Here is a 72,089-nt window from a genome sequence, read left to right on the forward strand (position 1 = left end):
CCTGATCTTTTCCTTTGGAGGAAATTAACCTTGGGAACATAGGGAAGGGGACCAGAAACTCTGACCAAAGCTTATGAGCACGTGGCATGTGTAGGAGATAAAACCCTGAGCTGAGTTGCAAGCCCGGACTGCAAGTCAGCATTGTGGGCAAGAGACAGCGTGGAGGTGAAGGGGGAGCGCAGGGGTTCTGGCAGGCCTCACGCTCATTTGAGACGTATCTTCACAGGCTTAAAGACACTGAGGGAGCACCATCTGACTTTTCGTAGCAAATTGCTCTTATTTCTGTGAAACACAGTTCCTTGAACACACACACACACACACACACACGTGCACACACGGCTCCAGTGTGCCCCCAGCTCTTTCCTGGGTCTGCCTTTCACCGTCTTCTCTGCTGGTTGCATGAGCCCTTTGCCTGTAGCCTGGGCTCCCACTACACCAGCTCCCCAAGTCCATCACTGCATCCCTGATGCTCTGATGTAAGTGTGCTGCCAAGCCAGGGCCGCTGATGCTCAACAACATGTGGAGGGGCAGCCAGGGGTCCCGTGTATGCTGTTTTTGAAGGCCAATTGTGGCTCTGGCTCCATTAACATCTCTGAAGCATGAATGACCTCTCCTAACAAGGACTGGGCTCTTGAAGACCCTGCCTCCTCCAGGGTTGGTACCGTGAATCTGCATGAACAGGGCTAACGCTGAAGATCCAGGGTGGACTCAGGTTCCTGTCCCTGAACCACAAAAGGTTTGAATTTCCTGCTCTGGGCCAGCTCTCAGTCCCCACTGTTTCTGAAAACTGTGCTGACAATTGGTCCTTCTTCCTGACTCCAGAGGAGCACCTCCAGGTGACCAAGGGGACAGGTGTTGGGAACACAGGTATGGTTAGGAAGCAAGACCTGCAACCTTGGTTATTTATTCCCCTGTCACAGGCAGAGCCCTGCAGGTACATCCCGCAGGCAGCTGAGGCTTTACTGATCCTGAGTCCTCTTTGTGTATGCCTGTCTTCATTTGAGCCCCTATCTGGACTTGGTCCTCCTGGGTAGGATCTGAGTTCTTAGGTCCAGTAAAAGGCCAACAACTGGTGGAAAGGACTTTGGGTGGCTCCTTTAAAGAGTAAAGCATTTTTCCGTCATCCTTTTCATCCAAATGAACTTGAGGGGGAAACCCATGACTTTGGCCAGCCCCAATTCCTTTCAGAGTTCCTGGAAATCCAGAGGCACATAAACAAATGGTGATGCTCCCCTGAGAAGGGTAGATGTGCAGAGAGCAAGCGGAGGGACTGACCCTGCGTTGCCATAACCATGACCCCACGCGGGGGGCGGCGTGCAGACCCCCGCAGGGCTTCTCAGCGGCTCCCCTCAGCCTCCCCGGCTGTGGCCCTCTCTCTGGTCTCCAGGGGCTGGCCTGAGCTCTTCCACTCCACTCATCTGGTCCCGACACGTCAGCCCCGATTTCAGGCTCAACACAGACAGGTTCCTGATGAAATGAGAAATGGCGTCAGCCCTCACAGAGAGCTTAAATGCAGGCCTTTCAGTACGTTTTAAAGATGTAGGAAGAAAAGTATTCCCAGCAAATCTTGAATACTTCATCAATCATATGGAAAGCTTTTAAAATAAAGTTACAAATATCTTAAGATGAGTGAATAAAAACAGCACAAGTCTGAAGCACTGTTTTTAGGACTTTAAAAGCTAATCAAGTCAGCCCCAAACACAGCCCTCCGCTTGAGCGCCTCTGACAGGCACGACGGAGGCTTTTGAGAAACATGTTGGGTTTTTGTTGTTTTTTTTTTTTTTTTTTCAACAGAAACAACAAAACTAAAATAAATTGCAAGTCTGCCATCCATATAAAATACTAACGAAGCCAAGAGTTACTGCCTTTAAAAGACAACTTTGAGCAATACTTGGTGATCTCCAGATAAGATAATGATTACTTCATTTGTTTACAAAATCTGCAGATTCAGTAAGGAGCACTAATCTCTAAATATTGCTCTGGCCAAAGAAATGCAGTACCTCTAGATAGTGGGTCCCCTGTCCTCTCGGTGCGCAACAGCACACATACAAGTGTCGACGGCAATCGGAAAGCACCATGTTTAAGATGCATCCAACTCGCACCTCTTCCTTGTGGAAGGTGGTTATTTGTCTCTGTCCTCTGAGGAAGCACAGGATACAATGAACAAAACACAAGGAGTCATAAAGAAAGATGACGTGCAAACTGTCACAAAATGAACCCAGCTTTATCCCATCCATTAAATCGACTGGATCCTAATATCTTGTTTGATACAGAAATTTAAAAGGATACATAACTCGAAACACATGCTGTCCTGTGCACAGCTGTACCTTGAAATGATTGATTCATATGAAAAATTGACCACGTATTGCAGTGGTTAAAAGCATCCCTTGGTATCCCTGGAATTGATTCTAGAAATGCCTGCCCCCCAATTCCAAAATCCACAGATGTTCAAGTCCCTTGTACAAAATGGCATAGTATTTGCATGTAACCTCCTTGCACCATCCCCTATACTTTCAATCATCTCTAGATTACTCATAATACAATGTAAATGCTATGTAAATAGCTGTTACACTGCATTGTTTAGGGAATAATGACAAGGGAAGGAGCCTGCATATGTTTAGCACTGACACAAATGCTTTCAAAGATCTCTGCAAATGCAGAACCCCTGGCTATGGAAGGCAACAGGGTGTGTCAACACGAGAGGCCTGCAGCTAGCAGGATGTTGCTGAGATGGAGGCGGGGACTAGAGACACAACTAGTGAAATGTTATTTTGGATCACCAGTGGCATTAGTGGCCTCACTGGGGACTTTTTATGTGCAGTGGTCTTAATGATTTTCATAATGCTTTCATGGAGTAAGGCAACAGACTTCAGAGAGGACATCCAATCAGGAATTTCACCACGACCCTACTCTGCTCTGATAGGGTGAGCAGACTCTTCCCAGAGTGTTAATGGTAGGAGATGAAATGCACCAGGATTAAGCCGACTTCTCAGACTGAGGAAGATATCGGAGGTGCTGCATGATGCCGATGGAGCACCTCGGCTGTCAGCCCTCCGCCCCAGCTTCCAGGGACAGCGGGATCAGGTGATGTCCTTCCAGACACCATCGTCCACCTGGCCCCAGTCTCCCTCTGGCTCTCCCTTCTGCAAGTGTGCTGGGAACAAGAACCCAATGGGGTGGAGACACAGGTGGAGACCAAGGAGGTCTTGAACTTCAAAATTCCACATAAGCCAGTGAGAGGTGGAAATGAGAGCTAAGGAAACAGAACCAGGCCCCAGCCTTCCAGGAGGTCAGGAAAATGGCTCAGAGACACTTCCATCATGAGCCTCTGCCTTGCTGATGGGCCAGCACAGTGGCATGCTGTGACATGGCCACAGACTCCAAAGAAGCACAAGCCTGGCAGGTACTGCTCCTTAGGGTTCCGGACTGGGCTCTCTCATGTTCCCCAGCCCCGGGGGGACTTGTGGATGCCCTGGGTAAAAACTGTTTGCAGCATGCAATGTCCATAAATCTGAGGGACCCAGGAGTACCCAGTGGCCACCTCCAGTGGGGTCAAAGAGAGCCACCTGGGCAGACCTGAAGAAGTCTCTCAAACTTTGGTCCAGGTGAGGCTGAGTCGCTGCTTCTCTGATGAGCTGCAGCTGGGCTGAAGTTACAGGCCACACTTGGGCAACCAAGAGCCAGAAGTCACTCTGTCTTGGAGAATGCCTAGAATTCACCGAGGGACTATCGGGGGATCTGCTCCCTCTCTGTCTTCTTCTTTGTTTTTTTCTTTTTAAATCGTTCATTTAATAAATAACCTTCTAGGAAATGTAGGGTCAACACTCCAGCATACAGGCATAGGCAGCCACTTTCTCAATAGGTGCTAAGAATTAATAAATTAATAAATTGAATGGCATCAAATTAAAAATCTGCACAGCAAAGGAAACAATTAGGAATATGAAGAGAGAACCTACAAAATGGGGGAGAATCTTTGCTATCTACTCTTCTGACTGAGGATTAATATCTAGCATTGAAAGAACTCAAAAAAACCTTCACACCAAAAAAAATCAAATAACCCAACTAGTAAATGGGCAAATAAAATAAAGAGACACTTCTCAAAAGAAGAAATACAAATGGCCAACAGTATATGAAAAAATGTTTGACATTCTTAGCAATTAGGGAAATGCAAATCAAAACTACACTAAGATTTCATTTATACCAGTCAGAATGGCAGTCATCAAAAATACAAATATCAATAAATGTTGAAGAGGATGTGAAGAAAAAGAAACACTTTTACACTCTTAGTGGGATTGTAAATTAGTACAACCACTATGGAAATCAGTATGGAGCTTCCTCAGAAGACCAGGAAGGGACCCACCATAGGACCCAGCCACACCACTCCTCGGGGTTCACCCTGAAGATTGCAAGTCATCTTACGATGGTGATACTCACACACCCATATTTATAACCATGCAATTCACAATTGCCAAACTATGGAACCAGCCTAGGTGTCCATCAATGGATGAATGGATGAAGAAAACGTGGCATATATACACAATGGAGTTTTATTCAGCCCAAAAGAAAAATAAAATTATGGTATTTGCAGGAAAATGGATAGAAAATAAAAATAATTATGTTAAGCAAAATAAGCCAAACTCAGAAGGCCAAGGGTCCTATGTTTTCTTTCACATGTGGAGGCTAGAGAGGAAAAAGGGAAGGAAAGGTAGGGGTGGGGATCTCATGAGAATGGAAAGGGAGATCAGTAGAAAAAAGGGACCAAGGGGTGGCATGTGAAGCGAGTGTGGGTAAACGCAGGGGAGTGATGTTAGCAGATTACATTGTTATATATTGTGTATTGTGTGTGTGCGGATACGTAACAGCAAATCCCATCAGTATGTGCAACTATAATGCACCAATAAAAAATGTGGGGAAAATAAATAATCTTCTAAGGAACAATTTTCAGTGACTGAAACATGCCAGTCTCTTTTGTATAGAATGGTTGGAATTTGCCTTAAAGATACAGAGTTTAAATTCATTAATTCTAAATCTGTAATCTCTTTACAAAGGAAGAGTAAAATACCTATGCCTAAAATCATCAGTACTTGGTAACTATTAACTGTGGTGACAAGTGATAATGGGCAGTTAACACTTAGCTTGGATCCCGTTAATATAAGGTAATATAAATTATTTGGGGTCTGAGCTGAGCAGGACAGGCTCACGGGCAAGCCAGCGACGTCAGCAGGGGCTGCTTGAGACCATTTGCTCTGTATGCAATTCACACTTGTCACCACCATGGCCAGTCACAAGGAACATTCAGCAAGTACTTCTCTTAAGGTCACCTCATTAGTCAAAGGCCATCTGAGCTACCAGAGGAGCAGGAGCCTGGGGATGCTGCCAGCGTCTCTGGGAGGGCCACAAGCAGTAGCTATTCATTTTCAAATAAAAAATTGTGCAGTTCAGAAACAAGCTAAAATGCCGGGGAAATTATGTAAAATAGCCTGGTCCCACAAAGTCATCCGCAGAAGAAAGTGTGGCCAGACCGCCTGGTGCAAAGCTGAGCTGTGGCAAACACGTGAACTTCCCAAGTGCAGAATCTACAACAAATGTTAGGCACGTGTCACCTTTCGAAAAGCTGAAATTCACGTGGCATGATTTTTCAAAATTCAATATGGCACCACCACTATGCTCCCCAAGATAGCCTCTTCTTGATGAGCAGGGTGCCACAGTAAATGCAGGGGTTCAGGTGGGAGGAAAGGGGGATAGGAGGCTGCATACCCTGGAAAAGACCGGCAGCCAAGAGGAAGCCATTCCATGTCAACCAAAGAACAAGTCATAGGAGACCAATGTGATCGCACCTCCCTGATAGGGTTTCAGGATTCACCCGTGCTGAGCACAACGCACACCTTCTAGTGAAAATTTAACAAAGCATTTGACAATAAGATCTATTAGATTGCAGAAGAGACTTCCAAAAGAAGTTGAGAGAGTGCTCTGCCTAGGGACCTTTCAAATAAAAGCAGGCAAGCCATTCAAAGAAGCACATGGCAGAGGACAATTTCCCGCCTCCAGGTTCTTGATTTAACAGGACCACTTAACATTTCTCAGGTGCAGCGAAGGTGAGCGTCACACACAAGCCTCTTTCCAAAGGAAAGCGAAAGCCCAGGCTTATTGTACCACTTTCTCTTTTTCCTCTCATGCCAGGTGTAGGAAGTGGGACCCTCCCAAGAAGCCCTGTGTCATTTCCCTGGGATACAGAGAACCAGAGTTGCCAGCCCCACAGGAGGCCGCAGAGTACAGCTTCCCAGAGCCACAGCCCGCTGGACACGACAAAGGAAAGGGCTCCTGGCACTGTCCCTACCAAGGGCACTGGGGTGCCCGGTGATGTTCTTCATCCACAATGAGAAGCAGTCACCAGCAGGGCTTGGCATCGCACACAGGCACACGAGGCAGCTGAAACCCCTAAGTCCCCGTATGTCCAACAAGATAAAACACATAGCAGTGTGCCATTTCCTATCACTCCTTTCCTTTAACGAGTCATACAAATATTTATAAGCTGGAAAATTCCAAACCCATGTTTGTCTAGTATATAAACACTAATTGCTTCCCTAGTTGCCCTATACAGCTTTTGAGAGGGAAAACGAGGATTTTTTTTTAAAAACCTTACTACAAAATATATGCAGAATTTGTTTTCCAATGAACGCCTAATAAGGCTACCTCTTAAGTCTAGATATGTAAAAAATTGTCCTTTTCACAGCTGATAAAATACAAATTAATCCTTAGAGGATTTAATATGTGCCTATTTATTACTTTCAAATCTGAATGTACCGCGGCAATTAATATGGCTTCCATTAGCCTGTGAGAAAATCAGTAACTTTGCCTTTGAAACGAGAAATAAATGCAAAGTTGACCCTGTTTTAAATGCCTCCTGCCTTGCGTGTGCGTGTGTTTACGTTCAGATGTGCTACCAGAGGTGTGATTTGACGCCCTTCAGAAGATCTCAATTGCCAAAGCCCCTCTGTAGTTCGAGCCTTGCTTCTAGAATCAATTTGAGTTCCAAAAGCTTTAAATTGTAGTGTCTTCGGGGTATGAAATAATGTTGTTTGCATCAACTGCAAGTTCGGTTTATTATGAGAAATGAAAACATTTTAAAAATTAAAGAAACGTTTTTCTTTGTGTTCACAGTTCGTGGTGTTAGTTTAACCCCCACACTTAACCTCCACAGTTCATTTCGTAAACTCGACTTTCATTTGTTTTGCATGCGTGCAGACTTAACCCTTGGTTACCAAGCTCTTTTTTGACGTGCCAGGTATGGGAAGGCTTTTGAGAGAAAACGCACACGTCTTGATCTCCCAGGAGGGTGTAGTTAGTAGGAGGCGGGACTGTGTCATTACCTGTGCAGAAACTGGAGTGTCCCTCGCTTCTGTCCCCAGCCTCCTTAGAAAGCCGCTAGTCCATTTTTTCCTTATTTATTTAGCATATGTATTTCAGTCTTCCCAGCTGGATTCAAAGTGTTTGAGGTCATAACACTTATAACCTGAGCCATTCTTAAGTTTAAAAGTATGTAACATTTCTACCCAGGCACATTTCTCATTGTTCATACCAAGCACTTTTCAAAGTGAGCCCCATTTTTTTCATCTTAGACCCCAAATTTTAGTCTGAAGCAAAAAGGCTCTCTTCATTTTCTGCTTCAAAAGCAAACCTTCCTAATTACCACAACCCTTTCCTTTAAGAGCATGGCAGCGGGCAGGTTTTATGCACATGTTTTAAGGGTGGGGCGTCTGATGCTCTGCCTTTGTGTATTCATCAGCGAAAGTCTATATAATTTCCTGTAATAGTCTTGGTTTATTTACAGTTTCAGCAGTTGTATTGGTTTAGGCTAAAAGAACACCTCTGCCGCGTCGAGGAGAGCAGCCCTCTGCGCTGAGAATCATGTCACCTCTTCTGTCCCAGTTCAGCCCATGGAGTTCTTTTGACAGACAGCACGAACAAATCTGCATAAGGAAAAGTAAGTGACAGCTGGGGTCAGGCTCTCTCTGTTTAATGACACTGCCAGTTACACATTTTGAATTGTTTAAATATGAGTCTACAGCTTCCACAATCATCATTTCACTGGATCCACTTTTCATACCCAACAGCCAGGAAACTGACACGTAATTACACACTTGCTGATGGTATCGCGGTGCCGATAATTAAAACTGCCACCCGAGGATTGCGATTGCTAGTCTACAGCTGGGATGTTGTCAGGAGACAGCAACTCCAGCAGCTTTTAACGCCATCTCCTTACAGGTGGACCTGGGGTCCCCACGCTGGAGGAACCGGCCAGTCCAGCACATCATTCGCAACGTCTCGCACAAATGAAGAAAATCTATTAACAATCCAATAAGTGAAATACAAACACCGTGACCCGAGGGTTAAACTGTCCGCTTGGACGCTGGAGTTGGATGTTAGGTATTGTTCTTTTTTCCCTCTCTGCTGTATTTACTGAAAAGATCACCAAATGGTCTCCGCCTCTGAGCAGAGCTTCAAGTTCTCCCGGGTGATGGAGTGAAGGTGCGGTTAGTGGTTCCCTACTGGATTGCATGCCCACATCTGAACTCAGAGACAGGGGAGGCTCTGAGAGAAAAGGAAAGAATGTTAAGCCCTTACAAGTTCGTCAGCTAAGAATAGATTTGCTTGCTTGGGAGGAAATGAGGTTAGGGTGGAAGAGATGGTGGGAGGGGGGACACTCGCACCTCCCCAGGGTTCAGGAATAAGCCCCCACGTTTCGCCAAGAAAGTGGTCATGCTAATGGCATAATGTCTGGTGACTTCTGACATTCCTGCTTCTCCTTCATCACGCAAGGACACAGAGCAGGCGCAAGTGTGAAGGACTGCTAAAATAATCTAAATAGGGCAGGTCGGGAATGTAAAAAAGACAGGAGCCACCGTGAGTAGGCGAGAGCCGTGGGTTTGTGAATGCTAAACATGGAAAAATTAGAAAAAAACTAACTGGAAAAGTTAAAGCTGCCATAGACAAGTGGTAATCCAAATTTTAATAGGCCCCGACAGTATGACAGAGGAAGCTTTGCCTAGAATGAACTGTATTTATTCAATTCAAAATTGAGCCATACATTCACTGCACGAGCCCACATTCATCATCGGCATGGGTCTGTGCGCCTTACAGGAGCGCTTGCCCTCCAAAACCGCCTGCCTGCATAGGTGCGCCGGGAAAATGAAGACGAGGCTTCTACCTGCACACTGGACTGAGCATGGGACTGACCTTCATGCACAGGATCAAACCTATCTGCTCTGCAGGACAGGTGCCCCTGGCCCCCTGTCCTGCTGGACTGCCATCCAGGTCTGCTGGGATTGGAGGAGTTCATGGAACTCGGGATGTTCAGTGCCAGGAGCAAAAGTGCCAGGCCACCCAGGCAAGTTGGTCCCATGCCTAATCTACTCCCATAATGTTAGAGAGAACATGGGATTGATTTTCTCTGACCTTCAATAAACCCTGATGCAGAAGTAGAGAATTACATATTTGGGTTTAAAGAGTGGGGTGCCTGTATCTCAGAAGAAGCAGACCTGTGCGGGGTGAGAGCAAGCACCAAGCATTTTCCAGAAGCTCTAATTTAATAGGTTATAATGTAAGACTTTTAATACTAAAGCCACAGGGAGAAATTATGAAATGGCAAATAAATGCAGGTGAACTTTCAAGAAGAAGCCCATGTTTTTAGAAGACATTTGCTCTTGGGGCTGGAGGACAGCCAGGGTCCAGTCCAGCTGTGGGGCCTGTGGATGGGGTCTTGGAGCAGTCATGGCCCACTCTACTTTGTCCCACTTGAGTCCACAGAGGAGGTGTGCCCAAGGACACCAACACAGCTCTGTCCACCCAGCCTCCAGGAGACCCAGGGCTCCTGCAGGGACCTTTCTGCAATTGTCAGCTGGTGACAGGAGCTGTGATCAATGTCACCGAAGCCCAGGGACCATCAGCCTGCACCGCAGCGGAGGCACTAGCACCGCCGAGTCCTAACAGGGAACGACGCACGACCCATTCCCACAACCGTGATTCCAGGGTGGCCGTTTCTAAGCGAGAGTTTTAAATGGATGAGAGAAGACATTGAAAACTGGCTGACAAAAGGATTGGCGAGCCTGCCGGCCACACACGGGTGGTGGCGGGTGCAGGCACCGCCGCCTGAGGCCCCCAGAGCCAGGGCACTCGCTTTAAAAGGACGCCCAAGTCTTACCAATTGAGATGTATTAATTTAATTAACAAAATTTCCAGACTCTTTGTACTCTACTTTGCATTGGGACAACTCTACGCTCTGAAAATCTGGGAATTTCCGAGTCTTAAACAATCGAACAGCTCAGCCGGGCCCCAGTAACCACATTTCAGTCATTCTCTAGATGCGCTGAGCGGAAACGGCACATGTGACTGTGCATTTGTGAATTTTATGGGCTTTTTCTCTTTGAATCTGGCAGTCAAAGTAGCCATCCAGCCAAACACAAGATCTACAGGGAAAAGAGATACCCGTACATAAGCACAGCAAGTCAGAATAAAGCCATTAATATCTGCATTTGATGCGCTGTGGAATCGCTCCCTGTTACTGGACACGGGAGCTTTATTGCTGTCAGGTCCCATCAAGCCAGCAGGGACGGAGCCTGCAGAAGCACACTGGGCCCCCAAGGGCCCGCACCACCACCTGCAGCCTGGGTTAGCCCCAGGAAGGGCTGGCCCCGAACAGCAACTCCTGTGCAAAAAATCAAACAAAACAAAAACCTTGACAAGCCCCAGCTCCTGCAGGAAAACAGGTTGTGGGCAAAGGGGAGGACCTGAGGGCACCACATCCCTCCACTCCCCAGACAAAGGGCAGACGGTGAGCAGGGTGGCTTTCTCCTGCAGGCTCTGCAGGGGTGAGATGCCAGGGGCCTGGGAGCAGGTGATTGTACTGAGTTCTCAGAGTCGCTGCTTTACCAAACCAAGTGGGGTCTAGCCTGGGAGCGAGGGGGACCATCTCGTGTTGCTCCCACTGACAGAGCCTTCCTCTTGGCGTCTTGGCATTTCTTCCCACGCTGCTCTGGAATCTCCGACCTTCCTGCCAGGTCCTTACAGGAGGGGGAGCCAGACCGAGGAGAGTGCAGGAAAAACTGGCGGTGGAAGGGAGGGGCCCAGGCGCAGGACAACATGCCAGCTCTGGAGACCCGCAGGGGACGCAGCGCCGGCAAGGGAAGCAGAGCCTGCCGTGGCAGGACAGCCAGGGTCAGCGGCCAAAGGCCACCAGTCCCTAGTGTCAGGACCAGACCCCGAGCTGGGATGGAGGGGGCACTGGACAGGGACAGCTGAGGCTGCAGGAGACACTCCCCTGCCACTGGGCAGCCTCCCTGGATAGGGGTTGCCAGCACCTGCTAGTAACACCAAGTTATGGAGCCCCGAGGAGCATGACCTGGAGAGCACTGAGCCCTGGGTCTGCATCCCATCCGAGTGCCCCAGGATGGCCACCTCGTGAGACAGGTGTCCCTGTTGGAGGGCCACCTCGGGCTTCTCATGATGTGCCTCAGTAGCCTTTCTGTGCCACCCACAGTGATTTCCACGTGGACCCAGGTTGTGTGTCCAGAACTCAAGGTTCCAGAGCAACAGGGCATCCCCTGCTGCAAAGCTCATTCTTACCACACCAGATACCATGTGGCAATGGCCACAGCCCTAACAGGGTGCAGAAGGCAGGTAAACCCTCTCACCCACGGGGATGCGGGGCGGCCGGCAGAAGTTGAGGTGCTTTGGAATTTCAGCGGCTCACCTATCAGGCTGGGTTCGTCCTTTCCTTCCACTCAAATAAACTCCATAAAAGACAGTCTTTGAAAAGGACACAGTGAAGATACAGCCCACTCTAGGGCTGAGGACAGCCCCACCCACCCTAGCAGGGCTGAGAAGCTGGCTCTTGACCACCCACCTGGCCTCCCTCATGCCATGTCATGGAAGGAAAGAGCCAAGAGGGCTGAGGGGCAGACTTACCCAAGAACTTAGTGACCAGCCACACCAGGCTCTCTTGTGGCTGGACAGAGCCCCTCTCCCTAGGCAACACTGAATTGATCCCAGTAGATTCCCCGATTCCCTGAACAGGAGCCAAGTGGAGAGACACAGAAACCACAGGCTCAGGGTGCTGCTGCACGGCCTAAGGCAGGTACCCATTCTCATTAGATAGCACTCAGTGCAGCCCACGGGACTCAGCAGCTTTTCTGAAGGAACTGGGGTGGGCCCTGCATTCCAGTGAGAGGACTCCACTCAGAGTAGTCAGCTTGGAAAGCTGAGCAGACAGAGAACCACCCCTCTGTCAAAAACTGCTTCTAGATCCTCCGTCAACAGACACTCAGTGTCCCACATACTGGGAGTCACCTTGGGTTGGGGATGGCGGCCAGAAATGAGGCCATGAGAAAAGAGCTGGCTTGTTGGACTTAATTTGAAGAAATAGTAATGAGCTGTCTGCAGCCTCAGCACCGCCCCCAGCCCTGACCCGCTGGGCAAAGGCTGCAATGCCCATCCCTAGCCCCAGAGCCAGGCTGAGTCAGGGGCCTAAATCAGTGACATTTGTCTCTATCTGAGACCTTCAGGACCAGAGAGCTTTTGTACCTGGTGCTTTTTGAAAGTTTTCATCTTGTTTATTTTCCCCTAATATTTTATTATGCAAACGTTTAAATTAAAGAAAAGTTGAAAGAACAATACCAAGGACCACCTGTAAATCCATCCAGCATCACCAATCGCTAACCTTTGCCAAGGTCTGTGGGAAGTCAGTCACTTCGTCTCAAACACTTCCGCGTGTGTCACGGGAGGACGAGGACAAGGATTTTTTTTTTTTTTTTTTTAATGGAAACCAGAAACTTTGGGGCTATATCCCCACATCTCAAATGCATGCTGCTTTTCTCACAATTCACAGGCGTGGCTTTGGTGTATGAACTCTGTAGAGCTGGAAATGGGCCTCACAAATGGGGGTGCTCAGAGACCCGGGGACACCAGTACTTGCTCCTCAGAGCCAAGGCTGTGCCGCTCCTGCAGCCCCTGACCTCACGCCAACCTCCAGGAGCTTCTGGCCCCCCAGGCACCTGCATGTGTGCGCAGGGGTCACAAGACAAAGGGACCAAGGTACCCACAGAATTCTGTACCCGGGCCCCCGTAGCAACACTGACCCCAAATTAGCTGGGAGGGCAAGTGGGTGAGGCCCAAACCTGGGTCCTCCGCTGTGTTTCTCGTGAGTTATTTGCTGTATGATAAAGATTTTTAAGAACCTAAAAATACAGACTTTCAGATGTGCTGCTACACAGGCGTGTGAGAAGAAGAGAGCTGGAAAGTGCCCCCTGAGAGCACCTGCAGACCCAGGAAACAGAAGCCGCAGCCACAACGCCACCTCACCTGCTCGCACAGGGTAGTGCAGGCTGGAGGGCCTCGCCGCAGGACTGAGGCCTGCAAGGGCCCCAGTACCCCTGCCCTGGCAACGCCCTCGGGCTCCTGAGGCTGCTCCGCAGAGCACCCTTCGTCCCTCATAAAAGGTCTTTCTTAGAGGAAACAGTGCCCAGATCACTAGGATCCCCGACACCTCAGCGCCTGAGGCTGAGGCTCTCCAGCCTCTTCCCACCCGGTTTCCTCTTGCCTCACGTGTGGAATCTGTCCCTGGATCCAGGTAAGTGGCAGGCACCTGGAGTCCTTGCTGCCTGGGAGTCCAAGGCAGGACAATAGCCTGAGCCCACAAGTTCAAGGTCAGCTGGGGCAACATGGTGAGAGCCCCCATCTCAAAAAAGAAAAGGAAAAACCCTTGGGAAGAGTTTTGGTGCTTATTTGTCCTGTGGTATGAATAACAGTGTAATTAACCGGAATGAATTTACATTTACATTAGAGGGTAAAATGTCTTAAGCTAAAGAAAGATTTCCCTAAAACCACATGAACAGCAACATTTCATTCATTGTACCTACAGACAGAATCACCCCCAAACACTCTCCAGAGGAGCGTCACACAGAAGAAAGACCAGGGTGGCCATGATGACCCCAGGGGCACAGAGGCCATCACCTCAGCGACAGTGATCGCCAGCTGCCAGAATCCTCTTCCTCAGCCCAACACTGAGGGGCTCCATCACAGGCAGTCACAGCCCGGTGACAGAGGTGACAGGTTCTGGCTGACACAGGATGCCTGCCTGGACAGCACAGGAGCTTGGCACATGGCGGGTGCTGGGTACCAGAGTCATGCTGTGCCATGCTCTTGGCGCCCTCCTAGCTCCCGCCGACCACTGAGCACGGGCTTGCTTTGGAACCCCCGGCTGGCTTTCCTCAGCCCTGAGGCTGGGCAGAGCCGGAGCTCACCAGCTGCATAGAACCAAGGTCAGAGGACACAACCAAGTCCACGCCTCCCAGCTTGGGCCACAGGGAAGACCCTTCTGCCAAGCCCAGGGGTTTCTCTGAAGGGGATGCCAACCCAAGGCTGCCAGCACACCAGAACCCCAAGGAGGAGTCTCAGGGCCAACTCTTGCCCGCTGCCCCAGGGCTGGCAGCAGATGCTCTGCCACTGAAGCATTGGCAGGACCAGGGCTCGCTGGGCCTTGCCACCCATAACCAGCCCAGATATTCCCTAGAGAACCAGCTCAGCCCAGCACCCCCCCCCAATGTTTCCCTGACCATCGCCCTGGCTCTCACCCACCCAGGGTGCTTTGTGCCTCTTCCAGACTGGCAACAGAGCATGCTGATTTCCTTAAAGGAGACCAGAGACTGACTGCCCAGTGGTCAGCCCACACATGACCCCCAGGCTGGAACTCAGCAACCAGCCCAGAGCAGTCGGGGCTTGACCAGCAGCTCTCCGCTGCCCTCCCTGCTGCCCTCCCGAGCCCCCACCAGCTTCCAACTCTACCACCTGAGGAAGCCGGCCAGGCTCCCGGAGCCCATCACAGAGAACGCCATGTTCCAGGTTGGCGCCAGACCCCCACAGCTTCCTGTGAGGGGCCTTTGAAGCCTCCCTCGCCCCATCCGCTCCCCACCCTCCGCACGCCTCTCTCTGCCAGGGCTGGTGCTGCCGCCTGGCCCCCTTGCCAGCAAGTTCCGTTGGCTCTCCTGTGAGTGGTCTCTTTCTATGTCCACAAAATCATGCAAGGACTTTGAATAATTCATTGTGAGGTCACCTGATTTTCTACATTAAGAGAATGAGAGAACCAACCATCGATCCGGGAAAAATATTTACAAATCCCATCTGTCATAAAGTACGCACATCGCGCACTCACGGAGAACTTTCAGAACTCAGCAGTAAGAAAACAAATAACTCAATAAAGAAAACAACAGGCGAAAACTTGAACAGACACTTCACACAAGAAAATACCCGAATGGGAAATAAACACATGAAGAGAAGTTGCGTGGTACTAAATAAATGCAAATTTAAAACCAAACACACCGATTAGAATGGCTGAAGTAAAAAGCGATGACGGCTTCAAGAGCTGGAAAGAACGTGGACGGGCAAGAACGCTCACCCACTGCTGGAGGGTGTGGTCACTCTGGGGCTGGGGTAGTGTTTCCTCAAACACACTTGACACATGACCCAGGAACCCAAGCCTGCGTTCCAATGCCCCCAAATGACACTTAGATTACCCCAAAACTCTGCACCTGAGTGTTTATAGAAACTTTATTCGTAATTGCCATAAAGTAGAAACAACCCACGTACTTCCCAACAATTCGCAGTCCACCTGCAGGACAGAACCCCACACCGAGTGGGGGAAAACACGCACTGCTAATGCCAGTGACAAGCACACACCCCAAGACCAGGCCAGCAGAGCGGCAGGCCAGATCCCGTTCATGGGAGGTGCTGGAGCAGGCCGGGAACAGGCTGCAGGGCTGCAGGCAGGAGGGTTCACCAGCAGGGGGCAGCACAGGGAGCCGACTGCCAGCACTGTTCTGGACCTCACTGGGTGGCACCCCAGGACTCTGGGCGTTTGTCAAAACCCATGAAACCACGCACCACAGAGTGACTTTCACGGTTGTACCTTTGAAAATAAATACAATTTTTGAAAATTCTCTTCTCAACGTAGATATTAGAACCCTCATTCCAGCAAGGTTTTGAAAGGCAGCCACAGTCCTTCATAGTCACAGGGTGCATTTTTATGCTAAAGTGCCATTTGCAATTCGGTCCAATGTTCATTACAAAAATGGAAAAGCTTCAGTGCATCCACCTCCCCTCAGGTTTCCTCCGCTCTCTGGCCACCTGCTCAGCCAGCACGATCAAGTGTATCGATTGACTTTTCCATGGAAAAAGCACTGTTTTCTAAGGACAAATGTGGTACAGTATGCTTTCTCCATAGAAAAGATAGAGGAAGACACAGCAGTACCAACTGTAACAACCTCATAATTTTCTTTTTTTAAATATTCATTTTTTTCCTTGAATAAAGTTATTATTCCTACCACTAATGAAATGTTAAATATCTCTTGGCACAATAGAAGGTGTCAGTACAACGAACATAATGAATATCAAACAGTTTAACTATATTTTAAAAGATTGAATTTTAAAAGAGGAAATGCAAGTAATGATAAATCTAATTACTCTGCCTAAAACACAGTTCAAAAGAAGCTGCTCTATGAAAGAGCACTCTTGCTTACCATCAGGCCTGGGCAAGTTTTCCTCCATGGTGGCTCTCAGATTTGGGAGTGCATCGGCATCCCCCAGACACTCTGGACTGGCACCAGAACTTCTCACGCAGAGGGCCCAGGGCAGGGGTTCCAGAATCTGCGTTTTTAATAGATGCCCAGGTGTGGCAACTGCTGGTGGTCTGGGAACCCTGCTTTGAGAACCACTGCCCCCGGAACTGTGCTGCCATGAGGTGGTTCCAGGTTTTATCTTGGTTATCAAAAAATACAAGAAAACCAGTTAATACCCATTCTCAGAAATACTGAACCATCTGATCTTGGTAACGCTGGGCACTCAGAATTAATTCTTAACCAAAGTGACCTAAGTCACGAGGGGCTGCAGGGCTCATCTCTGAGGTGGGTCTTCTGAATGAAGGAGTGGCCAAATCCCTGAGGTGAAGAGGGTTTCACCCTCATCCACTCAGCGCTCCCGCCTAGGTGGGGACACTCGGAAACACTTCCATCAAGTTGTTTCAAGTGCATCTTTGGAATGTTCAAAAGATGTTCAGTGAGTTTTTCATAAGAACTCACAGTCGGGTAACGAGCAGAAGCAGGCACTTGGCTAGCGGGGCATGAGCTGGCTGTGGCTCCAGTCAGTACCTCCTCTTCCTGCAGGTGGAACAAGGTCAGGTTAGCTGCCTTCTAGGGGTGAATGCAGGGTACCCTAATGAGCAGCTCTGTCTGCGAGACCTGCTAATCTGCAGAGCTGCTGTGATCATGCACACAATCTCGCTGTTGGAGATTTTGTTCAGAAAGCTCTAGAAACCCAAAGAGAATGAGGACATTCTCAAGCAAAGGCCAAGACATGTCAGCAGGAGACAGAAGTGGTCTATAACCAGGGCTCTTCTTTCAGAGCAACTGACAACTGGAAGCCTCTCCTGCTTCTCCCTCTAGCCCCTCACCCATCTGGGGTTTCCCCACGCATGCCACAGGGTGGAGTGTCAACTCTGCACTGTGTCAGTGCAGGACAGAGAACTGCACCCAACCACAGGAAGGTGGTCTCTGCTTTAGCCACATCCCAAGCAACAATCGCCCAAAGCATCCATCAGATAGACATGTACTTTTCTTTCCAAAATTTACTACAATACACAGTAACCAATAAAATATTTTTAAACTCTTTTACAAGTTAAAATCAATTTTCATGCCATCAGGAGTAAATATTAAGGCCTCATATCGTTGCCTTAAAATAGACAAACTGAGGAAATTCAAGAATAACACCTAGCAGTGACCTAGGACACATACAAACCAAAGAAAAAGATGGCCCTAGGGAAAGAAACATAATCCAGTCATCACAGACTTACAGGGAAGAATTCACTGAGCTGAGGTTTAATAACTGTCCATTTCCACATTCATTTTTAAAGTATTTGACCCTTGCATTTTTTTGCATATTCTAACTGATAAATTATAGATGGATGGATGGGTGGATATGGATGAATGAATGGAAAGATCAATCAGTCAGTTGGTAGATGAGTGGGTGGGTAGATGGATGGGTAGATGGACGGATGGTGGATGATGGATGATGAAGTAGAGTCACCATTAACTTAAAAGCAGATCACCTGCCTCTCCTCAGTAGCTGTATAAACTTGGTCAAGTCCCTTTAGCTCTCTGAGTTTCAGTTTCCCTAATTTTAATAAAACAATAGTAATTTCCACCCCACTGACTTTACAAGGTCTTTTTGAGGCCCATGTTAAGTTACAAATAAGCCAGGATTGTTATAGTCACATTTATCCATTGGTTTCATTTTCTTTCCTATTACATTTGAAAACTGGACTAATGTGAACAAGCTTTCTTTGTTCAACATTTATAATCATTCACTAGTACCCTAACTCAAGTCACTGGGCAGCATGAAGAATTAAAGGGAAGAGTCAGCCCTACCATAACAACAAAATCTAGCAATTTACCAGGTGGTCTGAGGTGTCTGGCAATGTTCCTAGCACGTTGCCTGTAATCTCACTCAATCCACAAACAACCCTCTGAGGTAGGTACAATTGTTGAGCCCATTTTCCATGAACTAAGACAAGGCAAGACTCAGCAACTGGCCCGGGGTCATGCAGTTAGTAAGTGGCAGCCAAGGTGCCAGCAGAGCTGTCTGCTGTGATGAGCTGGGAACCATTACAAGCCTGAACTGGAGTCAAACAGGCCACCAGGGAGCACAGTGAGCTGCAGCCCTCACTGAGGCCCCCAGCCCACATTCTCGTCTGTAAAGTGAGCATGCTTGTTATTTCCTATCTCAGACAATTTTAGGGATTACATGAGATGACACATGTAACCTGATTAGTATTTCACCTGCACACAGAACAAAAAATGTTCCAATCTGTTTTTGACACCTCCCACTCTGACTCTATTAAATTAGAGCACACACAGACCTAGGGGCATTAACATCCACCAAGCCCAGGTGTTACCAAACAGAACCTGTGAGTGTGCACATATGTGCTGTGTGCTTGTACATGTGCATATGTGTATGTGCACATGTATTTGTGTGTGCCTCTGTATGTGCTTGTGTGCTGTGTGTGTGCTATGTGTTATGCTTGTGTATGTGTGCAGTTATAATGTGTGTGCATGTGTGCTGTGCATGTGTGTACATGTATATAACTGTGTATGTACACATTTGTGTGTGTGCACAAGCCTGTGCATGTGTATAAGTGTGTGTGTAGGTATTAGTATATGTGTATAAGCGTATGCACATGTACATGTGTGCGTGTATATGTGCTTGTTTGCATTTGTGCGTGTGTGTATGAGTGTGCATGTGTTTAAGTATGTACATGTGTGTATGTGTTTGTGGGTTTGTATACGTGTGTGCATGCATATGTGTGCATGTGTGTGCATGTCTGTGTGTATGTGCAGGCTCATGCACTTCCCTTTAGCCAAGCTGCCATCATTATTAACTGATCAAGAAGAAACTTTGAAGCAAAACCAAAAATGCTAATAAACTTGGGCAGCTGTGCTAAGAATTTAAATAAAATGTATTCCACGTTCAGAGAACAGATTAAAAGCCTGTGGAATCTCCAATGAAGGGCTAAGGAGGCCCTTTCTGAATCCTCCTCCAATTGCTGCTTTGTCAAATGCACCCAGGTCTTTGGTGATTTTATTGGAGGCTAAATTGACACAAATGAGCTGAGCTGCCTCCTCCTCCCCATTCTCTCAACAAGGACCAGTGGTTTCCCCATCAAGGCTAGGGAGCTGATGTGCTCCCTCCTGCTGTCCTTCCTCCTGACAGGTGGGGTGCCTAATGAGACCAAGGGAGATAGATGCTTCCTAAACGCAGGCGGAAGCTGAGTAGTCTACGGGTGTTTTAGTCAACCTTTTTGCTGCTGTGACTAAAAGACCCAACCAGAACAGGAGGAAAAGTAGAGGAGGAAAAGTTTATTTAGGGGCTCATGGTTTCAGAGGTCACAGACAGCAGGTTCCATTCCTTGGGGCTCAAGGTGAGGCAGAACAACATGGCGGAAGAGTGTGGTGGAGGGAAACAGCTCACATGATAATCAGAAAGCAGAGAGAGATTCCACTCACCAGGTAGAGAACGCATACCCAAAGCCCAGCCCCCAATGCCCCACCTCCTCCAGTCACCCCACCTGCCTCCAGTTACCACTCAGTCCATCCCTTCAGTCACTGGGTCAGGGCTATAACCCAATTGTTTCTCTGGGAAACCTTCTAGCACTGTCACACACGAGCTTTGGGGGACATCTCGCCTCCAAACCGTAACAACTAGCAACAAGTGCCAGCAGGGGAAGCCAAGCTTGGCTCCGATGGCCGTGCCAACCCAGCTCCTTCCAACTGCCTGCACGTACACACTGGTCCCTGCGGCTGTCCTAACAGACTACCTGAGCACACAGTCACTGCCACAGCACTGAGCGTGGGCCTCAGGGAGCTGACCCGCAGCACCGCTGGGCTGTCCTGGAGCAGTAGGGGAGCAGCGGTCGCCCTGCCCCTTCCTCCTGCCTTCCTGGGTTCTCGTGCCCCTCCTCCATTGCACACAGCCACAGAGGGCCAGGGTCCTTCCCTCCACTCATCGCTCTGACTCACTCCTCTTCCTTCCCCTTTTAGGGATCCCAGTGATGACGTTGGGCCACCTGGACAATCCAGGACACTTTCCCTGGCATGAGGCCAGCTGAGCAGCAACCTCAGGGCCCCTTCACCGTGGCCGTGACTAATTCACCATTTCCGAGGATCAGGATAAGAACGTGACTGTGGATGGCAATTCACCCACCTCCTCACAGAGAACTTTCTCCAGTAAATACTGTGCTCAGGGGGAGTCTGACCCGTGGGAATCGAGTAACAGCGGGTGTTAGTTGTTGCTTCTCTCTGCTTCACGGAGACACACAGGACCACACTGATGACGAACCCGCAGGACAAACTCTTCAGCAAAAGGAATGAATCCCTAACTGTAGACTTGAGGGTGGCAGAGTTACAAGAAAGTAGAAGCATCTTCAGGGGCATGTTCTGGGAATCCAGAGCCTCCACTACTTCCCCTCTCATCGATTCAGGGATTCTCAACTTGGGTACTAAGCACCAGGACACAGCATGTGTTCTGTGTGCAATGGAGGTCCGAGAGCCAGGTTCACTTGGCGTTACCCAGGGTCCTGAGGAATTAATGATTCAGCCTGTGGGGACACACCGAAGGCCCCAAGGGGCTCTGCAGTGCACCGAGAGCCCTCCTTCCTCAGGTTCCGCAGGACCTACCCGTCTTGGCAACTCTGCAGCAGCAGGTTGTTTGAACTGCGCTCTCAACCCCTTCCCCCCACAGCCTTTACCAACGTGCTAAGACATTCGCGGACAACCTTTTGCTCATGGAGGCCTCAAAACGCCAAATGTTGCCAAGAAGGGCCAGAAATGATAATGGGGAGGCAGGACCAGCGCTTGCTTGCTGCTTCTGAGAGCAGCTCCCAGCAGCCTCCGCCCTAAATGGAGATCATCATACCAGCCAGCAGGGCTGCTGTGAAGATCAAGTTGAATGATATCAGATGTAAAGCAAGTGCCGCCTAGTTGGGATCCATTAAATGTTGATTTTCTCTGCCTCCAGCAGTTACTTGCAAATTATCAGCCTCTGCTGCATCCTGAAATACCAGGATTACCAAGTTACTCAGAACAAACCATTACAGACACTATGCTTGCTGGCTGAAACTTCCTTCCCATTTCAGCAAACTCAGATCAAAACCACTTAGGGACCGTGGATCTAAAAGAGGGGCCTGTGGTCTAGGCAGAGCCCAGCACTGGGCCTCGTCTAGCAGGGTGGGTTTCACTCTCTCCAAAAGGGCCTTAATAGAAGTCAGCTTTCCTTCTCTGTAACCCACTACAGAAAGCGGAAATGACAGAAAGCAAACTCCAAATTCAGGGAACATAAGAAATGCTCACAAGCTTAAATGATAGATCGTCATTGCTACATTTGTGATGGACACCCAGGGCCAGGCCATTTTTCAGAAAAGACAGAACAAGGGGCAGACTTAGCTCACTGAAAAGGAGAAAATCTTAGATAACCTGGGAAGAAGCAGATGGCTCAGATGGAGGAAGGCAGAACTTGTGCTCTGGAGAAACGGCCTGCCGAGCACCCACCTGGAGAAAGACCCCGGGACCCGGAGACACAGGAGGGAAGCTAAAGCAGGCCCTGAGAGCTTCTCTGGGAGAGGCCCCGCCTGCCCTAGATCAGGAGCCACGCAGATGCCCGGAACACCAGGCCCTCTCCTCCGCCTGCCTCCTGCTATTCAGATCTAAACGGGGTGGACAGAATGGCCGGGTTCAGAGCTGAGCCACACTCTTCAGGCCAAGTTCTTACACAGATGGGCCACAAGCAAGAAGCAGACGTATCAGGGGAGAGACCATCACAGAAGGCGTCTCCGAAGAATTGCTCCAAAAAGCAGAAAAGATCATCATGACCAAGGTTCTTAGTATTCTCAATAAATTTTAAAGAAAATGGAATCTACAAGTAACAGCTTTCAAAAGAACTATTAGGGATAAAGAGAGAACATTACAAAACATAGATAAAATTAAGCACAGTAGAGGCTGAAACTGGAGATAAAAACAAAAGCTGTTAGAGAAGTGAAAACCGAGTGGAAGTGGCAAGAATCTGAATCAACAGTGTCAAGGACTCTGGAGGACACAGGCAGGGCCACCAGGAGAGGCAGGTGGGTGTGAAGGAGAGACACAGGGTTCCAGCTAAAATTCAGTCAGCTCCAACAGGCATGCTCGTTTCACTCAGTACTTGGCCATCCATCCCAAAGTCCCTTGAATAACTGGCTTTTGACTCTGGGAAGACACTGGGCTTGGACCCTGGACCTCAGCCATTGGAAAGCCACTAGCTCCCAGGATGCTGGATCATGGTGATACAAGACAGGCTTGGAGCAAAGAAATGAGCAGAAATACCTCAGCTTCAGTGAAGAGATTAAAGAGATTAAACCAGAGAAGGGGGAAGTTGGGGACAAGGAGATCTGCAGGAGAGGGGGACATACATGGAACAGAAAATAAAGCCAATCACAGCCCTGATGGAAGGTAGGTATGGTGTCCGCCCCTGCAATTCCAATCACTCTGGAAACTGAGGCAGGAGGATCAAAAGTTTGAGACCAGCCTCACCAACTTGGGGAGACTCTGTCTTAGATTAAATGGGCCATGTATGTAGCTCAGTGGTAGAGAACCCTGCCTCTGGGTCCAATCCCCAGAACCTGGTATAAAAAAAATTAAAAATCCTGATAGAAAGAATACTTTTCTAAGGAAAAGGAAGTCCTGATCCCCAAATCCAGTGGGGAATGATACAGGGCTGTCAGCAGCAAGATACATCCAGAGGAAGTGACTGAATTTCAAGCATTAAAAAAAAAAAAAAAAAAAAAAAAAAAAAAAAAAAAACCTTTTAAGACAGCAAAGCAGAAAGAGGAAATCAACTAACAAAGGGAAAATCCTGGCTGGCAGGAGATTTCACACCACTACTCAGCCCTGGAAGCCACAGGACGTCCCAGTCACACCCTTGGACTTCTGGCAGAGGGAGAGCCTGGGAAGCCTCTCACAGGGTGGAGTCCCTGTGCCCACAGGGGCACTGCCCTGCCCCTGGAGTCAGATGCCTGGCCAGGAATCTGCACTTGAACAAGTACCGAAAACAAGTGTCTGGAAAATCACACTTTGAGAAACACTGGTACCCAACGTTGGGGGGAGGAAGAATTCCATTCCAGCCAGATGCTTTGCATCTTTAGTGAGCAGCACGGCAAGCTGAGCCCAGTCTGGGAGGAGGGAAGCTGAGGCAGTCCGGGAAGCAACCAGAAGCCAGGAATGCGAGCAAATGAACAGGGAGCTCTGGTATGTAAATACAGAACCCAGGGAGATCAAGAGTTAGGCATGAAGCTGAAGTGAGTGTTGGGTTTTAAAAAATTAAACGATATTAAAAATATAACAAAAAGGAAGAATAAGAAACCCAGAATAGCTAAAGCAATCCTTAGCAGGAAGAATGAAATAGGGGGTATTGGCATCAAAATAGACAGGTAGATCAATGGTACAGAATAGAGGACAAGGACACAAACCCAAATAAATACGATTTTCTCATACTAGACAAAGGTGCCAAAAATATGCAATGGAGAAAAGATAGCCTCTTCAACAAATGGTGCTGGGAAAACTGGAAAACCATATGCAACAGAATGAAATTAAATCCCTATCTCTCACTCTGCACAAAACTCAACTCAAAATGGATCAAGGACCTCAGAATCAGACCAGAGACCCTGCATCTTATAGAAGAAAAAGTAGGTCCAAATCTTCACCTTGTTGGCTTAGGATCAGACTTCCTTAACAGGACTCCCATAGCACAAGAAATAAAAGCAAGATTCAATAACTGGGATAGATTCAAACTAAATAGCTTTCTCTCAGCAAAGGAAACTATCGGCAATGCGAAGAGAGAGCCTACAGAGTGGGAGAAAATCTTTGCCACTCATACTTCAGATAGAGCACTAATTTCCAGAATATATAAAGAACTCAAAAAACTCTACACCAAGAATACAAATAACCCAATCAACAAATGGGTTAAGGATATGAACAGACACTTCACAGAAGAGGATCTACAAGCAATCAACAAACATATGAAAAAATGTTCACCATCTTTAGTAATAAGAGAAATGCAAATCAAAACTACCCTAAGATTCCATCTCACCCCAATTAGAATGGCAATTATCAAGAATACAAGCAACAATAGGTGTTGGAGAGGATGTGGGGAAAAAGGTACACTCATACATTACTGGTGGGGCTGCAAATTAGTGCAGCCACTCTGGAAAGCAGTGTGGAGATTCCTTAGAAAACTTGGAATGGACCCACCATTTGACCCAGCTATCCCACTCCTCCGCCTATACCCAAAGGACTTAAAATCAGCATACTATAGAGATACAGCCACATCAGTGTTCATAGCTGCTCAATTCACAATAGCCAGACTGTAAAACCAACCTAGATGCCCTTCAATTGATGAATGGATAAAGAAACTGTGGTATATATATATATATACAATGGAATATTACTCAGCTATAAAGAATAATAAAATTATGGCATTTGCAGGCAAATGGATGAAATTGGAGAATATCATGCTAAGTGAGATAAGCCAATCTCAAAAATCCAAAAGACGAATGATCTCACTGATAAGCGGATGATGACATGTAATGGGGGTTGGAGGCGGGCAAGATTGCAGGAAGGAGGGACTGTATAGAGGGAAAAGAGAGGTGGGAGGGGTGGGGGGAAGGAAAAAATAACGGAATGAATCAAACATCATTACTCTATGTAAATGTATGAATATGCAAATGGTATGCCGTTACTCCAAAAAAAAAAAAAAAAAATATATATATATATATATATATATATATATATATATATATATATATATAACAAAATTTCCAGAGACAGGGGAGAGAAGGGGGAAGGCTGCCTATCCCCACACCTTTCACTGACTGGGGTGAATCAATACCATTTGGAGATGGTCAATCAAGAAACAGAAGCAACCAATTTTTTGAAGCCATGAAAGCAACCACCAGGAAAACTAAAAGAGCTTCCATTTTTCCAAACACTGGGCGTGCTCACCCTTTTCCCTCTCGCTTTCTCTTTTCTCTCCTCCACACACGTATGCATACCAGAGTGTGTGCACAAAAACTAGAAAGCAAAGGCGATACACACACACACACAAAAAAAAAAAAAAAAAAAATGCTCCAGAAACAATAACAAAAAATCATGCATGACAATTTCTCAAATTACATAGGAAAGAATAAAAAATGGATACAATTTCAATTACCATTTTATAGATGATAATAAATAAGTTGGACATTTATCTATGAAAATGAATTTGACCACTTGCTGAATGTAAAAGACATCTTTAATAAAGTATCCAGAAAGATTGAAAGTAAAAGAATGTCAAAAAAAAAAAAAAAAAAGAATCTGAAGACATGGTAAAGTCAGAAGCCTGCAGGCTGAGCTTCCTGAGGCTCCACGGGCCTCCCTGCCTTCCCTTCTGCACCTCCCTCCAGCAGCCATCCAGTCTCTTGGTGCTGGAGTCTGCTCTCTGCCTGTCATTCACACAAACGGCAGTCTGGAGAGGGCAGAGGTTTTCCTCTGCTCATGCCGATTGCCTGGAACAGAGCATGGCTGATGCAGGAAATCATTTTTCCAAAAATGAATAAACAATAGACACAATGTTAATCACCATTTTATAAAAGAGCCGACACAGGAAATCTATTAATGTAATTCACGTACCAGTAGGTAAAAGAGAAAAATATAATAAATGCTGTCAAAATGAAAGTTTATAAAAATCTAAAATTCTTTTCTGATTAAGAAAACTTTAAAGAATGAACTGTATTTATTTTTAAATTGTGCACAGATGTGTGTGCACACATACACACAATTCAAAAACCATCTGATACTAGTGATGTTAGGAGGCACAACCAAAAAAATTAAAAAAGTAAGAGAAGCCTCCCACCACCATTCATCTGTTTTTTTAAATTACTAATTAAGGCAATTATTCAATACATGAAATGACCAATCTTAAGCCCTGCCATCTTTCTGGAGGAGGATAAACATATGCATGTTAAAAATTTTTAAGTCATTATTAAAACAATAGAAATAGACGTTTACAAACCAACTGAACAGGGGGAAATGAAATGAGAACTCAAACAGAAGGTAAGAAATGAGAAATGAAAAGTCAAAGGAAATTGCAATTGTGATTTACTATTATTTGTTTATTGCCACTTACTACTAGTATTTATTATAAATTATGAAAATAAAATATTTACAACTGAGCAATAAACATGCATATCTTGCAGGATACAGTCAAAACAACACTTAGTGAAAAGTGGAGTCATGGGTGCATAAGAAGAAAAACATAAAAATATAATCCAGAAGGCCAGCTCAGGCAGGTGGACAGGAACCAGAGAATGACCCCGGGGCAGACTGGGAAAAGGGCCTGAGGGAAGGAGGAGCACAGGTGGACAAAACAGAAGGGGGCACTTCCCAGGCACCAGCCCCACTGGAAGTAGTGAAATATCACTGGGCTTGTTGTCTATGACAATAATGTTCAAAAACCAACAGTCTGCCTCCAAATAAGCAGATCAGTAGCACGCTGGCAGAGGACTGGCCATTCACAGCAGCATGAAAGCAGACCTGACGCAGGTTAGACAAACTGAGAAACAGGCAAAACGCAGCAGAAAAACGCATAGCTCCGTTGTGGGCACAGGAGAGGGTAGATACAGGACACCCGCTGGCAGTGAGATTGTAGCCATCTTCCCAAAACTAATGATCACAAAATCAAAATTGTTTAGAATTGCACAAAATTATTTAAAAATGCTCATATGGAAAGATGGTCAAGAAACGTTTTTGAGAAATCCCTATTAATAGAGAACATGACGAATCTACACGACTTCCAGCAATTTGCTGCACTACATAATGTGCTACTTCCCAGAACTCTGCGCTGAAAGAAAAACTCCATTTGCAACAGAGTAACTTAAAAAGTAATTGTTTAAAGGGCAACATGATGCAGACGTGAGTAAACACAATAGAGTCCAGAAATCAGCAAGAGCCAGGCAGGAATCAGCCTGCTCCACAGTAGCCTCGCGGAACGCAGGGAGAGCGTGGACCATGACTTGAGAGGACGCGAGGCAGCCGGGCGGGGCAGCTCCACTCGCCACGGGAACCTTTCCCACGAAGGCAGGAGCGTCCAGCAGAGGCAGGTTTCCTGGCAAACCAGAACTGCTGACATGGCTTCATGGTGTAATAAAATAAAGGCGAAGACTGATGACTGACTACACGCTTGTAAAATTCTGTAAAGCAAAAGTTCCAGACACTGAACGAGTAAGGAACTCGCAGGGAAATGCGAATGACACCTTATGACCCGCGAGACAGGCTCCTAGGTGGGAGGTCTCCGATGTTCACGGAAGCCTGATGAACCAGAGGGGTTGGACGTCCACAGGTTGTCCAGGCAGGAACGCACTGCCTGGTGGGCATCTGAAGTCCAGACCCGCAAACACAGCGCAGAGCGTCGCGCCCACCTCCCACTTGCCACGCCCACTCCCACTCGCCACGCCCACTCCCACTTACCGCTCTGCTTCTCCAGCGCACCGAGGTCTACAGATTGAAGCCCACTGGGCCAGCCACTGAGTGCCTGGTCACACGGAGGAGGGCACAGGGAGACATTTCCCAAGAGTAGAGGGCACGTAGGTATCGACCCACAGTTCTACCTAGGTCACAATCACCAAAGTGCAAGAGCCCCTGTCTCCTGCCTCTCTCTCTCCCTTCCCTTCTCTTCTCTCTCTCTCTCTCTCTCTCTCCTCTCTCTCTCTCTCTCTCTCTCTCTCTCTCTCTCTCTCCCTTCTCCCCCCCCCTCTCTCTCATGCACACACACCTACACATACACCTACACACAAACACTCTCCACACACACCTAGAGACACATCTACACATACACCTACACACAAACACCCACACCCATACCCACACCCAGAGAGACACACATATACCCCTACACACATACACCTATACACACTCACACATGCCTACACACACATACACACTACACACACCTAGACACAGCTACACACACACACACACATCTACACATACCCTACATACACCTACAAATACCTACACACATCTGTTTACTCCAGATGACGTGCAGAGACTCTGCACAAAGTCCTGGTGGTCACTCTCCCTGGCTGCTCTAGTCCTCCAGGAAGGCGAGAAACCAAGGCCACAGGTGGCGGCTGCTCCAGGAAGACAGGAGGCCCCTCCAGCAAGGCTCCCTCACCTGCCTGCCCACTTGCCTGAGTTTGGCTTGGAATCACCTTCCTTCTGGGAAATGGAAACAACTTCTATGTCTCTTCGTGGAGGATAAATTAAATAAATTAGCTTCTGAAATACTAAGTAGGATTAATTTTCAGCAGGTCAATTTTACGTATAATATCTCAAATGAAATGAAAGAAAACTCCAAGGAATGTCAGATGGAAACCCAGGTGCGGTGGTGTGTCAAGTGTTGCCCCTCCAGTGTGTGAGGGAGCAGGGTCCAGCAGGGCCAGCAGTGTCCAGACTTGGGGGACAAGTGGCTCCCCGGGAACTGACTGGTGGTGGGGCTGGGGGAGGGCCAAGCACTTAATCTAGTGTATTTTGTACTCTTCTTAATAATGAGCACATCTTTCTTTTATACTTTTTTTAAAAAAGCTAATTTTGAGATCAAGAATAAACACTTCCTGGACACTTCCCCAGGATATGAGTCTGTTCCAGGGGTGCACACCCAGACCAGGAGGGCTGGCAGCGCGTGACAATGTGCTTTCTAGAAAGAGGAAAACAGGACTTCAAGACGAGCTGTTTCCTCATAAACAAGGCCGCCAGAGCACGGCTCCTGGTTGGATATCTCAATGTCCCTACCGCTGGCATTTTTTTTCCTGGCTTTTATACAGAAGGGGTCTTAGGAAATCCTGCCCCATCGAGGACTGCGGCCGGCAGCACCTCTATTTTTACAGGATTTCTTCCCCTCCCAGGTCCCAGGAACGGGGCAGGCCACTTTTCTACTTAGGGCACAAGTATTTCAGCCCCACCCGAGCGCTCCCGCCATGCCGGGGGCACGCCAAGGTCCAGAAACCTGCTGCTGTCCGAACACAGGGCCCGCTGTGAACGTGAAACAGGGCAGGATGACAAGGCTTACTCCCATGTGCTCCGCCACCCTTCACCCACCGGCAAGATTTGAAAAGACTTACACTTTAGGTTAACCACCCAAACCAATCCATGGTGGCATTTTTATAAAAGAAATTAGAATTTCATCACATGTGCTGGTGAGAGCTCGAGCTGTGTGCCAGCTCGGTTCCTCACACAAACATCAGCGCCATGGCCATTGGCCTGTGTGAGTCTCCATTACGGGTAATTAAAAAACAAAACCCACTTCAGTTAGGGAAGACATACAACTCTTATCAGAGGACTGTGGATGTTCTTCTGAACACTGAACAGACACGGAGATTAAATTTCAGAGAGAGATTTATTTTGTGCTATTGTCCGGTTATTCACCAGAGGATTGAGCAACGCGGGTAATCTGATCAGAATAATGCATAGGGACATATTTCAGAAAACCAATAATTGTGGCAACACTGAGCTCTGCAAGGTGCCAAAATAAAGTCCGGAATCGCTCTCTCCCTTTCCCCCCAATTCCTTAATCATGACTTGGTGATGCGCCACGGTGCCGTCCATTACAGCAGAAGCGGGTACAAATCACTGTTGCAGTTGCAGGGATTTGTTGTAATTTGAGATCCAAAGCACTTCTCTGGACCCAAAATCAAAATGATATTTTACAGATAAACCCAGGCAAGGTTTTACAGCTTTTATATCCCAAGGATTCTCTACCCTGGGCCAGGTCCTGCTGGTTGTTTTTTTATTATGTTAAGTCAAACAACAGAAAAATTACCAAACCTGGCTATATTTAAATTCTGTTTACTTCTTTAACCTTTTGACTTACCTACATAAAAGGTAATCTTTCAAGAACAAGTCCCAAACAAAATCACTGCCTATTTGCTTCCCCCAAATCCTTATGGAATAAACAGAATCTGTAACAAGATCCCTTTAACCATTTTTTATTCTGCTCGTATTTGCAATGATTTTATAAGGGACGGCTGGGTTGCCTCTCACATTATCACAATCAGTGCATCCTGGGATTAGAAACCATTTAGGGCCCAAGCCTTAAACAAACTCCCCGCACAGCAGTATAATGAACATTATGCATTGTTTCTTTTTATTGTTGCTAGCTTTATTGGTTCGGCCAAGAAGCTAGGGAGTCGGGCCCTCATTTCTAAGCAGAGGAGAGACCGGCTTACTGACGTGCAAAGTGGTGTCAACCAAGATTGCCCAGGGCAGGGAAGGAAATGCATGAGGCCTTGATGGCTGACTCCCCGTTCCGTCATGAAACGGTCACACTAGAGACCTCTCCAGTGACATTCCTGGAAATATTTCCTTTACAAACATGAACCAGTGTCTAAATTGCTCAAGAACAAATATGTTGAGTTGCTAAAAAATTGCATTAAGAAGAGCAAAGCAATCTAACAAGTGCCCAAGAAGTCTCCTGGTGATGGAAGTTGCCGGAAACTCCGGGGTAGTCTGTCCAGCTAGCTGCAGAGAGATGGATCAGGGAAAGTGCCACTTCTCTCCCCTCCAGTGTGGTGCCCTCAGCAGGCGGGGTGCCCCAACTCCACTGCTCTCAGTAGGGTGAATGCAGGGGATTCGGTCCTGCTGGACTAGGAGTTCCACGGCCAGATGAAAGACGGCACTGCCCTGCAGGAACCGACTGCTGGAGGTGACAAGTCACTCTTTTTGTTGTTATCCCAAGATGACTGGGCTTGGAATCAGGTGAATCTGAATTTGGACAATAAGACCAGAGATTTTAATAAGCACCCAGGGCTCCTGCCTTGGTCTTCCATATGAACTTTAAGTCATTCTGTGGTGAACAGTTAACAGAAGGAAAAAGTCCAACTCAGGAGCCAGCACTGATCTTGAGTTTATCCACGAAAGCAAGGAAGGGGAGGTTCAGGGGAAACCAGCGTCGGGCTCCTGCTGCCCGCGCTCATTCAGTCCTGCCCACCTTCCTTGCAGACAGCTTCCTGCTTTTCATTATTCCCACGTCTCCACTCTGCGAACCAGGTAGACAGTCTCATCATCCTCATTTTAGGTGACAAAATTGAAGCTATGCAAAAATATCGTCCGTGCTTCTGTAAAAACCAGGTATAAGGCAAAGGGGTCTCTTGTCACTGTGACTGCTTAATATTGAAAGGTTGTCTTGATGTAGTAATATGTGAAACATAAAAAAGAGCCACCATAAATGACAAAATCATTATCTGTAAGTTATGTGACCACACATGGAGGCCCTCAGAATTAGTAGGAACATCGAGTAGCCAAGACAATTAAATACTAAAAGAATCTGGCTTGTTAGAGGATATAATGGGAGAAAAGTACCTTAGCAAGGACAAATAAGGATCTAAAACACAAGCACAAGCTGTAACAAGGACTATACAGAATTTGCAACAGGAAAACTACAAGTATTTCCTGAGTGGCACTGAAAATTTTTATAGAAATCTGCTGTTGTCATCAATGGAAACACCGAACAGAGAAAGATGAATAGTTTTCCCGACTAATTTAAGAGACCAGTGGAAGCACCGGCGTCCTCCCTGTGGGCACTGTTATGGCACCTGACAGAGTCGTTCTGAAATTTATATCAAAATAAACAACAAAGAAGTGAGGACACAAGAGCAGTGAGGGGACTTTCCCTGTCAAAAGTCTCATTAACTAACGACTTTTCCACTTTAAAGGGAGAATCACATACCACAAAAAGGAATATAGATACAAATAGCCATATTTAATAAATAGTGTTAAGAAAAATGCCTGTCTGTAAACAATGACTTGGGTTACTGGCACTTGATATAACAAAATTAATTCCAGATGGTCAAGACAATCCAGTAAGTAAGTAGAAAATTAATGCGTATCTTTTTTAAAATCAGACTTAAAAAATATCTTTAGGTTGTAAATTCCATCAGAGGAAATAAGCTCTATTTTTTCACCCCAATGAATGGGTAGAATGAATCACTAGGAAAACCCCAGAATAATGAAAAAAATCGCAAAGGAAATACAAATTAATGTGACAATTTAAAATGCCTTTAGAAATGACAGGCAACTAAATCTGCAAAAGATTGCAAATAAGACAACCAAAGATCAATGTTTTTAATACACAGGGATATTATTAGCCAGGAAGACAGAGACTCCTCGAGAGCAGCGGAGAGCACTCCACATGCGCTTCAGGAGAGTTGTTCAGCTGCGGACCAAGGCACACCCAGGACTGCGTGCAAGAGTGAGCCACCAGCCCTCCTCTGCGGGGCGGGGACTTCCCCCAGGGTCCAGACACAGGAGCATCTGTCTAAATGCATTTCAACACTCTGACGCCACAGCTAGGGACGCCTGCGCCTTCCCAAGGAGCCTTCCCAAGCGGCCTGCAGGCACTTCATGCTGAGCTGAGCTTCGGCAAAAGTAGCTTTACAAGGAGCCACTGTCCCAGCCTGCCTGGCTCACAACAGCAAACCCATCTCTTTGCTTTTCTGAGAGTTCATCTATTTATCTTATGTATAAATAAGAAACTGTTTTGAAGAAAGCATAATAAAGTCTACTGTATTATCATTTTTGTGGTTAGGTCTCAGGAAAATCTATCTTAAAGCCTCCAGAACACACAGACAGGCACACACATGACACACCCCCCCCCCACACACACACACACCCATGAAGGGGACCAAACACCCTATCTAGCTCTTCAGATCCCTGAGGGCGATGCAGGGGCACTCATTACCTTTGCCATCCAGCCTAAGGGGGGAGGATGGAACCAGGGAAGAGCTGGCAGAAACTGAGGATGGGAGGAGTCAGAAAACAAGAGAAATGAACTTGTCCCGTTTACAGACAGCTAGGGAAGAACCAAAAAGCACAAGGAAATAGATACAAATGCAGAAGTAGGTAAGAATGCAAAAACTGAAGGGCTTTCCTTAAAGACAGTAAATGATATAATGACACAAATTGCAGGGGAAACTGTGTTTAAATTTATGGTTTGTATTTCTGGTTGCTAAAGGAATAGATGCTGTTTTAAAAACCATTGGAAAACAGGATTCTTATTAGTTTGGCTGAATGTTGACTGAATATGATTCTTTCACCACTCTCCAAATCCTGTTGAAATAACTGAAGAAGCATATTTTTAAATCCATTACAATATCAAGAGAAGAAGAGAGTACTATCAATAGATCCAAACACAAAGAGAGTTCTAAAAAATACAGAGCATGTGGAAATTGATCAGTGGTAATTTCCAAGAAACTAAGGTACGAGCAATTCTAAATAAATAAATAAAGGGACTTCACGAAAATATGTTTTCCCAGCAGAACCTCAAATGCCCCAAGATCAGAGGAGTAAAAAAGTTCAGGTTATAAATGGTCAGCCCCAGAAATAACTCAAAGGTTACTCTCCAGAGTTGGCGCAAGGAGTCACATCTCCCTGTTCACTTCCTCATGTAGACTCCTCCCTCATCCCATCTGGGTAGCCTGTGACTCATGCTAAACAATGGGAAGCGGGACAAAGTCCAGCCCCCCTAATGAAGAGGGACCATGGGTGGGAAGCCACCTGCAGAGGAAGAGGCCCTGAGATTGCAGAGACTCCCCGCCATCCCAAGCCCAGGCCTGCCAAGCCCCACTGAGACCCCAGACAACTGCAGACCAGGCCACAGCAAGCAGAGCTGCCCAGCTGAGCCCAGCACCCTCAGGATCATGGAACCAGTAACGTAGCCCTCCTCCCTGGATTCCCATGAGGAGACCCTCAAAGTGGGGTCTGTGGCCAGCGATGCTGAGAGGCCCCCAGGGAACTGCGAGTGAGGGTCGCAGGCCCAGCTGCTCACACTCCCTGCAGGAAGCCTCACTGGCCAGTCTGTGCCACACCCACCCACCATCAGAGTCAGGACCCCTCGGGTCAGAATTGGCATCCACCTCCAGGGCGGTGCGAGGCCAGCAGGAATACCATCGGGCCGACAGCCTCATTCCTGAAACGAGTAACTGAGGCTCTTCACACCGTAGAGGAAGAAAACCACCAATCACAGAGGGTGAGCGACAAGGAATGATGGAAACAGAAGACAGGCTACCAAAGTGACGGTGATGTGCTCAGAAAACTCGACAGGAGACACATGGATTCATTTTAAAGGTTCTAAAAAAATTTATTAATATCAAAATAAGATTCCCAGGACAAAAAATTCAATAAAAGAAAAAAAAAAAGGCAAAGTTGAACATCAAATTGGAAAAATGGAAAACTGTGAAGGTGTCCCAAACTCAACCCCAAAGGACAAAGGTAAGAGTGTGAGAGAGAATTTTAAAGATAAGTTCCAAGCTGACCCAGGAGCTCTGTGACCGGAGCTTTCAGGGGAAACCAGGTAATGAATGGGAGGGGCAGACCGAGAACTCAGGAAGGACTTCTCCTTGGTGAAAACGGCGTGAGCTCTGTTTTGTTTTGTTTTTTCTTATTGAAAGGGTTTATCCTGCGCTGCTCGGGAAGAACGAAGAATGACAGTTTCCCACATGCACCCTAAAAGCATCCAGGGAGGAAAGGGCAGACTGCCTGCCGGGAGCTCAGTCAGTGGGCCTCCAACGTCTGGTCGGCAAAGGCCAGTCCTGGTGTTGAGGACCCAGATGGGAACAGCTTGCTCCTAGAATTTCATTCCTAGTCCAGTTACAGTCACCTGCAAGGCAAAAGAAGGATATTTACAGACAGTGGCTCAGAAAGCTCACCAGGTGTTCCAAAGAGTAACAGTGGCACATTTTGGAAAACAAATCTAATAAAATGATGGTGCATATAAGAAATAATGGTGAGAAAAAAGGGCCAAAATAGACAATTTTTAACAAGTAGAATTATTCTTATAACAGTGCCATAGTTGGTATGATTTTTAAAGGGTGTAAGTGTAATGCAAACGATTAAAATATAGAACTGAAACTACTCTATCAACAAGTATGGAAGATGGAGGAACAGAAATCATGAGTGTCTTGTTACGTTTGGGAAAGCTGGAACTTTATATTAAGAAAAACACTGAAAACAGAATGAATCGAACAACATTACCCTATGTAAATTTATGATTACACAAATGGTGTGCCTTTACTCCATGTACAAACAGAGAAACAACATGTATCCCATTTGTTTCCAAAAAAAAAAAAAAAGAAAGAAAGAAAAACACTGAGTCAGGTGAGGTGGGGCACACCTGTAATCCCAGAGGCTGGGGAGGCTAACGCTGGAGGATTGCAAGTTCAAAACTAGCCTCAGCAACTTAGTGAGTCCCTAAGCTGCTTAGTGAGATCCTGTCTCTAAATAAAGTATAAAAAAAAAGGGCTGGGGATGTTGCTCAGTGGTTAAGCACCTCTGAGTTCAATCCACAGTAACAAAAAAACTTAAAAATAAAAATTGAGAAAAAAAGGATAGTTATAAGAAATTATATTTTATATGTAAAAAACCTTGGCTAATAGTATAAGTGCACACTGATCAATATAACATCAAAATATATAAAATGAATACATTAAACAGAATAAGAGTATATTGTATAGTAAAGTTATAAAACAGAATATATTTTTTAAAAAATAAGCAGGAGAAACTTCTCCAGAGCCATGGGGTAAGATTTCAAGGTTCTCTTAAAAACTACAAAGTGAGGCATATGGAGACAGAAGACCAGGATACCACGTGAACTGATGAAAAGGTGCAGAGAGAGCTTTGTCCACAGCAAATGGAGAATCTGTGTGTTCTTCAAACACTTGTGAAATATTTATTTGAAAACATGCCCATGTTTTTAGTGCATAAAGAAAACTCAGGAGATTCTGCAAAACTAGAAAGCACAGAGACCGCATTTTATGAACCCACAGCAGTGAAACTAGAAATGAACAACCAAAGGCTGGCCCCAAAATGTCAACCTACTCAAAAATGTGGGACAGAACCTTTAAATAACTTATGAATGCAAGAGAAAATAAAAACTGAAATTAAAAATGCTTAATAATGAGAGTATTCCATGTTAAAACCCATGGGCATGGGCAAAGCATTCCTCAGAGGAAAACTGTGAGCTTTGAATGCACTTTCAGAAAATAAGAAAAAGACAAAGTAAATTAAGCATTCAATCCAAGAAGTTTGAAAAATAACTCAAAAAATCTCAAGTACGAAGAAGTAATTAATACTGTCAAGAACAGAGGATCATATTTCGAGTATCACATGCCAGGTTTTTGGACCATCCCTTCCACTGAGAACAACTAGAAGTAATGACTTATGATAACTTTATCGCCCTTCAATGCATGAAAAAGTCACTAGGCCTGGAAGCAAATGCTTATGCAGACTCTGAGGAAAGTGACCTCTCAGAGAGGAAAGTTGAGTCCCAGAGCACTAGAATTGTTTTTAGCCTAAGAAGTTTGATGGTTTGGGGTCCAAGGTTCAAGGGACAGAGTCTGGGCCCATCCGTGGTGGGCCAGTAGCTAGGAACCACCCTAGCCTTACTGGCTGAATTCAAATGCGAACAGTGCCCTGGATCCAGTGGTTCTGCTCTCAGGTGTGCGCCCTGGAGGAACTCGTGCAGCCAAACGCCAGGGAAGTGAACAATGGCACAACAGAAAAGGGAAGTCGCCAAAACACCCATCAACGGGAGGAGGAAGGAGTTGGGATTTTGACAGCAGAGGAGTTCCTCGTCTGGGGACGGAGCACCAGCCCACCTCCACCCCCAGCAGGGATGCAGTCCACACACGCGGCCCGAGTGGAAGAAGGCAGGACAAAAGCAGGCACGTGCCTCCACCCCACAGGTTCAGAATATCAAGTCAGGAGCACCTGAAGAGCTTTGTCTAGGACACGGACAGGGGCACGGAAACGTTATCACGAAAGTCAGAGAAGCGCTTGCCCCTGGAGGGAGTGCCGGCTGGGATCTGGGGGAGGGCCCAGGAAACACGGCTGGGCAGGTGCTGGTTAGCAGCCCTTGCCAGGAGCGCGTGTGCGCATGTGCGCGGCTGAGGCCTGATATGTGTGTGTGTGTGTCTGATCTCACTTCTCTGTGTGTGAGTCTCACAACACAGAAGGGGTGAAGTTCAGAAGTAGTTGAGAAAGTGTAAAATACGCCAACACTGAGAGATTTGAGCACCAGAGAGAAAAGTGTTCTCATAAAGATCAATAACAGCAGAGATGTTTTAAGTCGGCTCAGGTAGAACAAAAGGAGGCAGAAAACCCCAGACATTGTGAAGTCACAGACAGCATGGAAGGTGCCCACCTTGGAAACCTCTGCCTGGGCAGCTTTGCCCCAGTAAGGTTTGCGTTTTAAACCCAAGGTTTTATTCGTCGTTTGGCCACTTTGTCCCCTTCCAGGGTTTGAGCTATTTGTGACTCACTTACCTCCACCTGGTGACGTGGATGTGTGCTATGTTTTTCTCCCTCTGAGTTTTGGTTTAGCTGCCTCCCACAAATTCTGAAATCCCAGGTTTTCCTCATGATAATTTTAGAAATTCTGCAATTTTGTTTATTTCCCCTTTGACCAGGAGTTGTTAAATAGAATGTTTTCCTTTTCCAGGTAGAAGAGCATTTTTGTCTGTTTTTCATTAATTCCTAGTTTTAGCACACTTACTAAGGGTGGTTTGCATTATTCATATTGTTTGTTTTCTTATTAATTCTTCGTTTTACTGCATTTAGTCAGTAAGGGTGGTTTGTATTACTTACAATTTTGGAATTTATTGAGGTTTTCTTTACGGTCTAATATATGGCTGTTTTCTGTGAATGTGTACTTGAAAAGGGACGATGCTCTCTGTCCTTCTATATTAGACAGCTTTCCACACTGTGATTAAAATAGCCAATGAGAACAACTCAGAAAAGGAACATTTTATCTGGCCTCACAGTTTCGGAGGTCTCAGTTCACGGTCAACTGACTCCAGTGCTCTGGGCCTGAGTGGAAAGTGGCTGAGCTCATGTGTCCAGGAAATAGGAAGAGAGAAAGGATCCAGGGACAATATACACCCAAGGCACACCCAGCCAGGCAAACAGGTCCTGTAACTCCATGTCCAGCACCTGGGGCACATGGTGGCCAGAGGTGGGTGGGCTTCAAAGGGCTTGGGCCGTCCCTCCCTATGGTCTGTGGTTGCAACCCAGGTGGTCTCTCATCTTCCTAGTCGCCACGGGCTTAGCTGCTTTCCTCCATTGCACCTTCCACCATGATGTCCTGCCTCACCTTGGGCCCAGAGCAATGAGGCAGCAGACCATGGACCGAGACCTCTGAAATTGAGCACCAAATGAACTTTCCTCTTTGAAGGTGTTCTTGCTGGGGTCTTTTGGTCACAGTGATGAAAAACTGACCAACGCAGAGGAGTAAAGCATTTGAAATGCAGTGCCCATGAAACTTACCTTCTTTCCTGCCTCGTTCAGGTCCCCTACCTAATGAAGATGGCAGACTAGGGTCTCTATGTGTCTAGGCCCAGGAGGTAAATTGCCTGACCATGGACCATGTTCTGCTTCTTCTTTTCCACTCTATCTGTTTATTCCTTCCTCCCCTCTGTGATTTCCATTAAGTAAGGGTTGCTTCTGAATAATCTAATGCACAGGTATTAATAATTTTCATACCTTCATTGGAAATTGACATTAAGCATTATAAAATGTCCCCTTTCTTCTCTCATTTAATGGTTATTGATTTGAACCCAACCTTTTTTATTATAAAAATAGCAACACCTGCTTTCTCTCTACTCGTGTTAGCCTCTTTACCTAGTCCCTTATCTACTCTTCTCAATTACTCTGCATTAGGCATAACTCTTGGATATTTGAGTTGTGATTTGCTTCATTGGGCAATCAAACATCATTTTTAAAATCAGTGAGTTGGGGCAAGGGATAGGACTCAGTGGAAGAGCCCTTGCCTAGCATATGGGAGGCTGTGGGTTCAATCCCTGTCCCTGAAAAAGAATAAAAAAGGAAAAGTAAAATAAAGCAGTGAGTCAAAGTCTTTTATATTTGTTAATGTGAATAAGTTAGTTTGACATCAGTTGCTTCACATGGTTTCACATAGTGTTAGACACATATGCTCACATGCACATAGGTGTGCATGTATGTTACCATACAGACACGTGCATATTCACACTTCTATGAAGGGGTCCTTTTCTTTTCCTATTCCATTATTTATGTTGGTATTTGGGAAGGCTTCAGTTTTTCTTCTGGTGCTTCCTCTGTTACTAGTATCTTTTCTGATAGCCCTAGTCTCCTCTTTCATTAGACTCCCCAGCAATCTCAACCAGATTTTGCAAGAGAATTAGGCCTCGGGCATCAATAAAAAAAAATAAAAATAAAAATAACAATAGCAACTGTCAAGCCTCTAAACTGGTATAGGGCTAGTACCAGCCTCCAGAGAAACTGACTGAATTTCCTCCAGTATCCTGGCTGCAAATGGTCCTGCGTCACGAAAGCAGACATGAACTGGGTACTTGGCCTTTCCTGACCCTCTTCCCCACCGTGGAATCCTCAGACCCTCTGACGGGTGCTCATGCTCGCGGTCCTAATAGACACAAGATTCTCCAGCGGGACTCACCGCTGCACCAACGTCACTCCACTCTCCGCTGACCCTGGGGCAGCCTGCGGCTCGCCACTTACTCCTCCCCTGGCACTTCCTTACCCCACTTCTGCCTTGTCAGAGGTGCGAGGCAGCAGCTTGTCCCTCGCTCCCGTCTACTCTGACTTCTGCAGATGAACGAGCCCGGTGACTTCGAGCTTTCTGCCGCAGCCTCTCTCATCATGGCATGATTGTCTCAAGCTCGTTCTCTGGGTAACCCCTGGGAACGTTTCCCCTGGAGTTCTGGAATGTTCCTCCTGTTTATACTCGCACTTTGTATTTGAAGGAAAGCAGGTCTAGAGAGGAAACCAGTCACCTTCTCTTTTCTTGATAATGTTGAAAATGGTGCTTTTTTTGCATAAGACATTTCTGTTGAAAGATTGACGCTGGTCTCATTTTCTTTCCCTTATAAGTTAGTTATTTACACATTTTGCCTGGATCCTCAAAAGCTGTTTTCCTTATCTTTGAAGTCCATTGCCTTTACTCGGATACATCTAGGGGTTTCATTCTGGGTCAGCTTGCTCATGTACGCAGTGTCCTTTTCAATATGTAAAGACTTCTTTTATCTCAGGAAGTTTTATTAAATCAGAATTTGCATTTTGTTTTGTTCTCTTGCTTTGGCTTCATCTTTGGAGACTCCAGTTAAGTGTATTTTGGATCTCCTTTGTTTGGTTTCTATATTTATCATTTCCTTTTCGATATTTTATCCATTTCGATTTCCACTATGTCTTCTTCCCATTTTTTCCTTTTCTAGCCTCCATTTCCTTTCTGAGCCTTCCAGGTCCATGTGCATTATTGCATTTCTTCCACTTATGTCTTTATTGCTGAGATTTTTCTTTTTTCCTTCTAAATCCTTCCTGCGCTCCCTCATTTCTTATCTTCTATCTTCTCTTTGTTCTTCTGTCTTGCTTCTCAGATCTGGTAATTCCATTTAATGCCATTCTCTCAAGTTTCCAGTCATTATCTTAATTAAGCTTAGCTAATCTGAACTGTGTTAGGGCTGTGTGCCATGATCATATTTTTCTGGTGTGTCACCACGGTGTGTCATAATACTACTGAGTGTATTTTCATGTCTCTCGGGAGAGTCTAATCGCGCCCCTTTTAGGTTACCCATGGCTAACCTACTTACCCAGTGGTTTCTTCTAGACCATCAGGGGCAGGCTGCTCTGGATGGGGCTTGAACCGGCAGTTGTCAGGTCGGCTGAGCCCGCATCTGGGCTGTCATTACTGTCAGTGCCTCAGAACATGGTGTCTGGGTAGCCACCTCTCTGTCTGGGGGCCAAACCTGGTGTGAGGAGGTTTCCACTCCAGTTGCAGGTTTGCCATGCACTGCAGGCCTGGTTTTCAGGGTAGCCCTTGCCCGGGAGAGGTTGGATTCGGCTGTGACGCTGCCCGCTGGGTGAGGCTCCCTGCTGCACGGCCACCCTCTCTCCCTCTGCCCTGCCCTACGCAGTTTGGCCTCTGATGCTCACACCCCTCAACATGATGGCTCTATCCCTCTGAGTGCATCTGCTGGTCCCTCTGAGTTCCCCATGGGCTGGGTGGCCACAGCACTCCAGGCTCCGGTGCCTGCACGTGTAGCCCATTCTGCACCCACCTGCAGTTCTGAGTACTGGCCTCTGGCCTGGACCCTGGTGACTGGCAGCCCACATCCAGGCAGCCATTCCTTAGGGGCATTTGCAGCTTCTCCAGGTCCCTGGGTGGGCCAGCAGCCCTTCCCACGCTCCTCACAGGCCCCTGACCTCTGCCTCTGCCTCTACAGAGGGTGCTTTGGCCACAGCCGCCCATGCTTGGTGCTTGGGAGCTAGGCAGTGCCTCCTCTGCCTCCTGCTTTCTGTAGTCCATACCTTTCTTTCTTATCCTTCTATATTTTCTTTTGTTTTTTTGGGTTTCAGAAAGAATCTTGGAGAGATTCAGAATCTGCAACAAGGCCACAACTCCAATTCTATGGTCTGATAAATCTTTAAATGTGGATGGAATAAATAGATCACACATTCAAGTTGTTTGAACATTTCACAGTATTCCTAAGAAAATACAGAAACGTCTCTATAATTATCACAATACAGAGTCTGCCCATCCAGAGCAAAGTACGTCTCTTTATTTGTTGTTTATTTGTATCTTTCTTGTCAAAATTTTGTGGTTTTCTTCCTTGGGTTTTTCTATTATTCTTCATAATATATTTTTTTAGATTCTCTATATTCTATATCATTTTGTAAATAGAATTTATTTTCCACTAATTATACTGATTATGGCTGATATGTAAGATTACTATTGACTTTTATATATTTATTTGGAATCAGCACACTTTTATTGTGTATTTCCCTGGTTCGAAAAGATAAAAGATAAAATAGATTTTTAGCAAAAGATGGAGATCAAACATGTTTATTAAAATGAAATATCAATGGGGAATTTAGAGAAGATGATTTTAACGATCGATTTTTAAATCAAAAGATTCTTTTTGTCTTGTGGTTTATGTTCGTCACCTTCAGGTGAATCACAACTGATTTAATCAGCAAACCTAATCAGGATAATTATGTAAGGATTTGATCCACTGGTCTAAAATATCTTTGAAAATGACATAATTCTTTGTAAGAACAAGTGACTCTTTGAGTGAGATCTTGTAAATGGCCCCTTTGGAGATGTTCTGAAGAATTGTCTCTGTTTATATTCTGTTACTGGAATATGAATAAAAGTTTGCATATTAGAAAAAGAAATTCTTTGGGAAATTCAGTCAGCAGAGTTTTGATTATAATAATCCTGTGATTTTAAAAACGAAAACTCACTGTAGGCCATATGAGCAAGCATCATTGCCCAGCTAGAAAAGACCCTAGGAGATGAGTGCATCCTCCCCATTCAGGGTGAGCATCAGTCACCTGAGAGTGCTGGCTGGCAGGCTGGCCATCATGAAGTGTGGGTGGCCTCAGAGAGCAGAGTCCGGCAGGGAGGGAGCAGAAAGGGAGTAGAACCCAGAGCAGAGGGTGGGAGAGGAGTGAAGCGAGGCCACGGGGCCGCCCATCTCTGAACACAGATCCAGGGGTGAATACGGTCAGACCAGAAGGACCCGGGAGGAACCAGGCAGCCAACAGGACCACATGGACAGTACCTGAAATAGCAGCTGTCAACAAATCACTCAGGGCTTGGCTTTCAGAGTTCATCAATTCTAAATACCCCAATGGATCCTGTTCATCCTTGGATCTGCCACCACCTGACCTTGGATCCCAGGGCACTCCAACCCTCAGGAATCATGAGGTGTGGAGCCAGAGAGTCCCCTCAGCTGTGAAGTGAGATGTTCAGAGAGGACCAGCTCTTGGGACTCAGTTCAGTTCTGGTATTCTGGAAGCCTCCAAGATGCAAACTGGAATTTAACTACTCACATTCATTCAATTTTCTTTAGAATTTTATTTAAATCTCTAACTAAATCATAACAATTGTGCATAAATGAGGTACCTTGTGGTGTTTCAACACATCTATACATTGTGAAGTGTTTAAATTAGGTTAAGCATCTGTCCATCAACTCTGTCATTTCCTTTTGGTGAAAGAATTCAAAATCCTCCTTCTAGCTTCTTGAAATGGCCAATACATCCTTGTCATCTCTCGTCACCCGCTCCCATCTAGCTGGAACTCAGCACCCATCGATGGGCCTTCTGTCACCCTGCCATGTCCCCTCTCCCCACCCCTGGGATCCACCATTCTGCCCTCAGCCTCCATGAGGTCCACGTTTCTGGATTCCACAAAGGGGTGAACTTGTGGGGCACTGTCTCCCTGTGCCTGGCTACTCCATGAGCTTGATCACCCCCATTCCATCTGCATTGCTGCAGATGGCGGGTTTCCACCTTCTTTGCGCTAAACACTGTTCTGCTGGCTGTATGCACGACGTTCGCTTTACACATTCCCCCGACAGCAGACCTTAGCTGCTCATTTCTCGACTGCTGGGGTGAGTGGGGCAATACTCACGGGAGTGCATAGACCTCCTCCACATGGTGGCTTGTCAATCCGACAGTCGTGCATGGAGAGTGAACTGGCACCGAGATGCTGTGCCCTGGTCATCATACAAGCACACCTGGAAGGGGTGGGTTCTATGGTGTGTAAGTTATATCTCAGCAAAGCCACCTTTTGAGAAGAATCAGCAGAATAGCAGGTCTCATTCTGCGAGGCTCACAGAGGGCAAATGGGAAAGGAAAGCGCAGGCATGGAGCCCCGGCGTGGCTCTTAGTGCCCCCTCCAGTGCCCTGTGTCTTGAGCCACACTGGTGTCCTCCATCAGGCCCACGTGGACGCTGGCTGGTAAAGGAAAAGCCAGCCCCTCTCTGGGAAGCTCCAGCCTGGCAAGCAACCAGCCCACTGAGCCCAACGAGAGGCAGTTCCTTTCCTCTGCATCCCTGTCACATCCCCCAGGAAGACCATTCCAGGAAGGCAAGCCATGGGTGGGGGCAACAGCCTAAGAACCCTAAAGTGGCCGCTCATTACAATGCTTGCAATTATTTCAAATTTTGATTTTCATAATAACTTTTCATGGTTGTGTTGACCAGAGGGAAATTTTATTCCCAAATGTGCCCATGTCAAATTTGCCATTATCTTCCAGGGGGAAAAAAATCAAATGAAAAGGCTTTTAAAAAGAGATAAAGTTTACTCATTGGAAATTAGAAATGAATATTTATTGTCAGATCTCTGTCTAGATTAAACCTTTTATTTAACACCAGTTGCAAGTGTAAATTATTCACATGTTTACATTTCAATGACTTCTGTTCTCTAATGATTCCATTTTCTGGAGTGTATTAGTGGTGAGATAATGAAACGCCTCATCAGCGTGGGGTATTAAGCAAACAACCAACTTCAACTTTTTAAACAGTGACAAAAGCACAGAATGGTCCCCAACAATTTATTGTGTCAGTTTCACGCAGCACTCAGATAACTTCCTACAATAGCAGAACAGAGAGGCTGCCACATGGAGAGACCGCCAACTGGCCAGGCCAGTGAGCTCCAGTCTACAGCAGGTGGGGACCATGGCCACCGTGCACGGCTCACACACAGATCACCGCTCTGGGCAAGATCAGGCTTTCCCAGAGGAAAAGAAGAATTAAAAGGGAAGAAAAGATTAAAAAAAGAATCAAGAATAAGCACAGTAGTGTCCACTTCTCCAGAAACGACGAAGAGCCTTACATAATCACCCACTCCATTCTTCTCTCTCAGGTGATTGCTTGACGTTAAGCACCCTTATTACTAATCGCCATAACTTCTGTGAATGTGTTCCACGTGTGCAAAACATGCTCACACCTGGTCCCATTCAGGAGACCTGCTCTTCCTGTAATATCGGGGCGTCTGTGCACAGCTAGAGGTAAATGAACTCGTACACTGAACATCAGGGACTTTGTGAGACAAACCTGTTTCCCCAAAACTCCTCGTGGGTGCTTTACCACTCCTCCAACAGCATCTCGCCGTCCGCACACTGAGCACTCCACCCGAGGATGCTTCGCCTGCCTCTGTCCATCCATCTCCACTTCCACAGAAATGAGGGTGCGTGCGCTGGGTTCCGTTACCGCAGGCTTTCCTGCTGGTCTCCAGTAAGCCACAGAAACGCTCTCTGCAGAAATTATAGCAGGCATGTGGTTAAGGAGGTAAGACGTAAGGCCTAGCTTCAAAATACTCACAATCCAGCAGGAAAACAACACGTTCCTGAAATACAGTCTAACAAAAGACAGCAGCGAGTGGGACTGACCGGGAGCGTGAGAGCGCCCCGGAAGCATCTCCTGATGGTCACCGTGGTTGGGGGCTGCAGAGGTCCTTGCAGACTGTCTCGAGTGTCCTTAAGGACCTGGTTCTCAGAGGAGGTGGGAGGGAAAGGGCCTCATCTCAGGAGGCTGGAGGTCAGGAGGGATATGCTGGTGGTCTCTTCTAAGTGGGTCGTGTGTTTTGGGCTGAGGGGGTAATAAAGAAAAAGGCAGAGTGTAGATTGGGTCAGATTCTAATCTTAAAGCTGACCCGGAATCAAAAGAGAAGAACTTTCACCTTTCAAAGTGATTTCCTAGTAACATTCCCCCAAAAATAATGTGTAACATGAATTGAATAAGAAAGAACTTTGGGTAGGGACACCGCTGGAAAGAGCTTCTAACCATCAAGGTAAAGTGACAGAGACCCCAACTGGGGGTTGCCGTGGACAGAAGGGGAGAGACTGCTCTGTGGTTCCAGGAGGCAGGCTACTGGCAGGATGCGGCCACACAGGAGGCTGGGAGGGAGGGTGCACAGTGGACTCCAAGAGCCCACCTGGGGCCTGGGGTAGACGGCAGAGCGGCTACTGGGAGCCATGCTGGCCACAGGGAGCTGAGGGGTTGACCCTGGTCACATGAAGCCGGGGGACAGTCTAACTCTGGCATGGGACATGCAACCGTCCCATGTGCCTGGAGCAGAGCTCAGGAGAAGTCAGGCAGGCACCTTGTTCCTGAATCTTCTGCACAGAAGTGACAACTGAGACCACAGGAGCCAGTGGGAAGCCCCCAGTATAGGCGTACAGCAGGAGCTCCTGGGACCCAAGGGCAGGCTGAGCCAGAGGCGGGGGCCCGGGGCGAGCACAGTGGCCTAGCTGACTGCAGCAGGGGGAGCCACTGCTGGGTCTCATAACAAGAGACTAGGAGACACCTCCTCTAGATGCTTCGGTCTCCGCAAGGGACAGACACTGATTGCACGTTCTAGTCCCCAAACCAACCCACTTAACTTTTAAATCAAATGGGAGCTCAGGTGTGGACACTGTTCACCAGATTCAGGGGACCAGCTGTCCCTTCCTCATCGCGAGCACACAGCTTCCCATCTGATGCGATTTGCAAGGTGTTCTGTTCCTTGGGCCTCCCGTGAAGCAAATGGCCAGATGAGCTCCATCCCAGGACAGCTCCTTAATATGCAGCAGATCCCTTTCACCTTGAAAAGAGAAATCTCCTTTTCAAATACAGTAGTTCCTTTATCCTCTAGGATACATTGCAAGATCCCCATGGACACCCGAAACCTCGAAGCATACCAACCCCTACGTACACTAAGATCTTTCCTGTATGTACATCTCAAAGATAAAGTTTAATTTATAAGTTAGGTGTGGGGAAAGACTAATGACAGTAACGGATAAGAAAATAGAGCCCATATAACAGTGTACTCTGATAAAAAGGAATTTAAACTTATGAAATTTTGTTTCTGGAATTTTCACTTAACATCTTCAGACCATGGTTCACTGTGATAAACTGAAACTGGAAAATGAAGTTGCACATAAGGAGGGCCACGGTAGACCTTCTGTGGAAGCTGGCACTTCAAAGTCTGGGCCAAAGCAGTTTCCAGGGGAGGCCTGGTGGGCCCAGGTCCTCACCTGTGCAAAGTGGCACCAGCCCCAGGGAAGGCCGTGTGGGCTCTGCCTGAGTGTGCCCTGGGCTCCCTGTCTCCCTCTGAGCCACTTGGACTCCACACATGGTCATGGTCACTGTGCTGCTCCTGCTGAAGACCTGCTCAGGACCCACTGCCTCCTCCAGGACAGACACTCACACGCTCGCCAGGAACACCCTCTGCTGCAGCTCCACCTGCCCCACCATGACACCAGAACTCTCTCCAACTGGGCCCCAGTCCAGACCATTTCCAGTTTATCTGCCTGTTTCCACACCCTGTCACCACCTCTTCAAGTGTCTCTGAAGAACTTGTGATCCCCAGGTCCCCCTTCTGCAGGTTTGTCTCAGAAAACCCTCAGTGTGGAGTATCCAGCTCTGTCACAGAAGCCAACTCCCTGCTCTCTAGAGTCCCTGCTGTGGTCTTGTTCACACCCAGGGACCGTGTCACCTTATGGAGAAGGTCCTGCGGCAGAGTTAGACCAAGACACGTGGTCAGCCAGCGGGGTAGGCCTCCATCCCTGCTGCGGGGCTCCTCCCTGCATTACCCTCTCTCTCATTGGGGTGGCCAGGATGTCATTTGAACTTTGCTGTTAGGCAATTCAGACACTCTTACAAGGAAGTCCCAAAGCAGGAACCTCATGGCATACCATTCACAGAGAAGGAATTCGTTATTTTTGGACAAGAACGAACTCTAAAGATATAACTGCATCCATGGGGAATGGTCTTCCTTTTCCTTATGTTGACCCCTTAAATCAATAGTGGGGTCGCCCATGACAGCTGGCTTGGGAAAAGGGCCCTGGGTGGTTTTCCATGGCTCTTCCCTCTAATACCATCACAGCTCACGCCTCCTTCTGACCGACTGACTGTGCCTTGTTGCTTCTAGAACAGACGCTTCCCTCAACTCCTTTTCCTCCTCAGAGTCACCCTGCATCCTGATCTTCCCAGGGCCATCTTGGTTCTCACCTGTTGCTCCAGAACAGAGACTTCTGTCACTCTCAAAAGTGCCCATAATAAGGAGGGTACTGGCTGCAGTCATGTGTTAAGTGTGAGTCTGACTCGCTAGCCAAGAGGCCATCGGAAGACACTTGCCTTCTGCCAGAGCAGCAGCCACCTATGTCACCTCTCGGGAAGCTGGTTGTCCATGCAGGGCCACTGCTGGAACTCGGCTGTGCGCTGGAGCCAATTTAAGCCTTTGCTAATGGAGCAGGGACAGGGCCACTCACCAGTAGGAGGATCCCAACAACAGGAAGTGCCCCCTTGTCCCTCAGCTCTGACCATTGCCTTCGTGCCTACACCGACTTGTGACTTCATGCTTCTGTTAGGTGTCGGGGTTTCCAGGACCCCCAGCCTTGGGCATGGTCAAGATGGCGTCTGACGCTGAGCCAAAAGCGGCCAGCTATACAGTAAACAACCAGCGAATTCCAATGATTGGCTAGTTAACGATGTGACTAGAGCATGCCCCCCTCGTGTACCTATCCTATGCTTGCAGCTGTCCGCGTTTATCTCGTGTACTCTCCCCTGATTGGTTGAAGTGTATATAAGCCTGGTGGGTGGGAGAGTAGAGAGGCAGAAGGGGCAGAAGCGGAAGAAGCGGCGGAGGCGGAGGCGGAGGCGGAGGCGGAGGCGGAGGCGGAGGCGGAGGCGGAGGCGGAGGCGGAGGCGGAGGCTGAAGCTGAAGCTGAGCTGGAAGCTGGGAGTGCACGGAAGCTGGGAGTAAGAAGAAGCTGAGAGAAGAGAAGCTGGGAGTGCGCGGAAGCTAGGAGTAAGGGAAGTGTAGGAGAGGGACTGTGCATAATAAACTTCCAAAGCTTCAGACGTTTGTCGTGTCTCTCTCTGCGGGCAGAGGGAGTGCGATAGTTAGGCTCCTGTTCATACATGGAACTTGAAGTTTTCTTCTTAAGTTTGCATTTAAATTGCTTCCTATGTTTCTCATGGTCTACCTCCAATACAAACAACATATGCTTAACAAATGGGTGCACACATCCATTTAACAAATGTGTGTGTGGACTGAACTATCTAAATACGGGCCGTGCAATAATGGATGAGGTGATCAGGGTCCCTTTGTGTGTGAAGTAAGCTGAGAAGGGCAAATTTGATGCCAATAATTCCTGAAGTACAATCATGGCTGAAAGTTGTGTAAGAGGAAGTCTTGTGGGGGGCAGTGGCACACGCCTGTAATCCCAGCAGCTTGGGAGACTGATGCAGGAGGATCGAAAGTTCAAAACCAGCCTTGGCAATTTACCAAGACCCTAAGCAACTCAATGAGACCTGTCAATAAATAAAATATTAAGAAGGGCTGGGGATGTGGCTCAGTGGTTAAATGCCCTTGGGTTCAATCCCGGGTACAAAAAGAAAAGGTTTACCTCAGTCTCTCAGTCTTGGCGGGGGAGCGGGTGCGATATCCTGAAAGACAAAAGTGGCAGCTAATCCAGAGATGGGAAGGATGTGAGGACGTCGGGGACACCCCAGAAGAGGAGTATGCGGTCAGCATGGTCTGGGCGTCTCACCAAGTCCAGGCTCCATGCCGAGTGGAAGGGGTTTGAGCAGAGCAGTGATCCTAAGGCTTGCTTTCCTCAAAGGTCTCTGCTGCAGGGAGGGTGGACAGAGCTCGAAGGGCACAGCCATGGATAGCAGCCAGGCTGTTCTGGTGGCCCCTGGGGACCGGATTGCAGTGCCAATGGGGTGCAGACAGGGGAAGCGGGACACTCCTGGGCAGGGGTGGGTGTGGGCATTCACTCTTCACCCCAGCTGGCCACCAGGCTGGCCCCACTGTGAAGCAAAGTGACCCCCGGGTGGGAGGTGAACTGGCACGAGATGGCCCCGTGGGAGAAAGGAGCTCTCATTGGACACCTCCGACCTCTCGTGCTTGCGACTTGCTGATGTGCCGGTCTGGTCCGGACTCGGGTGGACTGGGGCGCTGTCTTGTAGACAACAGAGGCCCTGGGCTTCAGGGGGTCACCGGGGGCCCGCAGAGGAAAGAGGGCAGCCTGAGCACCCCCAACCCAACGTGCAACGTCAGGGAGAGGAAGAGGGGTGCAGGGAGGAGAAGGAAGACAGCGGCTGAGGACGGCCACTACCGACTGTCCACGGGAATCCTCAGGAGAGAGGACGGTGCAGACCCGGGAGCGTGGGGTGGGAGCAGACCGGAGCGTGCGGGGCTGGGCGGGCCGCCACACAGCTCGGCTCCATCCAGGGTGAGGATGTGGGTCTGGAGGGGCGGACTGTGGGGCAGGGTCCCTACATGGGAGGAAATAATGTGCTTCTGTTCTGCCAGGGTCCCGCAGAGAGCGGGAGTAGAGCAAGGAGAACAATAGGTGCTGCCAGGAAGGACACAGAGCCCAGGAGGGACGCGTCCTCCCCAGGAGGGAAGGGCCTCAGAGCAAGTCCCTGCGGCTGCCTGACCAGTGGGTGGAATCAAAGAGCCCAGTGCTGGTGCACAGTGGCCATGCAGGGTCGCCCCACACGCCCTTGTCTGCGGTCCAGCCTGCAGCTCCACCCTCTTCCCAGCACGGCCCCTCTGCTGGGACGTGCAGGACACTGGAACCACCAGCTCTTTTGTCAACTTTCTACTGAATTCTGAAGCCTTGGCATCCTGCACTGCTACCCACCTCAGGGACAGATGAATCGGTGCCCCTGTGGTCAGGTGAGTGGGGTTCTGACGCAGAGGGTCTGTAAGAGAACGTCTTTCACGTGTCCTCAAAGGCGACAGCTAAATACTCAGAGTAAGTTCATGCTGACCCAGGCTGTTCTCACTGCTGCATTGGTATTTGTATCACACTCCAAAGCTGCTTTTAAATACATTATTTCAATTGTCACAATAACCAAGGAAATCATCCTCGGCTTCTGCCACTGCCCCCGTCCTGCCCGGGATCTGCATCCGAGAGGAGAATTCCGCCACAGTCCCGAATTTCCACATGTTGAGAACTTGGTTTTCCTCCCCACGTTTCATTCCAATGTGATAGAGATTCTTACCACATGTACATAAATAACTAACGCGCAGTGATTAGGAGAGGGGCCATATCAGATAAACATGGGAATTCTGTTACCAAGGGACAATCAGTCTTAGTGGCCGGGCCATGGGCTCGGGCTCAGGGAGGGCACGAGGGACTTCGACTTTGCTGCAAATGCATGTGGTTGCAAAACCGATCTCTGCATCCAAGGATCTGTCACTGCCGTCACAGTGAAACTAAACACATTTGGATTTTTTTCATTCTGTCGGCACTTTAGAAAACTATACATAACATTTTCCTAGATCCAGTGCAGTTTAGATATTTAATTCAAATCTGTATCACAGTATTAAAACTATTCTAATCAACAAATTCAATTCATAAAGATAAATACATTGTTGCATGTTTGTATAAAACCTTTTTTTAATTTATTTTTGTTGTAAACAAATGGGATACATGTTGTCTGTTTGTACATGGAGTAACAGCATACCATTTGCGTAATCATACATTTACATAGGGTAATGATGTTTGAGTCATTCTGTTATTTTTTCCTTCCCCCCCACCCCTCCCATCTCTCTTTTCCCTCTATACAGTCCCTCCTTCCTCCATTCTTGCCCGCCTCCCACCCCCATTACATGTCATCATCTGCTTATCAGTGAGATCATTCGCCCTTTGGATTTTTGAGATTGGCTTATCTCACTTAGCATGATATTCTCCAATTTCATCCATTTGCCTGCAAATGCCATAATTTTATTATTCTTTATAGCTGAGTAATATTCCATTGTATATATATACCACAGTTTCTTTATCCATTCATCAATTGAAGGACATCTAGGTTGGTTCCACAGTCTGGCTATTGTGAATTGAGCAGCTATGAACATTGATGTGGCTGTATCTCTGTAGTATGCTGATTTTAAGTCCTTTGGGTATAGGCCGAGGAGTGGGATAGCTGGGTCAAATGGTAGGTCCATTCCAAGTTTTCTAAGGAATCTCCACACTGCTTTCCAGAGTGGCTGCACTAATTTGCAGTCCCCCCAGCAATGTATGAGTGTACCTTTTTCCCCACATCCTCTCCAACACCTATTGTTGCTTGTATTCTTGATAATCGCATTCTAATTGGGGTGAGATGGAATCTTAGTGTAGTTTTGATTTGCATTTCTCTTATTACTAAAGATGGTGAACATTTTTTCATATGTTTGTTGATTGCTTGTAGATCTTCTTCTGTGAAGCGTCTGTTCATATCCTTAGCCCATTTGTTGATTGGGTTATTTGTATTCTTGGTGTAGAGTTTTTTGAGTTCTTTATATACTCTGGAAATTCACGCTCTATCTGAAGTATGAGTGGCAAAGATTTTCTCCCACTCTGTAGGCTCTCTCTTCGCATTGCCGATAGTTTCCTTTGCTGAGAGAAAGCTATTTAGTTTGAATCTGTCCCAGTTATTGATTCTGGCTTTTATTTCTTGTGCTATGGGAGTCCTGTTAAGGAAGTCTGATCCTAAGCCAAAAAGTTGAAGATTTGGATCTCCTTTTTCTTCTATAAGATGCAGGGTCTCTGGTCTGATTTCAAGGTCCTTGATCCATTGTGAGTTGATTTGTGTGCAGGGTGAGAGATAGGGGTTTAGTTTCATTCTGTTGCATATGAATTTCCAGTTTTCCCAGCACCATTTGTTGAAGAGGCTATCTTTTCTCCATTGCATATTTTTGGCATCTTTGTCTAGTATCAGAAAATTGTATTTATTTGGGTTTGTGTCCGTGTCCTCTATTCTAAAACCTTTTTTTAAGTTTGCTTTGGTACTGGGGATGGAATGAACCCAGGGGCGCTTAACCACTAAGCCACAACTCCAAACCCAGTTATTTGTTTTCTTTTTATTTTGAGACAGGGCCTAGCTGGGTTGCCGAGGCTGATGCTGAACTTGTGATCCTCCTGCCTCAGCCTCCCAAGTCACTGAAATTACAGGCATGCTCCACCATGCCTGGCTGTGCACAACACCTTTTGACAATGAACAAGTTTCTCTGAGAGAAAACAGCTCCTCAAGTTTTCAATGTGTGTCTTAATGTTTCTGTACAAACATGCATACCTTTGATCCTGACCATTCAGCTGAGCTGTAAAGTATCTGGAATGTCCTTAATTGATAAGTCATTTTACTTTGCTGTCATTGCAAGTGTTTTGTTAAATTGCTTTTGTGGATGAAGTAGGAGATTTGGGCTGTGTTCAGTCAACTGATGGAATTTAGTGTAAAATTGATTAAATGCAGCTCCAAATTGCCAAACTTTTATGTGTGTGTGACTTTTCATTCAAGAGAGGCAGGGACTTGCTAAGGAGCAAAGCAGACTCCAGACCTGCAGAGCCAGAACCCTTTGGCCAAGCCTGGCTTCCTCACACCACCCTCGCCCTTCTCTTCCTGGAAATAAGCACATTTACTGTGCACAACGACTAACCCAACATTTACCCTCTCACACGCACACAAGCATTTTAATCTAGAGGAGTCTTGAAAAACACGAAGCAGCAGGATTTTGGCATGCTCTTCAGAATGCACAGAAATAAATCTTTTCCAGCAAATCTCCAAGGGTTTTAGGCAAAACTTTGTGCATGCCAGAGCAGAAAGCTAAAAACAATTTCGGGTTTGTTTGTTGAGCCAAAAAAGTGGACATCGTGTCCAAAGTACAATTTAAGGCATTATTTTTTGTATTAAGGAATTTTGTAATGTGCATTTCCAGCTCAAGAATTCATCTGCAGAGTTTCCCAGGCATGTCCTGCTCCTCCCACTTCTCAACTCTCGACAGAGAAAGTCAAACAGGAGGAACGACAGTGGATGTCCCGTCTCCACGGGAGCCTCTCGGATCAGGCCCCCTTGAGCTCTCAGTTTTCCTCTGAATTGATTCAAAACCATGAAGACAACTGCATGAGCAGAGTTCTGTCCTTTTCCAAAATCCTCATGAGCTGTTTGTTGACAGGGATAACCATCCCCTGTAGCACAGTATGTGGCACATAATACAATGCTCAGCAGACACTCCTTGAACCAAAAATCAGGAAAGAGAAATGCAGAATTGTGCTTGCCTTTTGTCATTAACACACTTTTCCTGTTTGTTAAAAAAGAAGTGCATCCACATTGTAAAAAGAAAAAGGCTCCATCCAACCCTAAGAGTCCTGTCACCTCCCTGCCGCCCACAGTCTGCTCACCTCCCTTCAGCTCTCCAGCTTTGCAACCAGCAGCAAGGCCTCCTGTGCGCCTAGTCAGACTCTCTCACCCTTCACTGCCAAGCCCGAGGCCGCAGGGCCATGGCTACACCGGAAGGCACTCGGCAACCAGTGCCATTATTCTGATTTCCCAGGCTCAGGCTAACCTGTAGGTGGGGACCCGCAAGCACGCCCAGCACCTGCACCTGCACTCCTGCCGGCTGAGCTTCCTGGAGGAGAAGGACGTGGGCTAAAGCTTGGAAGTCACACGTGCCATTCAAACATGCCACGGAGGATTCCGCAGCGCCTGCACGACACGAGTGCTCCTGCTGTCCACCCAGGTCTGTATTGGAACCACTGATTTTCTGCCGAGAGACCAGGGCTCTGTGGAAGCCAGGCTGAAACCTGCCACACCTGATGTTCTCTAATTACCTTTCTTTCCTTCAAATAGAAGAAAAATTGACTGTAAGAAAACTTGGCAATGACTCATTCTGTGAACTGCTCTGATGGTTCATTTTAACCCAATTCCATCAGTTCTACTTACTTACATCAAGACAGGTTTGATGATTTAGAGAAGCACGTCACACCACAAAGAGACTGGGGGCACCTCAAGTCCACCACTGTTGGAGGAACCTCGATGGCAGCTCAGAGGCCCCACACCATCCCCGTGGCACCCCTCCATCCTCCTGCCCAGCGTGCTCTCTGTGTCTGGCCACACCAGCACATGGGCGCCCACCAGCGTGCCATGCAGCCTCTGCCACAAAGCGTCTCCTGCTCAGTGGAACCCTACCCTCCCTCCACGTGCATCTCCAGCTTTGCCCACACCAGCTTCAGGTCCCAACCCCAGGACCAGTGCTGGGACAGTCTGCTCCTTGCACCTACCTCACACCTACCCAAGGTCAAGGTGACACGCCCTTGAAGAATCGGTCCTTTCCATAGTCACACAGCCCTTGTTTCTTAGCTCATTATCACACCAGTGTTACAATGATTATTTGATCCCTGTCTGTCAACAGCAGGAGTCTTGGGCTCTGTGGGATCAGAGCAATATTTGCTTTTGTTCACAAAGGGAACACTCACATAGCTGTTGAATTAAGGATGATGATGGAATTACTGATGGACAGCCAGGATTCCTCATAACCTACTTCAGCTTCTAGGGGGCTCACCCCCAACTCATCTCAATAAATCCCAGGCAATCACTGACACATTCTCCCTCCTTCACGGCCCCATCATATGCTTCATGGAGCATGCAGGACTGAAACCCATGCTCTGCCATCTTCCCACCACCAACCCTGTAAACCAACATGTTTGCTTCCATCTTGTCCTCAAAACAGAAAGAAGAGGCAGGCCAAAAAAGTAAAAAGTAAAAAACAAAATGACAGACTTAAATCCAACCCTTTAGTGCTTACATTAGATGTAAATGGGTTAAAAACTCCAACTGAAAATGTAGCTCTGCAAGACATAACTACATTATGTCTGGAACAGGCACACAATGCAAGAGTCAGAATAGTTGATAATGAAAATGAAAAAGGCAAGCCCTGCAAAGAGCAAACACAGGAAGGAGGAAGTGACTAACAAGGCAAAATATCCTTTACCACGTGTTAACTTATAGCACTTGGCAAAAGTGACTTGAAGAAAAATTGCCCTGCCAGAAATTAAAAAGACACAATGCTGTGAAGACATAGTGATCATCAGTGTGCACACTCCCAACATAGCACTCTAAAACACAGCGAAGAAAACCCGACAGGGAAAAAGGAGACTGGGCAAATCAACCACCGCCGCTGCAAACATCAACACTCTCCTCTCAGGGAGCTGCAGACAGTGACTGGGTGCAAGAGATCCCGTGTCCAGGCAGTAAGCTGACGTGTAATGAGGCGGACGGTTGATCCCAGCAGCTCCTTTCAACAGCATCTGGAATACACCACGAAGAAACCATATGCTGGGGGATGAACACATCTCCACACAAAGGGGAAGACTGAGATCCATTTGGTAGGAGATTTAACCACAGTGGAATCAAAGCTGAAATGCAGAACAAAATTATCTTTCAAACACCCCAATAATTGGAAGTGGAAAAGTACACCTGCATAGAATATGGGTCAAGGAAAAAGTTAAAAGGGAAATTATAAATGTTTCAAACTAAATAACAATAAAAATACAAGATATCCAGTTTTGTTTAGCAGCCAAAGCAGGAGTACAGAGGAAACTTATAGCTTTACACACTGATATTAGAAAGAGTCTTCAAAGGCTTGAAGTCAGGAATCCTTGTTTCTATATTAAAAAGCTAGAAAAAGTCAAGTAATCTAAAATCAAAGTAAGAAAATTCTCAAAGTAAGAGCAGAATTTAATAAAACAGCATGTAGATGACTGTAGAAAATAAAATTTAAAAAATAACCCTTTAAAGACATTAACACAAATGGTACACTCATCAAAAGATTGATCAAGGGAGAAAAATAAAAATCAGCTTACTCATATTAGGAATAAAATAGAGGACATGACCAAGATCCTAGGGAATGAGGAAATGACCTTAGCAATTTTTTGCAAATACCAAACTGACCCTGGAAGGAGGAGGATTCTAAAAGCCTATTTCAGCCAAGCGGATTGGGTTTGTACCAGTAAAGCTCCCTGAAAAGGAACCAGACGAAGGCTGCACACTATGTGAACTACAGGCCAATATCCCTCATTAATAAATATGCAAAAACTTTTAACAAAATTTTTGCAAGTTGAATATAAAATTACACAAATGAATAATACATTATGGCCTAATGGGGCTTAGCCCAGAAAGGGAAGGTTGGTTTAACATTTGGAAATCAATCAAATGTAATTTACCATATTCACAGACTAAAAAAGAAAAATTAAGATCATCTCAAGGTCATAGAACAAAATCTGACAGATATTGTTGATAAAAACACTAGCGAAAAAAGGAACTGCGGAGAACTTGCTCCTGCACCCTACCTGAGAAAGGAGCCCACACCACACCTAACTTCAGCCGAATGACAGAAGACAAATGTCCCCGTGACCAGGAGACTCCAGAGCACTGCCTCAGTTTACTCCACTCGGGATTTTCTAACCAGTGAAATCAAGCAGGAAAAATGTGTGCAGATTGGAAAGGAAGAAATAAAAACCAGGTTGATTTAGGGTGACACCATTGTTCATGTGGAAGACCCCACAAAATCTACCAATTATTTTTAAAAGGTACCAGAACTAATAATTTTGTTCAGCAAAGTTTCAGTATCCAAGATCAAGAGAATCAGTTTTATCCTATATACCAGTAACAAACAATTGAAAATCGGGCAAAACAGTCTAACAGACACATCACAAAAGAAGATATATGGAAAGCAGTTAGGCAGTTACACACATTAAAAGATGCTCAGCATCATTTGGCATCAGGGAAATGTAAATTAAAACCACAGTGATTTACTGCTGCAGGCTGGAGTGGCTGAAAGCCTGAGCATGTCAAACGGTGGCAAGTTTGTGGGGCAGTCAGACCCTCTTGCTCTGGTGGGTATGAGGACAGTTCGACCCCTGGACACAGGTGGGCAGTTTCTTAAGAAGCAAACGGATGCCTGTCCTGTGGCCCCATCACCCCACTTGCAGACATTTACCCAGAAGAAATGAAAACGTATGCCCAAGCAAAGCCCTCCGAACTCGTGTGTGACAGCTTTTTCTGTGTTGACCCCACACTGCAAACCACCCAAACGTCCAAAGGTCTATGGACAGCTAGGTGGGTAAGCAAACCCTGGTGGGCCCAAACCAGAGAGTACGATTCAGCAATGCAAAGGAATAAAATGCCACCACAATAGCCATAGAGATGGACCTGAATGCCACCACGCCATGTAAGAGAAACCAGACAGAAAGCATCCGCACGTATGGTTTCACATATGCAGAACTGTAGGAAATGCAGGCTGAGGCATGGGGTGCAGAGCAGATGGGTGGCTTTTGAGGAGGACAGGGTTAGGGGAAGAAGAGGAAGAGAAGATCACCGAGGGGTGCACCAAGACATCTGGAAAGGATTCCAAGTTCATTATCCTAACTGTGGTGATGGGCTCACAGGTGTACACATGTCCAAAGCTTCCAAATTTTAATACAGACGGTTTGTTTTACATCAGTTACACCTCCATATGCTCTTCTTTCAACCAATGACTATTTTAGCAAGCAAACCACAAATTGAAAATTAAAAATACGGTTTCTTTCATAATAACTTCAAAAACATAGTACTAGAAGTAAGTTTAACAAAAGGTGGGAAGAAACTATAATTGCAATGATAATTTTTCGTGATAAATTTGTAAAAGATGCAACTGGTTAGAAGTCATGTTCCCTGATCAGGAGGCTCAGTGATGAGGAGACGTATCCCCTGGAAGTCACTGAGCCATCCCCTGTCACCAGTCCCAGGTGTCTCAGCCTTTTTCACAGAAATTGACAAGTTGACTCTAAATTAATTTAAGTGGAAATGAAAAGAACCTCCTAAACCCAAAACTGAGAAAAGTGAGCTGAGGGTCTCACAGCCCAACCCCACAGCCTGCTGCAAAGCTGTCACCATGAAGACGGGTGGATTGTCACAGGTAGGAAAGCAGACTAAGGAACACACCTCAAATCCCTCCAACTCAGGAGGCAGAAATAAAAGGATAGCAAGTTCGAGGCCAGCCTCAGCAACTTAAGCAACTACGTGAGACCCTGTCTCAGAATAAATGGTAAAAAAGGGCTGGAGTGGAGCTCAGTGGTTGAGCACCCCAGGGTTCACTCCCCAGTGCCAAAAAATAAAACTAAAAAATAAAAAAATAAAAAGCAGAAAAACAGATCAAGGGAATCAGAAATGGATACAGAACAATACTCATGTGGTCAGGTGATTTTTAACAAAAACACCAATTAATTCAGACAGGAAATCAAGTTCAACAACTTCTACTGGAACAGTTGAAATCTACATGGGAAAAGAAAGCTATCTCGAGTCCCTACAGCACTCCATACCATAAAAAAATCATTGCAAGAGTGATCATAGACCTACGCGTAGAAGCTAAGTCTACAAAACTTTCAGAAAATACGGGAGGATGTGGTGGCCCCCTAGACACAGGCGAAGATGTACTAGAACACAGAAAGGAACCGCCTCGAAGAAAAATGGAGACCTACATTTCCCTAACTGAAAACCCCTGCTCCTCAAAAGACATGGTGATAATTTGGTAAACCACAAGTATTCACAAAACATTTGTATGACAGGAGATTTACTTCTAAACGACAGAATGATCTACAGGAACAGAAAGACAAACGGCCCCACTGAATTAAACTGTGGGTGAAATATTGAAAAGACATCTCTCCAATGATTGAACGATGACCCCACACACTGGCATCTGGAACCGCTCGTCCCCGGAAAAGGCGAGTTGGTGATCACCATGTGCCATCATCAACTCAGGAATGGTGAAGGTGAGACTGGCAAACCCAATGTCGGCAGCAGAAGGTAAGACGGACAAGGGCCAGGAATGTCACGTACCCGCCCTTAGCCACTCACCCAAGAGAAATCAAAACGTGTGTCGAAAGTCAGTGCAGGGGAATGTCCATGGCAGCTTGTCCACTGTGGAGGAAACTGGGAAGTCCCACATCTGGCTGAGCAGACACCAGGCCGCAGACAGAGAAGAGCATTAATAAGTAGAGTGGAGTCTGAGCAGGACCTGATGGGGGGCTCTAGTCCTGGCTCTGCCCGGGGCTTTGGGCAGGTCTGCTATTGTGTCATAGTGGCCACCACATAAGTTGCCAGGAAAATTGTGACAATGTACATAAAACAATTGCAGTATGAAGTGAAGCATCGATGTCGCTAATTAGGAAGTACAATTTATTATCAAGATTACCTGAGGGCACGGTTGGCAGGCAAACAAAGAGAGACCTGGAGGCAGAAGATCAGGCGCTGCTTCTTTGGAGGAGGTGGGTCCTCTGTGGAATCGCACGGAATGGGTGCAGATCCTGCTTGCCACAAGCCAAGCTCTGAGCTTATGGAGGAAAAGGAGGAGCGCTGGCACCTTAGGACCAGAAACAAGGAAGGAAGGTTTGATCAATGCTGTGAATATGGGGAGAGGGACAAGAGTTAATTTTATTGTTGAAATTCCTGTAGAAAAAATAACCACATTATTGGGAGTCCAAATCTAGCTCCCAACATTCTTCCCCGATTGAAATATTAATTCCTGTTACATGGAGTTTCATAAACACGGTTTTTTGGAAAATGAAATCATCCTGTCCTAAGAGAGGAGATCACACTTACAACAAAGCAACCCAGACGCGGTGCAGAGGAGAGAGAATCCCAGTCCCCCGGTGACGTCAGCAAGTCTTGCCTGGGATTGGTTCACTGGAAGCAGAGTAGACCAGGACACACAGCTGTCCTGGAACCCGCGTCTGCCCCAGGACAGAAGCACAGTGCCTGTGCTCCCCTCAGGTGCGACTTGGCATTTCCAGCTGTCCTGCCCCTGAACGCTTATCATACTGACAGGTCTCCCCAGAGCCTGGAGGGATGGAAACACAGGACTAGGTGGAACGTGGGCTGTGGCCTTACCTGCCTCCCAAAGGCTGGCAAAAGGAAGATGGGGGCCCATACCTGCCTGGGAGAAAGGTGTTGGGGATTCAGAGAGCGGCGGGCCCTCCTCCCTGATGGACAGGGACTGGACCTGACGCCCTGCAATTAAACCAGCGGAGCAGTGGCCCTCAGGCTGCCAGCCAGACAAGGCTTGTCTAGAAATTCACTCCCCAACCTGGCTTTAACAAGTAAAGAAATGTATAAATGGAGATGTCAAAACAATTGTAAAGGGAAATGTCAAACGGAAATTCAGATAATTCTGCTCGTTTGGTGGGAGTTCTAAAGCTACAGGTAACCCGACCAAAGCAAAGGGACCGGAGCCCAGTGGCCTTGGCCACCAGGAGTCATTATTGCAATTCCACGTCCACCACTCACCGGTGATGGCTCGTCACAGAAGAGATGGCTGACTCGCAGCAAGGCCCTCAGGGTCTACACGGCCCATGCCCAGCAACGCGCGCAGTGGTCTGAACCATCAGAACGCTCGTACATGCCAGGACAGATGGCACGTGCTGTGATCAAAGACACAGCAGAAAGAGACGAGCAGAGCAGGCAGGGAAGCGGGCCTCCGAGAAGGCTGGTGGCAGCCACCTCCTAATGAGGAGGTCCGTGTGACTGCAGTGACATGCCAAAAATAGCCATCCAGAGAGAGCCCCGAAACAGTCACGGCCGTGGTGGCTGGAGGAGGACAAATTGGGGCTTCTAATCTTCCAACTGTGTCAGGCATCAGCTAATAACCACCAAGAGCGTGGGTACCTTAACCTGCCCCGGGACTGCTCCTGGGGCTGCTGCCATCTCTGGTCCATGGCAGACACGGCTGTATCTTGACCGGTCACTGTAGATGGGAAGTTCAACACCAAGTACAGGTCAGACGCTTGTGCCATGCACACCAGCAGCGTGGACATGACAGCAGCCCAGGTGGGTGGGTCACAAAAGCCTCAGAGTTGAAAACTACCCTAAGCTGCACAAACAGAGGGTAACCGAGGTCAAGTTTGAAGGTCTCCTTGGTTCTCTGTCCATTACCGACTGCAGTTGGCTTCCCTGTGGCTCCTCTGTGGAGCACACCACTGACACCTGAGGGAGGCAGGCAACCCCAGGCCCCCAGGGACACTTCCACTCCACCCTTGATGAGCAGGCACTGCACCAGGCCCTGGGGTTGGAGACATTGTGTCAGTCTCCAAGAATCTGGCTGCCCAATGCGGGGAACAGATGGCAATAAGTATAACAAAGAAAGAAAAAGAAACCAAACGCAATGGAGACACAAAATGCTAAAGGAATACGAAGCCAAGAGAGATGAATTCCATCTGGACCACAGGGGACAGCCTCGTGACGTGGAGGCCTGTGAGCTGAGGACTATTGGGAGGGAAGCAACAGGACCTCACCAGGCCCGAGCAGTAACAGGAGCAGGATGCGCGCAGAGCCTGGACACCCTGGAAGGACAGGACAGCCCAGCCTCAGTGCAGAGGCCACAAAACCCACTCCTGTCCTGAGGCGGGCCCTTCCCAGCTGAGGGCCTGGCTGCCTCATCACCTGTAATGTCTAAAGCCAGCTCAGACAGACGGAAACCAGCCTCCACCAAATGCCAACGTGATTCGTAGTTTAGTTCAGTAATGTTCAATCATTTCCATGTAAACAAACCTAGTGATATAAATAGCTATAAGTATATAACTGCTTTAAAAAATTAAGATAAATTCATATAATTTAAACAACCTCCTAAGATTGTGTATTTTTATCAGAATATAATATTTGAGACTGGAATCGTGGACAAAGGGAAAATTCAATGATGACTGTCAGTAACTCATCTCACAAATGATGATCTAAAAAATCTTTGAATTATTTGATGGTAAAGATAGTCCCTGGCGCTAAATCTGAAGAAGGGATGCACCCAGGGAGACAGTGATAAGATGAAAGGTAAAGTTCACTAGAGTTAAAAACAGAAAACAGCCCCAAAAACTAAAGCTACATAGTTACCCAAGTGAAAGCACTGCATGTGTCCCTTAAGGACACTTGGCAGTGGGCAGGACAGGGCAGGGCAGGCTCTGCTCTGCTGTGCTCTGCTCCCGTGGACCACGTGTGATCAGGAGTCACACTTGGAGACAGACTCAAACTGCAGCAATTCCAGACTGGGGCCCGAATTCCAAAAAGGGCTCCTATCTTCATTTTGTCTTCGTATAAATGAGGGTGTGGTGTGGAAAGGACAAAGGGAGGGCACCTCTGACCTCATGGAGTAGAGCTGGGGCCAAGGGGCAGAAGCCAAAGGAAAGGTGCTTCTCCTGTGCCCAGGGAAGCCGAGTTCTCTCCTCAGTGGGACACCTGGGCCCGTGTTCACCGCAGCCTCATCCCTGCCAGTCGAGGGAGGACAGGGCCTCGGTGCTTAGGGATGGATGGATACAAAGGAGTAGGGGGCCTCAGTGCTTAGGGATGGAAGGATACATAGTGTGTGTGCGCACGCGCCATTATTCAGCCTTGAAAAAGGAGGGAATCCTGCCTTCTGCGACTTGCCTGACCCTGTTGGAGAACGTGACGTTAAGTAAGTGAGCCAGGAGCAGAAGGACAAACCCGTGGTGCTTCAGAGGACACTGTCCTCTTAGAAACGGAGTGGAAGTGGAGACAGGCTGGAGGGGGAGGCAGTGCCAAGGCTCCACCCTCCAGGTGTGGGACAGCCAGCTCTGCAGCCCCCGGGGGCAGGGTGGAGCCAGGGAACCCAGCTGTGCTGCACACTGGAATCTGCCAGCGTCCTGCCAGAGGGTCCCGCTCTCCCCACACAGAAGAGAAGAGTGCCCGTGTGAGGCGGGAGGTGTGTCTAGTGGCTGAGTGCGGCCACCATTTCAAGACGTCGACCTGGATCAAAACGTGCACTCATACCCTTAAATACGTACGGCTGCTATTGTCAATTATGCAAGGAAGGAAGAAAGCTCCGGAGTCTAGACAGACCTGTTTCTGAGTGCCCTGGAGATGCCCCGGCTACAGTGCATATCAGGTTCGGGTATTTTTCTCATTTCAGAGGGGAGGAGGGAAAAGGACACCCTGACAACAGCTGGGGAGAAGCACCTGGTGCTTTGGAGCTTTGTAACATGTTTCTGAACAGGATTTCAGTGGGACCTGAGAGCAGAGGACTGAACCCTCCCAGTGCCCAGTCCCAGACACAGTGGATGAGACAAAAGCACCTGCTGAGCTTGGTGCCTCCTGGCGGTTCCTAGTGCAGTGCCCACGGAGAGTTCTCAGCTCCTTGTGAAGGTGGTAGCCACCTTTAATCTTAAAGCTCCCCTCTGCCAAGGTCCGCGCTGGGCACTTCACATGTCGCTGGGTCTGTCCTCACAACCTGTGAAGTAGCTACTAGCATCTTCATTCATAGACTAAAACCAGGGCTTAGCACTTAGCTAAAGGCCCTCAACACAATTATTGCTTAAAATGCAGCTAGTGTTATTAGCTATTCTTGCCAAAGTCTGCACAACTAGTACAAAACAGACCTGGGAGCTAGCCCCGAGACCATTAGGACACAAATGCAATCATGAACTGAACTAATGTGTGAGAGTGGGCAGGCGAATACGCCCGGAGTCGGCCTGCTAACAAAATACAAGAACAAGAGGACGGCCAGGAGAAATCAGTGTTGACCATGACATCCAGAGGTGCAGGACACGGGACTCGGCGTCATACCTGTGCCCAGCAGGGAGCACCCCATCAACTCAGGGTCCCAGCGGGGATTTCTTGGACCCTGAATGAAGACTCACAGGGCACTGAATCTGTGTTTCATGCGTGGAAGTAGGAGCCTGGGCTGTTTCCTTAAAGGGTAGTTTGGGAGCGAATTAGACTTCATTCTGTTTGGAATTTTATAATGACCCCCAAACCTCCAGTCTGCCCACCCGAGAGTCCACCATCAGACATTCACTCCTCTGTTTCCCAGGAGCTTCATGAAGGGGAGCCAGGAACACCTCAGGCACACACCAAGGGCAGAATCCCTCTCCATGCCCCAGGGAAGAACAGCAGGTCTTGTCAAGAAAGTAGCTGTCAGTTCAAGGTCAGACCTTTGACTTGTCCTTAGGCGACATAATGAGTTTGAGCCTGTGCTGCTGATGACCTGAACAAGCAAGCGAGTCTCCCAGTCAGGCCTGGAAAGAGGAGCTCGCCAACTCTCCTGCCCCCTGAGCAGGTCCATCAAGCCCTCTGCCAGCCCCCTCCCTGCCTGTGAGACCCAGAGGACCAGGAGCAGCATGAGGGAGTCTGTAGCCGGCACAGGGCTCGATAAGAACACCAGGTACACAGTCTCCTCCCACTCCTCCCCACCTGCCGTCAGGTGGTCCTGGGACCTTCAGAGGGCTGCCCAGCTACAGGAGTACCCTGGGAATGGAAGACAGAAAGAGGAAGGTTCAGGTTTCTTTGTGGTCTTGGACAAAGGCAATAAATGTTGAGCTCACCCTTGACATTCCATGGTCCTAAGGCAAATGGCTTTCTTGCCTAAGTCACTAGGTGACTGCCAAAATATCCAGAAGAAAACCATAGGTTTAAAGAAGAGAGGTCTAATATTCAGGGACTAAAATTCCAGAAAAAAAATCATTCAGAGATTGTTCTCTTATTGTAAAATAAATAATTTAGAAATAAATAACAAAAATGTAACCATAAAATTCCTCAAACTTTTTGGATATTCAGCAATATGTTCCAAATAATCCATGCGGCAAAGAGCAAACAATAATGGAAACCTGATGGTATTTTGAATTGAGGGAGACAAATGCAGCACAAGAGAAGTCATGGGAGGCCACCAACACCAGACAGAGGACAAGGAATAGCTTAGAGCTTACGTAGAGAATTAAAGGGCTTCAAATTAATGTTGAAACATCAGCTTAGGAAGTTAAAGAAGAGCAAATGAACCCCAAAACAAAGCGATTAAGAGAAAGATTTCAAAATGTCGCACAAATCAACAAGACAGAAAAGAAAAGTCAACAGAAGTTCTTCTATTAAAATCTAGGTAAATTGACAACTTCAGAAAAAGAAGGATAAAGAGAAGGAAAGAGACCGCAGATTATCAGAATGAAGCATTAAAAATGGGACCTCACCACAGAAGCTACAGGCATTAAGAAGGTAATGAAGGTAATAATTTCTTGAAGCTGAAATTGGAAATTGTGAAATAGAAAAATTCCTACAAAAGCCCAACTAAAAAACAGATAAAAGAACTATAATCAGTAGTCTCATGTTTATCAAATGCATTCAGTTTGTCATTCAATTTCCTCACACTCCCCACCACGTGCCCCCGGCAAAATCTCCAGGTCCAGATGATTTTGTTAATTTCTTCTTCTAAATATTTTTGGAGAAAATTACACAACACTTACAGAAACACTTCCAGGGGCTAGAAAGAGATGAAATACTTCCCAGCTCGCTTTATGAGATGACTTTAATCATTAACCTCATGAAGGACACGGACAGGGAAGAAAAGCTACAGCCCACTGTCCCTGAGCATAGACACAAAAATCTGAACAAAATCCCACACAAATAATCCAACCGAAGGCCAAAAGGAACACGCATTGAGCCCAAGTGGGTCTGTTTCAAGAACTCATGAGGTGTAACAGCGGAAGGTCAACCAGCGTGCATAGGTGTCCACTGCCCTCTTGCCCGACAGCTCAGTTCCATGGCTACCGGATGGAACAAGGAAGGTGTCTATGGGTCCTATAGGAGGCTGAACAGGGTGTCAGAGGAACAGAAAGGCAAGGGCAGAGGGAGCAGGACTCTGTGCCGGGACAGCAGCCAGCAGGACGAGGGATCAGTCATGCCAAGTGAACTGAGCAAATGAAGAAACATTCAGGGTAACACAAGCCATGGTTTTCCCAGGGCTGAAAAATAACAAATACGGAAATGGAGAAAGTGAAGAGGACGTACTGTTGGATCAGAATGGGATGTGCCAGTGTGAACTGTGGTTTGATAGAGATTAGATAGGAACATAGAACAGATGTATAGACAGATACATAAGTACACAGGTTAAAATAAATGCATCATGTATAGATGCTTGTGTATGTATACATATGGAAGTGCACACACATGTGTGTATGTATGTATGTATGTATGGATGGATGGATAGATAGATAGATGTCCTTAGGATGCATGTGTTACCTAGTTTGGCATGAGAGGTGCTGAGCCAGCAACACCCCACCAGTAATAAGCACACCTAACTCCAGACCTGAGTTTCTAATACCACTTTCCACTCAAAGAAATGAGGGGTCCTTAGGAAAGCCGTTTATTCCAGTCTAGACCAGGAAAAGCATGAGATGAACCCGCATCTCTTACTCCAGACAGCAGGAAGGTGCTCAGGAAGAGGGGGCCGTGCCAGTGGATACCCAGCCAGCTGGAGCGAGGTCCCACGGAGCAATTGGAGCACTGAGGTGAGTGATGGTGACAGCGATCATGCCTCACCGAGAGGAGAGGAAACCTCGAGTCCTTCCAGACACTAATTAAGTAATCAGTTTAAAACTTGATGAGGAACAGGATATAGAGTTTCTAAGGGCCTCGCTACAAAAGGCTTACTAATTACCAAGCAGAAACGAACAAGTCTGTAGCAGAGAAAGCTGCAGACACCACCCTAATCAAGTAGTCCAATAAACATCATGAATGATGACAGGTGATGCCACTCGGAGCCTGGTGGGACCCCACAGGCAGCAACGCAGCAGGGCACAGTCCAGGGAGGACACAGAGCCGCCTCTAACCCCAAGAAGGCATCGGGCAAGGCCAGAGTGGGGGGCATGCCACAAAACAAATGGCCTGTGATCTTCACCGTCAGGAGGCACAGAGAACCAGAGCAGCTCAAGACAAAAGGAAATAGAGAGACCTGCCGGGGACAGCACCGGTTCCCACAGGCTCCTCCAGCGGTACAGGGCTGGATCAGTCGGGAAGCCTGAGCAGGGCGCGCGGCCGGTGTTCTGAGCTGATGGTCATCTAGAAGCAGGCGCTGGCCGTGGAGATACACCCAACCACTCAGGAGTGGGGCAGGCGCGCCGGCAGCAGACTCTCACGTGGCTTTAGAAAAGCGAGTTCTGCCTACCTCGTTTCCTGTATTTCTGTAAGTCTGTTTTTATTACAAAATTGTTCCAAGTTTTTAAATAGATAAAAAGACATGTGAACACTGGGTATATATACATAATTCACCACACAGACAAGATGATGGAGACAGGAACATGATAACATGCTCATCTCAAGAGATGCAGGAAAAGTATTTGACAACAATTTGCATGTTTCTTTTGGGAAACTCTGGGATTAAGCCCAGCTCCACAAGAAGAGAGCCAGAGGAGAAGGAGGGAGTGAAGGAAGGAAGGAAGGAAGGAAGGAAGGAAGGAACCTTTACGTACATTCATCATTTAAAAAACCAAACTTGTTTCAGAGACTTACAGCTTCCACCTGAAGAAGCACAGCTCGCGTCCCTTCAGCAAAATAGAGCCCGACTATAGTCACATCCATTATCTTTTTTGAACCCATCAGAGAGCAAAGGTCACTAGAGCAGCTAACTGGGCCAAGATGGCGCCTGCAGAGAGAAGGGATGCCAGCCAGGGTCCACCTGGCCGAGGCAGCGACACCGTCCAGAAGCGTGCTCTGCAGAGGGGACGATGCGAGAAGGCCCTCGTGCTGGTTGGTGAGCGGTGCCTCCCTGGCGCTGCAGCTTTAGGGGCGTGCACACCTTCACACAGGGTTTTTCTTAGCCCAAAAAAGGTCCCACAAGCTCTGAAGAATGGCCACTGTGTGCACACTTGGGTCAGGAGGAGGTGTGAAGGGGCAAGAAAGTCCTCCAGGATCTCCCTCCTCTCTCTCCACACAAGGTTCGATTTGTGAGGCAAAGGTACCGACTGTCCTTGTGACCTTGGTGGAAAGTGCACTGAGCAGAAGGGAGGAGAAGAAACCCTGCCCCTGGGGAGAGGCAGCTCTCACCCTGAGGCCACGTCTCAGTGGAGGACCAAGCAGGGCGCATCCTGAGGTCCAAGGGACTGAGGTTTCACTCACCCTATGATCATTTCCATGCAGATGAAGCACTCGGAAAAACCCAACATACACTTCCAGCAAATGCTCTCAGCAAGGTAGGTAGGAAACTAAGGGGGGAAACGCCCTTAAACTAATAAATAGCATCTGCAACAAAGAAAGAAAGAATTACAGCTGACATGATGGAGAACTGAGAGCTCTCTCCTGCCTGGGAATCAAGGGGCAGAGTCTTCTTCGCCTCTGCTCCTCAGCACTGCACAGGAAGACAGCGCAGTGAACTAGAAGGAAATAGGGGGAATGCAGATCAAATGGGGAAAATTGCCTTCCATGTCATGATTGTCTACTAGAAAATCACAGAGAATCTCCAAAAACCACCTAGAAATAATAAGTTCAGCAAGTCTGCAGCCATGGCATTAACATACAAAAATCTAACTATTTTTAGATATTAGTGGACAATTGGATACTGAATTTTTAAAATATTATTCACAATAGCACCACAAAAATAAAATATCTAGGTATAAATCTAACAAAATATCTTCATGTTCTGTAGGTTGAAAATTACAAAACACTGACAAAATACAGCAAAGAAGATCTAAATCCATGGTACATAAACTACATTCAAGGACTGACAGACTCAGTACTGTTCAGATAGCAGCTCTCTCCAGTTCAACCTATAGATTCATTGTGATGTGAATCAAAATCTTAACAGGATTATTTGAAGACTATTCTTTCAGCTTAAAAAAATGATAATACCAAGTTGTTATGTTGTTATGGTTTAGATATAAGATGCCTCCCAAAAGCTCATGCATAAGACAATGCAAGAAAGTCTAAAGGTGAAATGTTGGGTTATGAGAACTTTAACCTAATCAGTTCATTAAACTGCGGATATGGATTAACTGGGTGGTGACTGTAGGCAGGTAAGGTGTGGCAGGTTGGTCATTTGGGGTATGCCTTTGGATATTTGGCTCCTTACAAGTTGAGCTTAGCCCCTCTGTTCCCTGGGTGCCATGTCCTAAGTTGCTTTGATCCACCACACCCTTCTGCCTTGACGCTCTGCCTCATCTCAGGACCAGAGGTATGGAGTGGGCCTTCTATGGACTGAGACCTGTGAAACTATGAGCTCAAATAAACTTTCTAAAATTGTTCTTCTCAGGTCTTTTGAGCATAGCAGAGAAAAGGTTGACTAAAACACAAGCGTTGGAGACAGCAGCTGGAATTCTCCCACGCTGTTGGAAATGCAAATTGGAATGGATATTTTAGACACCCTGACTTCTTGGAGAAGTAGTTGATTCCAGGGCTTGAACTGGAAAAATCCTAGATGGACCTGAGACATCTTGTGATGCCAGGAAGGAAGGAGGTGCTCAATGAGAGGTGTTGGGGATAAGGAGAGGGGAAGAGGTCATACCAAGAGGGCACTGGTGCCAACCTCAAATACTCTCCAGGGCCAAATGTGGAACAACTTTAGCAACACATAGTGATAGGACTGAACCAAAACTCAAAGAATAAAATACACAGCCATGAGCCCACACCCTCCTCCTGGGGTCATCAAGATGGCGTCTTTGGTACTTCCATTCGGTGGTACCCTGGATGTCCTGGTCAGCAAGAAGTGCAAAGAAAACTCAAGTACAAAGACCAGTAGAGAAAAATGAAGCATGATTTCACATGACATGGTTTTTTAATATAATCCAAAGACTCTATAAACAAACTATTAGTGTTAACAACAGATTGAACAAAGGGAGCACAGGAGACGGAGTCGCTGAAAGGCGCAGGTTGGAGCTGCGTGCTGGCCGTTTTCCGTGTTCCTGCCAAGAGCAGTGCAATGCAGCTCAATACCCTTAGGAAACACTTACAGAGCAAAACTCTTAAACGACAGTGACAACAGTGTCCCAGAATATGAGAACATTAAGGAATAAGTCTCACAAAGCATGGGTAAGATTTCTGCGCTAAAATTTACAAGCATTGATTGGGAGAAATTTTTGAAAGGCCTGTGTAAATGGCTATAACTTAGACCTCTCAATGCTATCAAGTTATCAATTTTCCCAAAATTGTCCTAGAGATTCAAAGTGATTACAGTCCAAATCCAAAATTTTTGTATGGAAATGACAAGCTGATTCTAAAATCTCTACCGGAAGCCGAGAGGCCAAGGAGAACCAAGAGGGTCTTGTACAAGAGCAACAATGCTGGTAGAGGCATCTGCCACCTGACCAGGCTCTTGTGAGCTGCCTGATGTGCTTCAGTGTGGTGTTGGTGCTCGAATGAACAAGCAGATCCAAGTGCAGACATAGAACCACGTGCTAGTGGTCCCTGGCTTTATGACAGAGAGAGCACTAGGGTCAAGAGCAAGGGGTGGTCAATTCCACAGACCACGTGGACATAGAAAAAAGAAGTCCTGACCTATACTTCATACCTCACACCTCACACTATATGGAAAAGCATTCCCAGATGACTCAGACCTGCATGCAAAAGATAAAACGATCAAGCTTCCAGGAGATAAAAGGAGTATCTTCATGATTTGAAGACAGGAAAATACTTAGGTAGACACAAAACACTAAGTTTAGTGGAACAGAGATGGGGAATTCTAATGTCCTCATCTTTTATGAGGCACATTAACAGATATAATTGTGTTTAATTAACAAAATTAAAATCTTGTACAGCAGAAAGACAACACTGGTTGTCTATGAAACAGCCTATACCTCATATCATAGCTAATGGTGAAAGATTTAATAATTTTCCCTCTAAGATTGGGAAGAATGGCCATCCTTGCCACTTACATGAAATACTGTACTGGGACCCCAACTAGTGTATTAAGGAGAGGGTGTGGAAAGGGGGAAGGGGGCACAGAGAGAAGGAGGGAGAGTTTATACTGAAAAGGGCAAGGTGGAAGAGCCTAAGGAATAAGCATATTGGTAAGGTCACAAGATACAAGGCCGTAATGCAAAAATTACCTGCATTTCTA

The sequence above is a fragment of the Sciurus carolinensis genome, chromosome 5 (assembly GCF_902686445.1).
Source record: "Sciurus carolinensis chromosome 5, mSciCar1.2, whole genome shotgun sequence".
Classification (NCBI taxonomy): Eukaryota; Metazoa; Chordata; class Mammalia; order Rodentia; family Sciuridae; genus Sciurus; species Sciurus carolinensis.